The sequence below is a fragment of the Melopsittacus undulatus genome, chromosome 9 (assembly GCF_012275295.1).
Source record: "Melopsittacus undulatus isolate bMelUnd1 chromosome 9, bMelUnd1.mat.Z, whole genome shotgun sequence".
Taxonomy (NCBI): Eukaryota; Metazoa; Chordata; class Aves; order Psittaciformes; family Psittaculidae; genus Melopsittacus; species Melopsittacus undulatus.
In genome coordinates this window covers 14,988,972-15,057,887 of record NC_047535.1, presented here as the reverse complement: position 1 = coordinate 15,057,887, position 68,916 = coordinate 14,988,972, and the positions used below count along the sequence as shown (strand labels likewise).

Here is a 68,916-nt window from a genome sequence, read left to right as displayed (position 1 = left end):
TACCCATCTCAATAAAGGTCTTGAAACAATCATTTCTCTGTGAGGGCTCATTCAAAGGCAAGATTTCTCTTGGCCAGTGAGTTCACAATTTATATCAGGCAACAGAAAAAGAAAAACATTTTAGAGGAGCAAGTTTACCAATTAAAAGACAAGGAGAGGAGCTTGTGTCAGTCACTGGTCAAGTGTGGAAGACGCAGTTGAAAACACTAAGAAACATAACTAAAGCCAGCCTACCCCAATCTATAAAGCATTTGGAAAAATGTCTAGCTAGGCTAGAAATACCATTCACCTATGCCTTCTATATGTTACTTATCACAACACCAGCTCTTTTCCTGTAGATCCAAGGTATATGAGGGAAACTGTTATTAGAACATTTTGCCTGTGCAAGGATGCCAAATATGGAGACACTGAAATATATGCATCTGTGTCAGTCGCTAATTTCATCTTCTGACTCATGTTCTGGAGTGACAGTTCTTCTGCATGGCACTTCCTGTTCATACCAAGCTGAGCTATACTAGCTGTTATTTATTAGAAAGCAACCTAAAGCCACATCCAAACCGCCAGCTGGCTCCTACCCCAGTACAAATCATCACTTGCCACATAATCAGCACTTTCAGAGCTCAGGACTGCAGGTGGCTGTGTCACTTCCCTTCTGTTGGATCCCAGCATACCACACACTTCCTTCCAAAGTAGGGACCTGTCTGAAGTAACCTCACATTTGAGATTCAATTCAAACCACAACCATCTCTTCCTTTCTTTAGCTAGCTGATAACTTCCTAAAACGGATACTTGTCAGTCTGGGTGAAAGCTCTCTCCAGCTCAGAAATGGCCAGGCCAAAACAGCAAACATGCCAGACACAAATGAGGAAAAAAAAAAACCATGGGAAACAGGAAGAGTTTGTACTGGAAGACAATGAATGAGAATATAAAGGGGAAAATAAAAGGATTTTACATGAACAACTAACAACTAAATTCATATACAAGACTAATTCTAAACTAATATGTGTATAGGTACAGAACTTTTTTAGCATATGTAGCAAGAACGTTATTAGCACTTCAGAAGGATTAGTAATTCACCTTAGCTCAATATGATAGCATCCACTGCACAGCCAACATGCAGCTTAAATGTTGTGTCATGCATCAAGATACTAGAAGAGTTAAACAATAAATGACCATTGGGCAAAGTACCATTCATAGAATTCCCACTGCCCAGCTTCACAATACCTTTCAAGCCTTACTTATAAATTACTTGTAAATTTAGGTAACCTGCTTTAAGAACCACTGTTGTGCAATCCTGCAGTTGCATCCCCGCTTCATACCCCTTTAGCAATACAGTTAGGAAAGTACTTGTCACAGTTGCTCCCCCTGCCCCCTGTCACCTTTCCTATGCAGTAAACAAGGCAAACCAAGACCTCTGGATAAAAACACAGACAAGAGGTAACACAGAGATCCAACATCACCTTTGTGCTTACTACTGGAACACGCAGATGAAAACAGACTGAGACTAGCTGTCCCTTTGCATTCAAAGTGGAAAGGTTATCCACTATTGTGGCCCTGGAGCAACAGAAGCAAACAGACTGGTTAGTCTTGGCAGGACATGGGGGATGTACTGGAGGGCTGCCCAATATAGTACAGAGATGGGTGCCTGTACACATTAACTTAAGGCAAAATAAACTCACTGCTGTTCCAGAAAAGGAGTAGCCACAGTATTTCATGAGTTAATATTTACAAAGAGTTGCATCATATGAAACTGGACTCAGCAGCAAAATAACACTTGAGCTGTTTTTAGTAAGCACTAGTATTCTGTCTTGCTTGAAGGAAAGTCTAGAGATGAAAAATTTAAGGAGTAAAAATTAAAATTAAAATTAAAGGTTATGTAGTCATAAGCACAGCACTGATCCAGTCTCAATTTTCATAAGGAGAAAAGAAAAAGTAATATTTCATTAACTTATCCAGAAGGCTTTGGTTAAGCAGAAAGGTACAAATTTTTTTTCTTTTATTGAGGCCGCCTGACCTTGGGTAAGTCTCCTTCCAATGTACTGCTCTCTGAAATGGGCATAATGCCAGTAGTTATATGTATATTTCAAGTTACTGTAATCTTTCTGCACAAATGGAGAATACCATGATTGTTCCACACAAGATCCTATGCATGATTTCTTTCAACAAGAGGCATTTGGTTTTGTAAGTCAGAATATATCATTAATTTTATTAAAGCCATTAATAACCATTAAACCTAAGAAAAGCAGCACGTCACAATTGTGATTGCTTTTTCTTTGCAAAATACACATGCATAGAGCCAGTACTGCTATACTCAACACTAACAGCATTCAAGGGCCACACGTATGATTCCCAGGTCATTGTGCTACATTAGACCTGACAGATACTGTGAAACATCTTGCCTGTACAGCATATTCTAATGCATTGTTCAACATTCTTTATGACTTCTTCCATTTTCTGTAGATCATTCATCAGATTAAAAAAAAATCCCCAAAATCTTTTTTTCTTTCTCAGAGGGGAAAAAACCTCCACACATACAACTCTATTGTCATCTCAGAATTTCTCTTCCTGAACTTGAGCTACAAGATCTGAGTTTATAAATCTTTTCCAACCGATAGCTATGTCACTTCCTTGTTCATGCTCCATTCACTAATATTTTCCCCTTTTTCCTGTTATTCACCCAGCCCCCTAATTTCATTTTTTTTTAAAGTGATTGTTCTTTGGCTTCTGTCAGTTCATTGATATTTTTCTAGTCTTTAACTGGAAGTGAATATTCTAACTGTTGTCTGAAAGCTGTACAATGAGGAATTATCCTTCTGCTTTCATGAATCAATGAATACTCTGTAAGGCTAAAAGCATTTTTCCCCGCCATTGTTGTCACATTTCCTCTCATTCCATTTGTTCTTGGGTTCATTTTTTCCCAACAAGCACCACAATAAAAATAATATCCTCCTGGACCTTTCACTACGAGATCTCAAAGTGTTACTCAAAAGGAATCATCTTTCCCTTAGATGAGTAAAACAGAAGTTATAAATAGGATAACTCTCACACCCCAGTATATGTAGCACAGGTTGTGTTCCAGCTCAGCATATTACCCAATATTCTGCTTTTTAAAGAAAGCCCCCACTCATACTGGTCTTTTTAGAAAGAGACTGGCAAAGTTCAAGCATTGCTTTTTTCTGTCCCACACAGCTTCTTGGGCTGCTATCACTACAAATTCCAAAAACTCAGCAAAAAAAAAAAAAACCCAAAACTCTCCCTTCGACTGCTTCCTTAGAATATTCATTATAACTTCTCACATTTCCCTAGAAAATGTGACTCCTCCAGTGTTCAACAGCTCAACACACTGTTTTGAAGTTTTCCTTAAGAAATGTTCAGCTGGTTCGACATCAGTTTTTATTTAAGTCACCGGATGTACTCCCATTGACTTTCAGCCTAGAAGAGCCCACTTGTGCCCCACTAAACCTTCAGGTTTCATCAGTGACTGAAAATAAAAGAAAAATACAATAAATGTAACATAAATGGTCACAAAATCCCAAGTGTGAAGTTCTAACAAAGGAAGACAGTTTGCAGTAAACACAACAGAACCTCAGATCTATGCTACCTACTTCTGACCCGAGTACCATTATATTGGGACACACACATAGAGCACAAGAGACTCCCTAACACACCATGACATCCTTCAGTACAGTCTCCTCTTAAACTTTCAGTACGCCTTCTGGATCTCTCTCTCATATTCTATTTCTTTTAAACCATTATTGGTGAAACTTATCAACTCTTAATTTCTGGGTGCTAAGCAAAAAGCAGTCTCCAATTCCTGTGAACAGTTCAGTGTGTTATGAACTAAGTACAGCACCCTCCAAACTTCAATAAGGAAGTTTTAATAAAGACTTAAATTAACTCCTGGAGTTAGCAAGAAGGTCCAGCATTGCCCAACTGCCCAAGGTCTAATTAAATAAGGTCTTAGAGAAGCTATATAATCTTGGGTCTCAATCCAAGTTTTTTAGTCCTTTAAAAACAGAAGGCATAAAATTAGTTGCAATATTTGGATACAGCCTTGAAACATCCTTTAATGCTAATTGATAAATAACCATAACATCCCATAATTTGTCCAGGGGAAATGCAAGTGAGGTAGTGCAAACATAGAATAGCTATATTCAGTACTGTATTGATGAGATTTTTGTTTTTTTTTTTCAACTAATTAACACTGTATTTATTAAATAAGTCACTGATCCTTTCCCAGTTTAGCGGTATGAGAGGCTGGCTTTGCCCCCAGCAGAGATGTATCTACCCCTCCTCATGCAGTGTTTGCAATTCTAACCAATGGAAATGACAAAGAACAATGATCCATTCAGGTGCTGAAGTGCATGGGAGAATCCATAATGTTCAGCTTAAATAAACTGGTTCAATAATGTAATATTCAAAATAAGCATTTTCCTTTTTCCTTCTAAATAAATTAACTAACAGGGCTATTTAAATTGTTCACAATATCTTGTGATTCAGGAATTCTGAATGTTGTTTTTACAAAAACTTTCTGTGTTAGGTTGCTTCATTTTATTACTCTGAAGATTTACCTTAATTTTTAAAATACAGCCCTATTTGTGCTTCACATAACCAAGCACAAACTATTATTAAGTAGTTTCTAGCATGGCGAAGATGAATCAAAGACAACACCTTAATATAGCACTGAATGAAGATTCCCTCCCCATTTAAATAACTGGAGTGACACAAAAGGAAACATTAAAAAGGTGAAGGAAATACCAAAAGGGGCAGAAAAAATTTGAAAGGAGCCTTTTCTGAGTGAGCTTAGAAATTCAGTACCTCAGTTATCTGGTTCCAGCTGAAGCACTCAGTAAGTCCATATTCTCTGCTCTCACATGTAGAGTTTATCATATTTATGTACAGATACCTGGTGTGACAGCCTTTGAAGAGTGGCTGAGGCTTTAAAGTCCTTTTTGATCATGCTCTCACATGCATATTTCAGCGAGAGGTTACACAGTGTTGGATACTGGTGCCAGGATCAAAGTCCAAGCTACAGAATTAAACATACTAGCAGGACAAGTACAGGATGGTTAGTTTCAGCATGGTGACACGTGAATGACAGACATCTCTTTTCTGTTGTTACAGGGTGCCACAGAAATAAAAATTCCTATTGTATTAGAAGGTACCACCCAGGAATATGCTTCAGGATAGTGGATGAGCCCACACCCACTGCCACCACCTACACCTTCCTAAACCTTTCTCCCCCATCATAAAATTCAGTACCCTTCCCCACCTCTCCCAGCTTCTCCTCAGTGCCATTCCCTTGTTCCCCTCACCCACAACACTTTCTCCCCTCTTAAAGTATACTGTCTGATTTCCTCTTGTATCAACCAACATCTGAACCAGCCCATCTGCACTGTGCTGCAACGCCAACCAGCCTGCAAATACCCTTTATTCAATCTGGCCCCTACTCAGTGTACACAATACAATCAGTCCAGCAGCCACTGCTTTCACTGGGGGCACATCTCATGTTTGGGCCTGTGATCCAGCTGCTTGAAAATGCAGCAGCTCCCAGTCTGATGCTAGTTAATGTTAACCTCAAGCTGGGGAGAGGCTTCAGCATCAGCTGGGTACAATGGAGAAGATGAGGTAAGCACAAGAATGAGTTAACTTGGTATTTTATTTTGTTTGCAATATTTTGTCTGCAGTATTTTCAATGCTTTAAGTATAACCTGCCCAACATCATTCACAAACCTTCTGTAGGATATATAACTGTACAGAACAGAGAGCAAACTAGGACAAGATATAAAGAAGAAACATGTAACACATGATACTGTAATACATGCTACTGCAACAGCAACCAACTTTTATAATTCCAGTAGCATGGAGAGTGAAACAAATAGTGTTCACCTATGTCATGCCTGTCTAAAAGCAAAGAGGAAGCTCCCCGACATAATATATACATCAACCAGAGTATTATCTGATTACTGTTTTTCCATTATTGCTAAATCTTGGGGTAGAACCACTGTGACACAGTGATGTTCTCTAGGAACCCTCTGCCAGGACATGCCCTTGCAATTGCCCAGCCCTTTGCATTTATTTTATGGTCCCAACCCCTACTAGGAAATTACTAAGATGAAGCTGTGCCAGAGTTGAGCACTAGAGAACAGATTAGGCCATCATACATACAGAACAGGGAGACAATAAGGCAAAACAACAGTGTAGTAATAGGAAGGGAAAGAGGGATGATAACTGCCTGTCCATCTTTCCAGGCACTGACACTGGACAGCTGAAGCTCTAAATCAGTGCTCATTCCATTCCTGGCTGCTCTAACATGCCCCAGGATCAAGACCCATGCCTAAACTGAAGCAAAGCTGACAGAAACTCTACAGCAATAAAAAGAGCACAGACCTGAAGCAGGCTCCTGAGAAGGAATTTCAAGCTTTGCAAAGAAGGCAAGAGATTCTTAGATCCAAATGAAAAGAGAGCAGCACAGGTCAAAGATCCTTTAGAAGAGCATCTGGAGTAGATGCATCCTTCAAAGAGCTCAAGATCAGGCTTCTAATTCATTCTAAATGTTCTTCTCTATTTGAAAACAATGGGTTTTACAGCATGAGGAATTGGGCTGTGCTGCACAATAGTTTCACATACAAATGTGACATGGGAGCATGACTACAGGACAATATAGGACAGGAAACAAAAGAAAGACATTGCATCCCATTGAAGCAGCAGGGCACATCTCTGGCAAGCCAAAAGCAATTACTGAAATGGGAACCTGGCCAGCCTCCTACAGCCAACAGCTATCCTTACAAAAGAGCTGTCAGGCCTCTGGACTGCAGCTTTATTTTGTTTCAGAGATGGGCCACCTCCAAATGCACAATGTCACTTAACATTTTAGGATACTGAATTAGAGAACAAAAATAACATCTAGCAAACTAGTCACTTTTCAAGCAGTGAATTCTGTTTCTTGGCTACAAAGTGATCAGATGCTTAACTTCTCTGAAGTTACAGCTCAGTAAGAAGAAGATTTTACACCTGTACTTAGAAATAAGCTTGAATGTCTTTTCACAAACATCAGTGCTTTTTGTGAGCAAGACCCTAGATGACAAAAAAAAGTCAAGTTGATCAGTTTCTTGCTAATCCTTAGAGAATACTTCAGATACTGTGGTTACAGTCATTGTATGAGATTTTTAATAGAATACTGTAACAAACTTGCTTTTATGTTTTCGTTAGCTGAGACACTGGAAGACCAGATAATTTTTATCTCAGTTCTGCTGATTTTTAACATTTGGATCAAAAGAGATCTTAACTAACATTCTGTAGCTGTACACTTACTCTGTCTGTAAATTCAGTTCATTTACATTTTCACTGGAAAAAAAAGCAGCAGTAAATCTTGTGTCACTTCGAAGGTACTTCAGAATTAGCATGTGGTCAGGTATAAACCACACACCTGGCATGATCCATAGTGCCTAAGAAGAGTTTAAGTAGCAAGACTATTTCAACAGAGCATATGAAAATTCCAGTAATCATTAGAAAGAAAAACATGGAACAAGACGAACTCTTTACTTCACACAGAATTAATTCATACTAAGACATTACAGTGACCTTTCTTTACACTGGCAATAGTTGTACATAGCTATTAAGTACAGGATAAGTCTACTGTGCATGAACATTATGGATGCTTGATTAAAAAGCAGCTGCATAACAAAATTGAATTTGAAAGATACATAATATTTTGCAACCTTTCATAATTTCATATTTTTTGCAAATTTGGGGTTTTCATAAACATTTTTTAGAAAACTTGTATGTAATCTTTTGTTCCCTAGGGAGCTGATAAATAAAGCTTCTACAAACACAGAAATGCAGGGAAGTGGGGGGGGGGGGGGGGGAGGGGGGGAACCCAAACAAACCTGTTTGAAAGATCATTTAAACATTCTTAGTTCTCCTTTATTAGTTAATAAAACTTATAAAGCTGATGTTAAATGAACATAATGATTCAACATGCTGGAAATTCATTTTGCTCAATTGCAAAACAGTTTCTATTTCATCTGAGAAGTTGTACTCTACATTGTGACGAAGTAGAGCAAATTGGACACATTTTGCTCAGATACCCTGAAGAAGCCTGAATCCCATGTCACTCTCGAGAAACAAGTACTTTAACATTCATTGTAACAAAATGAGCATGTGTGCAAACACAGTTTGAAAGCTCCTCCTCATCTTATTGTTGCTTTTTCCTTCAAACTGAGCAATACACACGATTTGGTTCTCAAGCAGGTAAGAGGCATAAAATTTTAGAAAAGTTCCTTCTAGTGTTAGCAACCAATCCAGTACAAATTATCTTAAGAATTCAGAAACAAGTTTCCCAAACAAAAGCCTTCTCACCCAGACACCCTGAGGAAAGCAGAGCTGACTTATGATAGGCATGACCAATTCACAGTGAAACCTTTTCTAATACTGTGCATTTCACAAGGACCAAACCACACTGTGTTTGTCATGTACTACAAAGTCACAAGTCTAAGCAAGTAGAACACTAAGAAAACACACATCTTCTTACAGTATCAAAATACACTGAGTTGTACTAATATGAAGCCTCTGATAACAAACACCCTTTTAATAACTCTGATTCAGACCATTATCCTTATGTATGCTGATCTGTTAACTAAATTCTTTAAGAATGTGTGAAGTGTGTACCGGGTGGCTGTAGAATTACAAAGAATTCTAGTCTAAAAGCACTTAGTCCCAATGGGCACAATGAAAGCAACTATGCCAGGGTGTTTATTGTATTCCTAAATTAATTCTCCATTTATTTGCTGACATTGGTTGTGTGAAGCCAAATTACAGAACATACTTAGCATCTGCTCACCTACAAATGATACAAAATATACAATGTAGTCATGTAGTTTTATCAGACTTGGAGATGGGGAAAAAAAATGGCCAATCCTAAACCAATATAATAACCCCACCAAAATAAAGCCAGGACACTGATTTCAGCTGTTCAGTTAACCACCCCAAGATTTTCTGCCTTGTGTTCTGCTGTTAATTCCAGATTTATCTACACTTATTAGAAAAAAAACAAAACAAAAATAACACAAACCAACCAACACCCTCCAACAAATTCAAAGCCCATGCAAATTCAGAAATACCAAACACATTCACATCATGCTGGCTGGCCAGCATTCACCCGATTTCCTCAAGTCTTGGCTTGTGGTTTAGGTCTGTTCAGTGCTTCTAAGTACAGAGAAAATTGTGAAGAACACAGAATTTACGAAGCTGATAATTCTATCAGAAATAAAGCCAAGACTTGTCACTACTGAAGAAACTACTGAATTCAAGTGTTTTTCTAAAGATGTCTAAATCAACTAGGCCTTACCTCATCCCAATACCAAATACCAAGGTTTGTTGGGTTTTATAATAGAAGGCTTTGAAATCCAGTCTTACTTTCTAATGGAAGACAATTTTTTTTTGTTATCACCCCAATATTTTTTTTTCCATTACTGCTATTCACTTAGACCATTCCAATATGACCACACTCAGCATCTCTTACAAGAAATTGTATTTAAATCAGAACAAACCACTCCTGTCATATACTTGTCAGGTCAGTCAGGACTGCCTTCTCACAATCAGGGCACTGGATGCAGTCACATCACAATGCTCGCCTTCCCTGGACCTGAGCTTTACTGCAGAGAGCATACACTGCAGAATACAGCTATTTTTGTCTGTCTTAACTTACCCTGATTAAGTGCTCTTTCCTCAGCACAGTCCCAGGATGACTATATACTGCATGTCTTCTGTCATTTGGCCTGTTATGGCCCCAAGCCTGGATATATTTTCCTTAATTGCTACACATCATCTTTGGCAGGCTTAATTAGCTTCCAAGTAGACTGAGAAAGACACTGACAGTACATAAGGCCAAGAAAGAGAATATATTAGCTATCTCTTCATAATACTTACTATGCAATGGCTTAATTAAACTCCCTGACAAAAATAACAAAATTTAAAAACTGTTAACTGCTTTATTACTCTTACATCTAGGTGCTGAGATTCAATAGGGAACGCATCTCTTACAATCCACTGTCAGGTCTTACAACATGTATAATAGGTAGCATAACAAGCTTTGACATGTGAAGTTCATTTACTTGAGCTGCTCTTATAAGCATCACTCGTGAGCAGTGGAGAGGGCTGGATTCTCATTGATTTAGAGTCATTTAGAGCCATCTATTCTATCAGCTTTCCAGCAAAGCCTCATTAAGCTCATTTTATGCCCAGTTAGGAGACAGGAACAAAAATATTAGACTATCTGTTTTGGGAGGTGCTCCTTGGTCCCATATAACAAAAGTTTTCTTCAGGAAAGAATCTAATTCTTTTCACACATGCTCCCCAATATCTGTGTGCAGCCTTCTCTCTCTATGCTTGCAGAGTCAGGAACATGGCTCACATCCTGCTGGGCACTACTCAGCAATGTCTACCTTTAGTCACCCCTCTGGAGCCCAAAGGTTTCCCTCAAAGACAGTCAGTCCTGTTACCTGGTTGAACTGAAAGCCCCACAGCTGGAAGCCTCCTGTCAGAGGACAATGCAGTTTGGAGTGATAAGATTTTTGTAACCCAGTGTGTTTCTCTTACGCTAAATTTTGCAGAGTGGTGACAGAAGGACAAGGAATCATTACATCCTTTATAGCCTCTGAAGAGTATATCTTGTCAGCTGCTCCCCCTTAAATGTACTGCCCATTATATACCCTTTCAGGGCACAAAAAAGGCTGCCTCCTTAATAAGCATCACTCAAACCAAAGCATAAACTTGCTTCAGCTGTTTGGAATGAACCACTTATCCAAGATTCATACAGCAACTCCCAAGCAACATTTAGGTTCACAGCAACCCCCAGAATGCATCCCTCCGCTTTTCAGCATGTTATCTAAAAGCCCCAATGTCAGCAAAATACACTACTCAGGGCAGGTCAATCATCATGGTTGCTAAACCTCACCTGCTGCGGATGGACTGTCTCTCTCTCAAATTAATACTGTTCTGCATAGGGTCTTTCAAAGTTCCTGCAGAACATGTGCTGCGAAGTTTATTCAGGATGAGGCATCACCTTATACATGAGCAGTAACAACAGTGTCAAAGGGAGAGGCACACACTTTAAATCACAGCAGGTCAGAAGTATTTTAATTAACATTGCAGAAATTTCTTGAAGCTGAGGCAAGGCAGATTGCCAGTGCAGATTCTGTAATGAAGAGCTTGCATTGCCTGTCCAACAGGCAGTGAAGTCATCCTGGACATGCAGGGAGCATTGCCATTTTTGTCACAATCAGATTCTGTTTTATTTCAGGTTGAATTTGTCAAGAGATTTTTATTGCCCTCTTTTGTTAACAGGAGAGTTTTCTAGAAGCAAATAGATTCAGTAGTGTGCATAACACCCTGCTTGGTCTAACTTTAAAACAGGACACCAATTACTTCCAGAGACAGTTCTAAACTAAGACAGGCAGGCTAGCCATGACATCCAGTGGTGAAACAGCCTGTATTACCCCATGTGTTTCTTCAGCCCATGTAGCTTGTTACCTGAACTTCTCAAAATTGGAACCCATCTGAAGGATTTGCTTCACTCAGTGGAGCCAAAGCCATTAAACATAAACATATCTCAGTAACATTTGTACTAGCCTGTAGTCTCTTGAAAAGATTTTCAGAGCAAAGAGAATGAACATCTGGGTTTCTCCCAGTATGACTTTTTGAAGAATAATCAACCAGTGCTGCTTGAAATGAAAAATCTGAGTGCAAGTACAGTTTAGGTGGGGAGAGAACAAGGCAAGAAGGCTGCCATGGGAAGAGAGCCCAAACTTCAAAAGCAAGACAGTAAGAAAGGAACCCACATGATCTTGAAAACATACTCCCTGTTTGATAATTTCGAGAAGTGCACTAGGTTGTTTATCTTCATTCTATTTCCTAGAGATTTTGTTCAGAGGTCTTTCCCTTCCAGCTATTCTTACAGAAGGTCATTGCAGCTTTTCAAGTAATTCAGGCCCTGCCTTCCCTGTCCCATCTGCCCCAAACCACCCTCCTGTAACATATTCCTAAGTAGCACATATGCATTTAACTTAGTTCTGTCTCCATGGCACTTACGCCGCAAAAACAAACTTTTCATTTGCATGAAAACTGCACCTCTTTTTCCACACTTTTTTATGAAAAGTGTAAGCTGGCAGATTTTCCTCATGAGCATATGGATCTTGTTGATAAAGCTATCTCCAGCACTTAGTCTGTGTCACAGTACACAGCCTGTGTCACCTCAGGTGCATCCCACCCATGTTTAGGAGACTGTGAGAAGTCTTCCACTAAAACGAAACAGCAACTTTGAGACGTGCTCATGTTCAAAACCCCTGGTACAACTCTACAATTATTTTTTAGCACATTCAACAAACTGCCTGCCCTCTGAAGTGCATTACAAACCCATGAAACAAACACTTAAGAATCTTGCAGTCCCTGTGGTGTGCTTCAAGGTGAAGGTGTAGTTTTGTAGAAAAATAAATTTCCATGATTCTTAATGAGTCCCTGATGACTCACAGATTAATGATAAATTACTACTACACACAAACACTGCATTTCAAATGCTGTGACTTGTAAAGGTCACATACATACTAGCCAAAGAGAAAAAGCTAAGAGGATTCTACCTGACAACACTTTCCTAAGAGGGCTCCAGACTGAAATGAGCCTGCCATGGCAGTAGCTACCAACTGAGGCTCTCAGATCACTTTCACATTAACAGTTCTTATGCAAGCACAAAGAAAACACAAAAGCAAACTCTTTCTCACCTAGTCATTCCCACCTCTGCCAAAGGGCAAAGACAAACATTCCTAGCAACAGAATTCAGTGGTTAAATGAACAGACTGTAGCATGACACTTTGGTCACAAGGGGTCTGCTTTGCCATGAAAAACAGAAGAAGGATGATGAGGGCTGGGCCAAACCCTTCAGTTATTATCTAGGAGGTATTTAAGATTTCCACCTTCCACCGTGAGCTGCGGGAGCTGGCATAAAGCACCTATACTCTCCCTATATTACCTGAACAAAGCTAGGCATTCCCGGAAGCAGTGCAATGAATGTGGAATTACCCCAGAAAGACACAAAAAGAGGCTGAGAAAAAAACAGCCGTATCTGAAACCTCTTCAAGGCTCCTCTCCTTCAGTGCTGTACTGGACTGTGGGAAATTGTCTACTTCTGTTCAGAGCCAGCCCTTAACTGTCCTCTAGAATCAGGCACAAACCTTTTCCTTTGAGGAAGGTCGACTTTCATTCAACACAGCTACAAGAGGTGCCGCTGCTTTGTTATTGTATATGGGACTTAGAGGTTGCTCAGACCAAAGAGTTATTGTTTTCTGCCCTAGTGATTAGGGCTCTCAGCTATGAAAAGGCAAGAACTCTGGTAGCCAGAAGCCACACAAGAACTATTTATGTATTTTAGCTTAAAATGCATTGTAAGCACATACCATTGCAGGCTAAATGGCCTCAGCTTTCAAAGCAAGAGAAGGTTGCATCAGTTGATTCAGAGCATTAAGACCCAGGAAATCAGTTCTGCAATGTAGGTATTAGCTAACAAGGAAGAAAAACTACAGGAAGCAAATAGTTCCTGCTCCAGAGAGCAGAAGCTGAAGATGGACCTGGTTTGACCTCACTTGCATGCAACTATGAAACATCTCTGCATGCAGAAAACAGATCCCCCCTTCTGTGAGCAGCAGCATTATCCAGGTTCCTCTGACTGCCGCTCGAAAAAACTGTATCTATCAACTACGGCAAAACACAAAGTATTTGTTGCTCCATGTGCATGACTATTCTGATCTCTCTGTAAGCAACAACAGGATACACTCAAAAAGGAAAAAAATTAATAAAAAGAAAACATAAACTCTTACATACTCTAGAAAACCCCAAACTAGAGATCTAAGTAATTTTAGACAGCTTGACTGCTGATTAATAATTTATCATGGTCCCATTTACAATGTAATTACAGTGATTTTATGTGAATGACTTCAGAAATTCATATGTTCTGGATAGTATCTCTCTTCCAGCATCATGCATGTCAAACAGAATAGCTCTATGAACTCAGTCTTCAAGACAAAAGAAAGAATCGTCAATAAATTTAAGCTAGTATTAGCATAACAGTACAGCCCTGAGCCCCAGGCACAAGTCTGCTAAATGGCAGGGTCTACTTCTGGAACTGTATTTCTCTCCACAAAATAACCAAACATCAAGAAAGCATCTGGAGTTCCTAATTCATCTATTTGCCTCAAGGCAGTACAAAGAGAGGTACAGATGCATGTTGCACAGGGGACAGTGCATATTTAAATACTGACTTTTACTACCACTAGCTTAAAGAGTGCTCCTATGCCAGACTGAGAAAAGCCCTTCATCTGCTCTGATCCAGATGCAGATGCAGGAAAATGGAGTACTCTAGATGACAAGAACAACATTACGTATTCCTAACTTATGATCTCAGGCTTTGAGCCATTCACATTTCAAACTCAGACTTCACTTGCTGGAGACTTCTGAGGACTTAACTTCGTGTGCTGCAGCTTTTAAAGGCCCAGCAGCAGCTGAGACACAACTAAGGCTCAGCACTGAAAGCAAAACTCCATCCTTACATTGTATTCTATTACTTGAATTGCATGACTAGGACTAAACTTAATTTAGCATTTCCTGTCTTTTGTCAGCTGAATTAGGCTCTAAGCTAAATATCAGAAAGGCCTTTCCATGTTTCAAACAATAAATTTAATGAAATTCCTATTTCATACTAATACAACGTATTTTAGGTAGATAGAGTAGAAAGATTTAATACAGCTGAATTACTTAAAAGCTTTTTTATCAAATAACTGTTATATTAAGACAATTTACACACCCTACTACAGGATACCTCAGTAATTTCTAACAAAGTATAGTATGTCGCTCATGACACTCACCCTTGGGAAAACAAGTATATTAGAACCTTTGGATATGACACAATTTTTCTTGATTCTGTTGAGCAGATACCTCCCACCCTAAAAAGGCCTGTGACTGAGCACAGTTCTAAACAAGAAAGGAAAATGTTACACCTCTGAGAGTGATGGTCACACATTGCAGCAAGCTGCTATAAAAAACTAATGCTCAGTGACAGTCTCTCCACCTAACCCGTCAAAAATAACCATGAACTACACTGGCAACAAGTCTGTGAGGAGAACCCTGAGAAGCCTCTGGCATGCAGAGCTGCAGAGCCCAAGGTCTGTGCTACCAGGCCTCTGAAAAACCTAATAGCCTCATGTTTCTGACATGGGGTATGCTGTGCTTAGGGCAGTAACAGGCTTCCTGTGAAAACACCATCCCCAGCCCTACAACCTCCTAAGTTGTTCCTGCCCACCTTGTAACACAGCCAAAGCCCATTCTCCACCCCACCAGGGCTCCCCAAGGCTTTTCCTCACACAACCCTTCCCTCAGCAGCATCACTCACACTGATGGGAGCTGCAGATTCTCGCCTGAAACATCCATGTTCTCAGCTCCTCACAGGCTCTGCCCCCAAACCAAATGTCTGCCCCTGAGCCTCAGCAGCACACCCGGTCTCCCCAGCTCTCTCCGGTACAGCTCTCTCCCCGGTACAGCTCTGGCCATCCCCCATAAACATTCCAAGTCTCTCTGCCTCAGCTGGATGAGGCCGGCTCTAACATCACTTTATCAGGCTCTTGATAGTCCACAGCTGACGGTATCCTGTCACCCTTGCACAACAATAATGCCTACCACTGCTTTGAACTCCTCTCACTGAAACACACCTGCTGCAAATAACACACTGCCTACCACTCCAGTACATGATAGTTTAACATGAAGACAGAGCAGGATTAAGTGAAAACCATAAAGAATATCAGCCAGTTCAAGAGTCACCATATATTAAAGAGAGAAGTAAAAGAAATGCCCCTGGGTCCTCATCAATTCTCAACTGAATACTGTTAAATATCCACCTCCTTTTATCCTAGCACACACAGCTTCTTTACGCACAAACATGGATAAGAACAATATCTCTTGTTGCAAGAAAAGAAATCACCAGATGCACTATAAATGCAACCAGACAGCAGAGGCCCGAGATTAACACCAGAAAAAGTGTACAGAAAGTTCATGGGGTCAGACGGAGCCCACTTACCTCACTCCCTGAGGCGATGGGACAGCAGGGTGTAGTGCAGGGCCCTCGATCCTGAAGAGGCCGCACGATCCATCACGGTCCAGCAGGCCCTTGCTCTTGCTTCAGCATACAGCTACAGCAAACCTGCTAGCCCTCTCCGGCTAAAAGGCTGGGGCAGAGCTGAGGGCTCCCCTTCGGCCCCCTCACGCAGCCATTTCGCGCTGCTCTCTCCAGGCTCCCGCCCTCAGCCCGAGCCGCAGCTGAGCGGAGCCTCCCGCCACCCCTGAGGCGGCCGGCACGCGCGCGGCACGAGGGCGGCCCCTCACGGCAGCGCCTCCATCTTCATTCTCCTCAAATACCGAGCCCCGCGGCTGCGGCTCCGGATCGGGCAGCACGGCCACCCCTGAGGCACGGACAGAGGAAGCCACGGAAGAAGGCACGGAGGAGGGCCGCGGCTACCACAGCCGGTGGCGGAACCCCGCGTCCCTGCTTGCCCGCCGGCCCTGAGGGGAGTGCATGAGCGGAGGGGCACAGCCAGCCCCGTGCACCGCGAGCGGGAGGAAGGAAAGAGACGGACTCGTGCTCCGCAAAGCTTTATTAACACATCGAGCCCAGCTGCGTGCAGCACCTGCGGGCCGGGATCGGTGCTCCTCGGTGGCAACACAGGCACACAGGTTTGTCACCACTGAACACCAGTAACAACAGTCTCACTGCACTGCAATAACAACACTTGGGGGTTTTCAGTTATCACATACCTCCAGGTTCCTTGGGGCTCAAAATACACACAAAGGAGACTTTTCAACCCCAACCCCCCCACCCCCAAGTAAATTCTGTAACATGAACTGGTTTATTGAAGCACACTACATCTCCCCTCCCACCACCACTGTCCTTTCTACACTTAGGTTCCCCCCCCTTAATAAAAGAACTTGTCAAGTGCTCCCCAAAAAACACCAATGGTAAAGAATGAAAGTGACCCCTGTGCCAAGGTGGTGTTCCCCAGAGCAGCAAGCAGAGCTGCCTGCGTTTCTGCCCTGATGGAACAGAGTGATAAGCACAGAAAACACCACATTTGTAAAAACACCATGAAACTTCCTAACAAATAACCCTGAGAACAAGAGGTTATACACACATGCTGCTGTCTGGAACAGCCAGGGAAGAGTCTGGCTTGACACCAGCACTGCTCTTTGCAGCCTCTGTGCCATGAACATCACATCACTCAGAGCCATGCGGAGCTACGGGAGCTATGAGACGACCGAGTGCTGCACAGAGGCCAAGCCTGCCGCTCCCCCATGGTGAGCCAGCGCTCGTGTCCTGAGCTGACCTGGGCAGCAAAGTGACTGAGGAGCAAACACCATGACCTGCCTGTGATGTCTTTGTTAAAACACCTTTTTGTACATCTTTTATTAACACACAGTTAATAAACTGAAGCTTCACCCTGCCTTGCACTCCCCTGCCTGCCCTGCCACTGCCTCCCATCTTCACAGAATCATAGGCTCACAGACTGGTTTGTATTGAAGGGATCTTAAAGCTCATCCAGTTCCAACCCCTGCCACGGGCAGGGAAACCTTCCACTGGAGCAGCTTGCTCCAAGCCTCTGTGTCCAACCTGGCCTTGAACACTGCCAGGGATGGGGCAGCCACAGCTTCTCTGGGCACCCTGTGCCAGCGCCTCAGCACCCTCACAGGGAAGAGCTTCTGCCTAAGTGCTCATCTCAATCTCCTCAGTTTCTGCAGAAAGCCCCTCTCCAGGTTTCTTGTTGCCCCTTTAGGCACTGGATCTGCTCTAAGGTCTCCCCAGAGCCTTCTCCAGACTAAACGCACCCAGCTCTTAGCCTGTCTTCATTTTGCTCAATAGTTGCTGGAGTTTTTCTCATCTCCATGACAGCACAATTCGGATGCAACAACAAACCAACAGCTGTTTTAACCAGGGCTTACTTTTCAGAAATGTGATTTCCATACACAACCTGCAATCTCTAATGTGGAAAACAAAGGTGTTTTGAAACTCTGGAAAAATACCACTGACTCCAAGTTTGTTTGGTTTTTCATAGCCCAGGGAGTGAACTAATGATAATGCATGGGACAGGGGAAGCAGGAAGCAAAATTTGGTAGGTAAGCTGAACAGCTTTTTATCCAAATACACATTTTTAGTTTTCTACTTAGGAAAGATTCCCTCCAGACACTGAAACAATAGTTTTTCCCATTACTGCTCCCTTAATATGTATATTACTACAGCACGTTTTAAGGATTCTGCCCCAGAAATTACACAGAAAGCTCAGGAATACACCTTCTAACTGAATGTGAAGAGAAGCCTATGCCCTGCTCCTTATCCCTTGACCAGGCAAATATCACAGGCTATGGCAGCACAAGACATGAAATAAAAGGAAATTAAATAAATAGTATCAAAATTCAATGCCATATTTGCCAAAACATTAATTCTCCTGCTTCCACAATTCCTATAGCAACGTCCTCTTCCCCCTCCTTCAACCTTCCCAGTCCAGGTTCACCTCCACTCCTTGCCTGTCCCTCTCCTACTCATTCCTCTCCACTGCTTTTTCCCCATCATCACCTTCTTCATTTTATTTCTTCCCTCAAATCCTACTTTCAGCCTCTCTCCTCCAATGCTTCTCTTTCATTTCCTTCCTTTCACGGAAATACTTTCTCATCAACCTCATTTTAGTCTCTGCCTAAGCAAGGATACAAAGCTACAAATAAAAGCAGTGTACTTTTATTTCTTAGAAAGAGAAAGCCAGGCAGAATTAACCTGATACTACTCTTAAATATCAGTTTACACTCTAAACTTGGCCTAGAAGTGACAATCCTAAAGCCAAAAAGTCCAGTTTCCTTGTCAATCTATAGTTGTTCCTAGTAAGCTTGCTTTCTGAGTTTTAATTTATTAAATAGCAAAATAAATATGAACTTCTAACAACTAATATTTTCAATTCAAAAAATAAATCCTAGTCTATACCCATTTTTGGTACCAGTTGAACAATACTGGCTTAGAAACTAATGTAGTTAAAATGATGCAATTTCCTAGCACAAAGATGTTAATATCAAAGTGCTTATTTCCCCAGTTGTGGCTACAACCCCCTGAATAACACACAGCTGTTTGCAGTTTGGGTTACACGTAAACAGCACCTACACAAATAGGTGTTAGTGAATCTCCAATTTGCCAACAATAAAATAAAATAATAAAGTCTAATAAGAACTATTTCTTCATATACCTGGGGTTTTTAAGTGCCCTATTTGGTGAAGCATCCTGCCATCGTTCTGTAAAAAAAACTGTATTTGGGTGCATGTAAGTCACTACAAAATTTTTCCCTTTTTCATCTCAAAATTGCCCTGGCCTAGCTCAGTGGTCAGAATCAGCTGTACTCCCTTTGACAATGGCAGGTTGTGCTAGTTTTCAGCCAGAGATGATGGCCGGAGTGCAACTCTTACTGCAGTACAGAACTGTTTACAGCTAGGTTGATGAAATCAAGGTTATGATACATAATGGCACTATGATTTTTATTTCAGTGGCAGCAGTAACAGAGTACTGCACACAGCTAATAAACCTGACAGGTTATTAAACCTGTCATCAAATACTTATGCTATTAACAAATGAAAACTATATTAATTTTTTTTCCTGAAGACTCAATAACAATTTCCCTGACTGAGATAATAATGCAGTCTTAATCATTGTGCAGAATATCACTAGAAACCCTGCGTCCTGGGTGCAGTTGATATCCCAACTGAAGTATCACTGAAACATTCAACATATAAAGGCACTTCAATCAATGCTTGTGCTGCAGCATTTCCTCAGGAATCTGGATCACAAACTTTCTAAACTGCTCAGCAGTCATTTAATAATAACGTCCAGTTGTTGGTACAGTTTGAGAAGTGAGAACCATCATACCAAGGATTCAGACAGGAAGTCAAGGTCTGCTGTCAGAGCTGCTCTTTTCAGCAAGGTGGAAGTTTCCTGTGTCTCCTGCCTGTGAAACTCTCCTTCCATCATGATATGCTGCTTCTCCTCTGACGAGTGGCTTTTCTTTGAGAAAGATCCTCACTGTCACTTTCACAGTTCCTCTGAAATAGAAAGGCCACAGTCATATCAATGAGATACTATGCTGCTAAACATGATGTTCTAGTATTATTAGCTTATCATCTCTTGAGAAGAGTAGAGCTAATAGGAATCTCAGTTTCATTCCAGAAGGTCACATGCACTGCATGGGTCCTGCACCCTCCATCACACTGCTGGGCACCAGAGCAGCAGTGCAGACTCTCTCCAACACTGCCCACTTCCTAGGCAGACAGCACAATCACTGCTACGGTATCCAAACAGAACCTGCAGCCTCCCTGCTGCTCCTCTGCAGCATAAATGTGGATAGCACCTCAACGGTTTATAGTTACCAGCTCTTCTTGCCCAACATTTCTGTAACACAACTTACGGCAGCATTAAAGGCACACAATGGACATCATGGTCCCATCTGGTTTCCCCCTTAAAAACACTGCAATCCTGTTGGGCTGTGCATCCATTTAAGGACAGCAAAAATCACTGCACAGCAACACTGGTCCTTCTTCCCATTCAAGAAATGTACCTACCATACTTTCATCTTCTATTAGGACCTTTTTCACCAGCGAACGAGACAACTGGTTGCACAATGAGACAATACGGTAAGAAAGCTACGGAGAGAGGGAAGAATGAGAACTTGACACACAGCACAGACATTCCCAAACACATTTCATTTACCTACTGTGTATTACAATTTTACACTCAAGTTTTATCTTGCCTTCTGTTCCATGAGGCTGGGGGAGCCTAACATGAGAAGGACTAAAGGCTCACTCTCATACCTTCCATCGCCTTCTAGCATATTGCCTTCTGAAGTTTTCCATGTTAACAAGAGATGATTGCCGAACCAAAGCCTGTCGCTTGTCCACTGGCTGGAAGATAAGAGAGCAATTTTATTGCCTGGCTCCCTCTGGTGCATGAAATATGTAAGATTTTTCATGTGCTCTGGAGCTGGGTGAAAGAATGGTGGCTGGAGAAGCTGTGGGTTCATATAGGTAAAAGCAGAAGAAAAATAGTTAAATCTAGTCTACCTTGTGCCTGGAAAGGACCCTTTGATCTCAAACAACGTCCTAAAGCCAGTGCAGTCCATGGTCACACTTGGCCGTGTGCACAAAACTGTGCTCAGAAGTTCCACTGCTGCCCCTTTCTAGACACACAACCTGGCACAAAAGGTGTACCACATGGCCTGGACTTCGTTCCAACCTACACTTATTATCTTCTGTTTCATAATGATCACATAAAAACAAACAAAAGGTCTGGGAACAGCTTTTCTAGCTGAAGGACAGAAGGAAGGACAGCCAAACAAGAGAGAGAGATAACTAAGGGGATGCTAGAGGATGCTAAGGCAGTGCTTCCACTTTGTAAAGTTGCTGAGGTGCCTCTTAGTGCACACCTGCACCATCTTCTCTCGATGGAGCTCCTATTATCTGGCATTTGTGCACCTCTCTCTTTCTGAAAGGCAAAGAAAGGCAAAGGAAAGCAAAGAACAGGTTCCACAGAGGCCCGGCAGAAAGGAGGAGGAGATGCCAGCACATCAGTGGCACTGCAGCACACTGCTGCTCAGGGGGTTTGCATGGGCTTGCTAGAAATCATGGCAGAATACAAGTAAACCAGCATCACCACACTGTTAGGCCCCATGCTACTTTCTACATTTTCAGATAAAAGTTTCCACATTTTGCCCTTTACAAAGATATTTTTAAACCAAAGATACATGAGGGCCCTTTCTTTGCTTCCAGAATTTGGCTCTTCTAGCACATCTTTTCTCAATTGTCTTTGACAGGTTTTCTTTACCAGGCTGAGGTAAACATTATAGAAGGAAAGAATAAAAAAGCTGTGGTGTGCGACAGACATTTCAAAGGTACATAGTTAAGTTTGAGGCAGTCACTTCAGCTCTAAAGAACATGTGAATGTGAAATAGGGAATAACTCCAGAGGGTGCTAGCTGTACTTTACAACCCAAGTATTAACATGGTACCAGAGAGTAGCCTTTTTCTTGTCCTTTTCAAAGCTGGTCGATGAAACCCTGTCTGCTTATCAGAATCTTAGGAAAGCTCAGGTAACCTGCCACTGTGAGGAATCTGCAATTAGAGATCCCAAGCAAAATTAGAAGACGACCCAAGAAAAGCAATCCATGACCAGCTTTTGTCAACACTGGACTTGCCAGGAATCACAGGACAGGTGAGTTTGGAAACGGCCTCTGGAGATCTAGCCCAGTCCCCTTGCTCAGGCAGGGTCAGCTACTGCAGCATGCCCAGCACCACAGCTCACTCCGGTGTTGAAGGACAGAGATTCCACAACACCTCTAAGAACACGTTCCAGTGTTTGCTCCTTTAGTAACAGGTTTGTTTGCTCTTTGTAAGATTTAAATGTTATTTCTTCCTGCTTGGGCCCATTGCCTCTTATTCTGTCACCCGATACCACTGAGAAGAGCCTGCCTCTGTTTTCTTTACTCCATTCCACCACATATCTATACAGATTGAGAAGATCTGCCCAAGCCTTCTCCTTTTGACACTGAACAATCCTAGCTCTCTCAGTCTCTCCGCTTTGACAAACAGTCCCATTCCTTAACCATTTTCACAGCATTCCACCTAACTGACTCCAGTGTTTTGCTGACATCACCATAATGAAAAGGGAAAAAGCTGTCACTTCGTATTAGTGATGAGGATGCACACCACTGAAAAGACGTAGGCTTTGTCCTACGCAGCGTATGACAGCACAAGACACTGATACCCTCGCAATAAATACATGAGGAAAAAACTGCAATACCTGAGTATGGAAAAACATACAAGAAAAAAATACATATCAGAATTCAGACATGTGCCTAAAATGTTTGGATGCCCATGTGGTGTAAAGAAACAGGTGTTCTGCAAACCCTGACACAGCCCTTCTGAAAACAGAGCACTTTTCAACTCCAAAACCACATCAGAATTTGCATAGACCAGAAAACTTTATGTGACAGATTGAGGGGAAAAAAGTTCAAAACCAGATCTGATAAAAGACAAAAGAGAAAGACCAGAAATCACCCCTCCAAAGACCATGGAGCGTATGGAGTGGCAACCATTCCTGCAATTCTGATCTGTATATGTAGGAGGTGGATAAACCGGAAATATTTATACTGAACTGGACTGGAATGCAACCAAGCCAGACACCTGCAGAAGCAAGAGCACCAAAGGAGAAGGGAAATCACAGCAGTAAGGATTTAAACACTTTTTTTCAGCAAAATAATTGTTAACGTTCATGAGACAACACATTCGCTTTCCAGGTACAGCATTTGTGCAGATGTCCAAGCAGAAATTCCAGGAGCCACGCTATCCATTATGCCTCTTTCTGATGTAGAGATATAGACCATTTGCATACAACAGAACTGGGACATTCAAGCATTAAATGTAATTTCCTCATGCTGCAAATGGCTAGCATGGTGCAACAAAACACCAAGTAGAAATCAATTTGAAGTGGAAAAAATGTCACCTGCTAAATGTCAGCTGTACAATCACAATGAACAATTTTTGCGTGCCCTTTCAGCAGCAAAACCATTGCTGCATCAAAAGTAGCCCACTTTACAGTGAGCTACTGCAGATTCTTAATAACAGCCTCTCAATTTCTAAGTGGCCTGCAAACCAGTGACCCTGTTGTTTTCCCCATCATCAGAATATCTTCTCAAAAGCAGGATGTCAGTGACCTCCTTCAGCTCAAAGAGCATTAGTCCCAAGGACTGAGTCACAACAATAACCTCACCTAAACATGCTCAGGAACAGAGTGGCCTCATTTAATGTTCCTTCTCATCGTGCCAACACATTTGTTCATAAAGAATATCAAGATTAATAGAGAATATGAGTTCGTAGCTGAGGGAAGGCAGACTCTCTTTCCTGAGGATCTTTGCTGCAGATACTAACTCTCACTAAGCTTTAAGTTACCTTTTAAGAATTAGAACTCTCTCCCTTATAAAACAGGGATAAGGAGTTCTGTGCTCCAGTTCCCCTGCACAGTATCCTGTGGGCCTTCCAGCTCAAAGGAACACTACAGTAGTGATGACTAAAGCATTCTAAAAAAATAAAAAATGGACATACATAAAACTCCCAGTACTATTTGCCACAGTGGAGCCCACTTCCCACCAACCATCACCACCACCTTACTAGAGACATCTGCTGGCTATCTGCACCACTTGGAAGCTTTAGGAAATTTTTCATCTTGTGCAAAGATGCCACAGAGAGCACATCCAGTTTCCCTCCTCCACCAAGTACAACGACAGGAGTTACAATATCCCTAATTGAGTAACTGTTTTCAGAACTCTCCATTTTCACCAGCCTCTGCATATCTTTATGAGGACATGGCAGTGATTGGACCACTATGCTCTAAACCAATTTGATGAGAGTATACTTTTATCAAAGTAATAAACATTATTCTTAATAATTTTCTGAACAACAACAGTTCCATTTAGTTTATTAGGTTCTCTAGAAAATGAGGAATGAGGATGGGCAGTGAAAGACATTCTAATATGTATATAAAGATCCACTCTAGATGGACTTGAGCAGTGATGCCTGGTTACTATCTCACCAATTCTTGTAGCTGCACAACCATTACAACTTGCAGTGAACTCATACAGCTAAGCACAGGGGCTGGCTGTAAACTAGCCACAGAAACAAAGCTGGTAACTCTTTTCAGCACACAGAAGCTCGACATCTCTTTTTCAGTCACTAGCTACACCATCAGGGAACAAGTACATCTTGCATAAGTGACTATTTATTGTGTCCAAAACTGAGATGGATACATCTGTGCATATGAATACAGTATAATCAAAGGACTTTGAAACACAAGGCAGCAGGGCATGAATCAAGTTTGGGACAATGAGTGTTTTTTTACTTTCTAAACATTAAGAAAAAAAAAAGTATCTTCACAGCAAGAACACTGGTCTCAAATCCCACACCACAGGTTACATCAGTTGTAGCTTTGTCATCACCTTTACTGTAGACAGCATACCAGTACTTGTGTTATCACTTATCACTCACAACTTAAGATTTGCACTGTAAAATTACACAGTTATTTGATCAGTGATTTCATCACAAGTCCCCGGTTGTGTCACATGAATAGGATATCTTTGGTACAGAACAGGAAAGTCAGCTGGATTTTAAACTAAAGGATTAATCAACAACATCTTTGATGATAAAAAGATTTCACCCTGCATAACTAGCCTAAAAAAAAATCAATTTAACTTTTCTTCATCAGCAGCCATTTCACAGAGCATTTCCACAGTACCAGCTAAAAGTTCAGTTACTACACTGTTGACTCTGGTGTATAGGCCAGATTTAACCTTTGCAAATATTTCTCTCATATGGTTTGTAGAACTGCCTGCAGCAGTCTGCAGGACCATTCCTTCATACAACCAAGGAAGCTACATGAGATTTTTATCAGTTCCCAAGCATCCACCTTCTAGTAAGTATCAACTGACCTACTCCTTATTCCAAGTTAATTACTCAGTAATCTTCAGGAACCGTCATACATGATGAAGAATTATGTAGGCAATGCAAGAGGCTGTAGGGTTAGATGTGTCCATAACACTGTCATGATATAGTTCCCATAAGTTCAGACACTGAACAAAGGAAAAATACTTCAATACTACAGAACACTGCAAGTTTTTGGTCAGCATCTCATGCAATACATGAGATTTTCTGGTTTAGATCTAGGTCATGTTTTCTGTGTAGAATCTATGCACTGAAAACTTTTTAAGCTGCTGTACTTTGAAACAGGCAGCAAACTCTGCACCTAGCCTGATCTACAGTATCACTGATGTGATGCTGCTACCTCAAGATTCAAGCCTGCAAGAAATTCCTCACAGCGAGATCTATTTAACAGCTCCATTAGAGATTCATTGATATCTTTGTTGAAAACAGAGTCAAAGTTTCCACTCACACAGGCTTCATTTTCCAGATGAAAATTACTCATTAAATCCTGTATCCATTTGAGCTCCTCAGAAAGCTCTTGACTGAGAGATTCATATTGACTCTGCAGATCAGCGTATTTCCCCGTTATGCCTGTAAGACTAGTGCCTACAGTCTTGATATCATCTTGTAGGTGCCTTTTCAGGGATTCAATTTTACGGTATTCATACTTCAGCTGAGATAGCTTGTGCCTCACGCTTTCATTCTCCTCTTTATACCAAGCTTCTTTCTCATTATAAATGGAAACCAGAGCATCAATGTCCTCCTGTAAAGAATCGTGGGATGCAGCCAAAGCGCTGAACCCCCGTTCCGTAAGTGAAATGTCTTCTACTACCCGGGCAAAGCGCTCAAAATTGATGTAGGTGTTATTGGGAGGCATACTTGAATGGCACTTTATGGTGTACTCCCTCAGGCGTTTTGTCTTCAGCTGCGTGTTCTCAACCTTCTTGTTTTCTTGGACTTTTGTTTCTTCTTTCAGCTGGTGAGCCATCAGACAGAGGAACCAATATTACTGACCTTTTACAAGACAGTGCAGCAATTCAAAACTATACACGAAGGATGCAGCAAGAACTTCCACAATGCTGGGAGAGCCTCTGCTCCCACAGGCTTTCCTTCATGCATTTGAGTAAAAGTATAAAAACAACCAAACAAACCAGCACACAAACCCAGACCTGAATGTGACAGGTGATGTGCATTCATTCCGATGTGGTAAGTGTAAATAACAGGGCCCAAATTGATTTTCATGTTGATTTTTAGCAGTTAACGGTCTCAAAGCCATCAATATTTGTAAGAGGAAAAACAACAATCCTGAAAACATTCCAGTTAATGGTCTGTGCAATGCAAAGCAAAAACTGCATTTCAAGCATCCTCATCAGTCATGCTGAGATTAGCTAAATGTATTTTCAGTAAGAGACTTCTCCACAAAAGCAAGCCATGTTTATGATGAAAAAGTACATACAGACACACAAAGGTAAGCAAACCAGCACACCTGGTACAGCAGTTAGATCTTGAGAGAAATGGTATTTTCCACATTGGATGTAGTGAAATCTCAACTCAAGAAAGCACTAAACCAAACACATAGCATATGTCCATGCAAACTGAGAAGAATGGAAAAATGCAAACCCCAGGTTAAGGCAGGATATACTAGAATGTGCAACAAACAAAAGTTTTGGTAAGAAGAGGCCATTTGCCAAGGATTTTGTGAGATTCAACCAATTTCTTCCCAGTGCATTTCTTTGAGACACACAGTATCACTATGCACCTGGAGGGCAGTTTTCCATTTAACACCCCAATAAGAGTATCACCCCGCTTTGCTCACAGCCTGTCTATTCAGACTTACCATTATCCACGGATGAGACAGAGCTTCCTGAATTGTAAGCCGTTTCCTAAAAAACACCACAAGACCCCCCTACATGAGAATGAGAAATACCTGGTACACAAGTCCATTGACTTTGTCTTGTTCATTCTACATGATTGGAAAATAAACTCTTTCTATACATCTTGAATATGACTATGCTTGAATCAAGGTATAGAACATCAGTTACAACAAAACTGGCCATCAGAACACAGTACTACATCACTGCAGGAGCTGCCATTTCCAGAGAGGAATGTTTCTGAGAATACTTCAAATGTAGTCAATCCTAACTTCCTTCTGCATTGTAGCAGTTTGGTGAACAGCACATTAAGAGCATTGAGAGTCAAAGGTAGAAATCACAGCACTGCAGAGGGACTGCCTCTGCACATGGGACAAACCAGTATCAGGGACTTTTCCTTAAAGGGAGGTTGCTAGACCTGTGCACACCTGTCACCAACCCCACCTACTGCAGCCCATTCTAAGGCCTGAGGATTTGCAGAAATCTTGACTAACACCTTGCCTCCTTCTCTCCAATACTTATCTTCTCCCCTAATGAAGCCATTAAAAAGGACGGCAATGGCCTGACTTCCCTCCAGGACAGAGGGTTATAGGGAAGGAGATGCTACTTCCCCATTCCACAGCTTTTATTAAAAGCCAGAACAACCTATTTTTACCAAGTTTATCCTAGAGAAAAGCGATTCTGCCTGAATTGACACTTACCGTGTATCTTTCACCAGGAGCTTCTGAATAAAATCTTTTGCCAAGTCACTGGTGTTGCTGAAAAATTCTTCATCAAATTCATAATTCACAGCTGTGATGTTGGCAAGCGTTTCTTGTTTAGTTTCTCCAAGGAAAGGCGAAGCACCACTGAGGCTAGATAAGCCAGAAAGAAAAATCAGCTGGAAAAATAAACAGCAGAGGTCCCCTACTGAAATTACAGTGAGTGTATAATACAGTCACAGACATTTGTGGATCTCGTGCTGCGGCAGCCATGCTACATGGGAAATAACAGGTCCAGCTTTGGCTCACTACATCTATGGGTTACGAATCAGACTCATCTTGAAAGTCTCTAGTATGGCACTAGTGTGTGCACGCAGATAAAAATGCACAGATTCTCCTCTCTCAATAGTCTCACTGAAGTCACTGCTAATCAAAGCAGAAGTTTTAGCAGAGGAGAGTCACTATTCCTGTGAACCCACAAACACTGCCAGGCAGAAGCTTCCATCAGCTTCAAACAGAGAAAGTAGTGCTTCTATATATTTAATTTGGGTAGGAAAAGCTCTGCCCCTACTGCTTTTCTGTCTGCAAAGCTCCTGACAAGTTCCCTGCACAGTGGGTTCAGCCAAGAGACCTTTATCAGCTGGAACCAAAACACAATGTGGGATGGGCAGTCAGGTGCGTGGCCTTGCCTAGGAGCCAAGTCTGATGGATAGGTAGTGTCATCCTGCTCATTAGAAAGAATCCACAAACAAAAGGACTTTACCTACAGTAAAGTCCAACTGCTTCTGAGCAATGCAAAGTTTCACTCTGTTGGCACTCTGCTCTAACTGCAAGAATATAATGGAGATAACACCATAATAAAAAGTTATTCAGCATCTTATGAGAAAAAGCTTTCCTCCTGCTTTGCCCATCTCTCAACAGCAAGTGACAACCTTCAACTTTGGTGCCTTTAATACCTCTGCTCCACTAAAGGCAAGTTTTAGGACAGATACATTGTAGACTTCGCCTGCTCTCCCCTTCCTCCCTCCCCCAAACCACTGGGATGCCGACTGGCAAAAGCCTGCTTGATAGAAAATGTTATTTATACCGAGGAAATTGATCTCATCCTTTTCCGAAAATCTTCTGGGCTATTATTATGCTTATCTATTATGTCTGGCTTTGATAGCACAGTTCCAGGATGCAGCAGGCTCAAAACAGGGATCTAAACTGAGGTTGTGAATACTAAACCACCTGCTTACATGATCTTGCCCAATAGTCCTTTTACCTTTTTGCTATGCCACTGCCATGTTGGCTAGGAATCAGGGGATAAGCAGAAATTTAATGGGACCACCTGGGCCATTCAGCCCAGTTTTCCAGCTACTACATGTGGTTTTATCAACAGAATAAACATTTGAGCGCATAAACTATTTCCCCTCCCTCTATAATCATACAGCAATGCTGAAGCAGCTTACACAGCAAGGCAGCGTGAGTTAGGTCCTTCAGTTCTCTTTGATGCAGTAAATGTCACCCTATAAGCAACAGTCAATCTCACTTCCTAAAGGGTTTTATGTTCTACCTCTTAAGCTTTTGTTCCATCTCAGCCACAAAGAAGGCTAAAAGCAGGCACCATGCCACAGACCATGGACACTGTTCCAAAACTAAAGCTTGGAAACCTGCCCTGGAGCCTTGGTTTTTATTCCCTTTCCTCAAACTATGCAATGAAGTAGCTGTAATTCCACCTTCTGGCTCTTTGCTGAAAGCCAAAGCCAATAGTGCTCTATGTGCCTCTTTGGGACTTAGTCTTTAGGTCTGCAAAATGAGGAGATTCTCAAATCCTAGCACCTAATGTGAATGACTTGTCACATCCTGACTCAGTGCCTGTAAATACCTAATAGCAGACCTCAGTATTCAAGGCTTTGCCCTTACAACCCAGGGACCCACTCCACTGGTTGCTGAATTAAGGACTTGCAGGCATTTTGAGCTCTGAACTTAATGATGGCATCCATTTGCTTGCTGTCATATTTGCTAAAGTAGGTGGTATCATTAGACCAACCCCATTTATTCAGACTTCTTCAGAACAAAAGGCTTTAAATTCAGCAGGCAACACTAAAGGCATACACATTCCTACTACCTAGCATACCATGCAAACTGACCCCTCCCATCACAAAAAGCTCTGGAGTGCTCCTTTAAATGTGGCAAGTTAGTCTCTGAATGTTATAAGGAAGAGCAGAAGCCCAGGGTAGGAATGACAGGGTGAGACATTTCCAAGCATGCTGTTTCTGCCATGCACTGCTCCCCAGCAGTCACGGCAGCTTGATTTCAATGGAAGCAGTTAGGTCCAAGAATTGCTGATCACTTCTGTAATTCTCTTATCAAACCAGAGGAAAGAATACGTGAAGCAGTGAATGCTGTCCCTCCAATGCACACATCCATTGTCACACAAGCACTTTTTCAAAGTTGTCAAGCTCCACCTTAAAACTCTCTCGATGGCTTGTCCCCGGGATGCCCACAGAAACTCATTTCTTTGAGTGTGAACTTGTCATAATCTCCTACTTTCATTTATTCATCACCAGACGACACACTTTTTTTTCCCCCTCATGCTGACTACAACAGTATTCCCAACCAGCCTTTGCTTTACTCGTTTTAACAAGCCCTTTTGTCTGCTGTACAATGAATTCTCAGTTCCCATGGTCAACTTCTCCACTCCCAACCCAATAAAAGCACCTTTTGAACATGGGCGACCACGTTTATGCATAGCAACCTGGACTAATTTGTCTTTACAAGCAAATTAAATCTTCTCTGTATTCACCCGAAATAACTCACCTTGTAAATGGCACTATTACACTTTCTATTCCCTGCATGTACTGATAGCTCGTGGTCATTCTGTAAGCAACCAATACACGTGAGCTTTTTCATCCCCTACCATTTGAAGCTGATGAGGTCCCATAAGAAGCAGAAATGCCCAATGATGCTAGAGACATTTCAGAATGCCCCTCTTCTTTTACTCCTTATTTTAAACTTGAAAAGGCTGCAGGATAACATTTGCCCGCTAGACAAACCACTGCCCAACCCATTCTTAAATGACTAAGGGGAAGAGCAGTTTCATACTAGTGCAACAGAGCTCTAGGAACAGTTCTACACAACGAATCCACTGTACTCACAGTATGTAGGTGATGACTCCTATGCTCCTGAAAAACAAAAGAGATTAATTGCAGGGGTTCTACATGACCTGTATTCTTCTTAATATACACAATATGAAAAAATCAATAGCAGCTGCTATACAGACAGCTTTAGAAAACACATCTCTTCCAAAGAATGGTGTTTCAGGGTGTTGAGCAAGAATTTAACACACTGCTTCAAGTAATGTGGGTATCTGAAGTCTTTATGTATTTCTACTCTAGCAGGTATTTACCACAGGACACAACAGAAATGCAAAGGAATAGAAACAAGGTAGTCTTATTTGGGGTGACCTCTTTTGCCTGCCTGCTCAGCAGATCAGATTGATACGCAGGTCTCCTCTGCATGCAGGACTTATAAATAAAGGTGTCACAAGTGCGACAGGAACGTTTTCTCTCAAGAGTCCTCCTCTGCAGTGGACAGTGGCAAAATGTTAACTCTGTAACTGCCATCAGTAAAGATTTTAATTGTAATATTGCAGAAATTAAATGCTTACCTTTTCATTTAAGAGAATGCATACAAATGGAAAGACAGAACAAAGAGTTATTAACTGCACACAAGGGTTTGGGGTTTTTTGTCTGGTTTTTGATTTGCTGCAGTAGAATGGATTTTGTTCAGAGCAAACTGGGAACAGGTTACAGCAGAGCAAGGTGGAGGAAGTTCAAAACATACCACATATCTGCAGCCAGTCCCAGTGGTTCATAGTTCACTATTTCTGGAGCTGTAAGAAGAATTTAATTAAACATCAGCAACTGAGGTAACAGGTTTTTACCAGGCTGAACTGAACAGCAGCTCAAAACCACCAAATTGCCAAGAGGGAGAAAGGGGGGTGGGGAAAAGAACGGCAGCTCTAGGATGCACTGTTTAGAGTTTTACAGGCCTGACAGGAATTCAAGTTCACAGGTGTGTAAGAGATTATGTAGAGTAACTTGGAGCAATGTGCATCTCAAGTATAAGGGTAAAGCAGATGTTGTATACTAATTACAGTGCTAATCAAAACAAATTATGCTTCCCAAGTATACTGTTACCCTCAAGAATCTGAGCTTCTGTCTTGTTTTTAACTGGTGCCATTAAAGCTAGTTTCTAATGGCCAGTCTGAAATAACCCTTAGGCAAGAGATTGGAACTACATGCTAGACTAGCTGCTGTCTGTGCCAAAACCTATTATCTTTATAAGAACCATTTCCTCATTGAAAGACATCCACATATAAGACTGAATGCAAAAGAAAAGACCAAGGTGAGGTAATGAGATGAAAAAAGGCATCTACAACAGTTGTGTTTAACAATTCTCTCCTTGCCCTCCACAAATCAACTCCAAAATCTCTTAAGTGAAACTAGTAAAAAGGAGTAGGATTAAACTAAAATCCAAGTAAAATATATGACAATTATGATCAATGAGTGACAAAAAGAGAATCGGGTGGCAAAATGTAAGGGGAGGTGAGAGGCTTGTACTTAATAGGTACCCAGTGTGAGGCAGTTTTATCAGGATGTTAGAGATACCCAGTCATTGTGTCCCCATGTACTGCAGTGCAGAGAGCTTACTTGCCCCAGGCAATAGTAAAAGAATTACAACTTTTACTTGCAGGGTTTCATAATCACAACCCTGAATTTACATCTCTATTTATCTGGCAGCAACCTACTCTCACAGAAGTAGCACATCTGCTTTATAGAAAGCACTTTTTGCCTAGCCCAGAAAAATAACGTAAACCTCTAATTTTAGGTTACCTTGATGGAAACGCAATTGAAACTTCCTCTCACCCTCACTTCTTCACTTTGGAAAGAAGTCTCAACTTCCTCATGGAACTTGCAACACATGTCAAATGAACAGGTCACTCACCCACAAATTCTGGAGTTCCAAAAATGTTCTTAAATTCAACTCCATCTTCTATTTTGTGAGCCAGGCCAAAGTCAATGAGTTTGATGTGTGGAATAGGGATATTCTTGTCTAGAAGCATAATGTTTTCAGGCTAAAAATAACCAAAGATAGATCTTCACTATTATAATATCAATATCTTGAGAAAGTAGCAGAGTTCTCAAATGCCTTTTTTTTTTTCCCACAACACTGTAGAACAGGAAACACATACCTGTGCCTAACCATTTACAATTCATTCGTTTGATAAAGGGATGACACTTGAAACTGGACATAATTGAATGGAGCAGAACTACATAAAAGCAAAGCAGATCTACTAAGAGTGATACTTCCATTCCTTTAATTCTATCTTGTGCAAAATCTGCCTTTATCTTCCTGTTAGCACTCCTAAGCTTATTTTCTTAATGACAGCTACTGCCAGGATGAAAACTAGATATCTTTGTTCCCACAATGAGACGGGAGTTTTTCACTCAGTTGTATGCAGTTCGCTAATCTAACAAGATATGCCACTAGATTATCAGACCAGCAGCACTGTGATACAACACGAAGTGCAAGCTCAGTTTATCTTGTCACCTTTTAAAACAGAAAAGTATCCCCCTGGCCTGCAGAGAAGATGTCACACTGACCCCACGGATCTGCCCCAGTTACAAAACTGGCGCACACATAACAGCAGGCAGCAGGTATCTGAAGCAGCTGGTGCAGAGCCAGAATGCCACTGCTGGATCCCGAGAGAGAGCTGCACCACTCAGTACTTTGACTGACAGCAATGTTACTGATTCTGCCCAGTTGTCTCTATGCTGTTTTGTAACTCACTAGAAGAGGTCTGACCAAGTGCTTCTTAAGGTATTCTAGTCATACCTAGACCTACTTCAGGAAAATGCTCCTCTTTATGAGATTAAATTCAAAGCTGCAAGAACAAAACTAGGAAAGTTCTAGGATTTGTTATCTGAACAGTCCTGAAATGCAGAGTTGGCATCAGAGGTCCTAGCTCATATATGATAGCAAACTATTAATATAACATGTAGCATCTCTCACAACATTGAAGGGAGATGCTGAAGCTTGAACTGTGAAATAAAAGACAGCTTTTCCAGCCACAGACTTTTACTTTCTTTACCAGATGTAAGTGATATTTCATAATCTTATTTCTTCAGCTAATATCTCGGCCTTAGTTATTCCCTACATGGCCCTATTTCACAGGTTTCAGAGTAACCTATGGGTTCAATTTATATCCCATAAAGAGCTTTAATGCATTCATTTATCATAACTTAACCATAAGCTCAAAGAGCAACAGTGAGACAGTTCAATTCCCAGCTGGCAGCTGCCTGGCCTTTTCAAAGCAGATGCTAATGTGGAAGCAGCTCCTGCGAACACACACTTACAGTCAGAGCTGCACTGGGAAAGAGAGCAGATGAATAATTTATTGTCATAGTCACTGGACCAAGAATATTTTAGCCTCAGGCTAACAATTCTGTTTTTCTTCCATGGATCTAGGGCATATGTGTTTGCCCAGACACATGATGTAAGCTTATTGAGAGCAGACAGAACAGACTGAAATGGCAAAAAGGCACAGTTGCTACCTCTTGGACTGTTTTATTTCTTAGGTGGTGTAAATCACTGGAGCTCCACTGCAGTCAATGGAGCCCTGTCAAGTGACAAGAGAATTATAAAGCATTCTCTGTCTAATCAGATTCCTGCTTAAAAATACATGTCTAATTTAACACCAGCAAAATTCCAAATGCAGGAGAGTTATTCTGTGATGTTTGCTATCAATGCAATGATTGTTTACTTATTCTTCCCAATTTCTGTCTTGCATTTCTTGTTACATCTTCACTGACCACCTAACATTACTGGTACTAAATACCAAAATGAGCAGCTAGAGATCAGTATAGAGAAAAAGCTGCACCTGTATTCTCACAATAATCTCATTGTAGATGTCACATTGTTTTCTAATACAAAGCAAATATTTTCAGTCCTTGGCTTCTGGATTCATGCAGTAATTACAAAATCAAGTGCACATGCTTCATATGTTCACACATCTCCTATGCTTTTCATATGCACCCCATGAAGATTTGGATGGAAGTTTGCTAAGGAAGTTTGCTAACCAGTTTTTAGGTTAGATGTGATATGCAGTATTTGCAATGACTACATACCTGCCATTAACACTGACTTAAGACAAAGCAATTTAAGATAAAGACAGCATTAGGCACACATTTAACACAAGCAATCAGCACATATATCCTGAAAATCTGGGAGGAGTCTATCTATAGCACACATGTAATTAATAATAAACTAACCTGAATTTTAAGTCAGGACAAGGAACATGTATCTAGCAGTAGTTTTTCTTTTTCCCTTAATTATAAAACTGTTCCCTCCTCTGTTTTATTCTACTCTGTCCTGTGAGATAAGTGCATTTTGAATGTATTTCTGGAAGGAGTGATGTTTGAGGCAGGCAGTTCTGCAGCTGTGAGCCTGCTACTAAAAAAGCATTTTAGTCTTGTCTCAAGAGTTTTATTCCCGAGGACAACAGACTCCTAGCTTCAGAGAAGCATGTTCACCTAGGCAGCCCACAGTGAAAATCAGACAGTCTTCTGTACTGTCTAGGCCAGTTGTACTGATACCAAAGTCAAAGATCAAAACTATAGATGACATCTGATATGGTGAAAAAAGAGCTCTGTGTCATGTGCTTTCAAGACTCTATGTAGCTAGGAAATCAAGAAGTCTCTCTATTAACCAGACTGCATAGGAGAACACAGTCAGTAAACATACAAGCCCATCCAAAAGTTACTACAGGGAGGTTATCTTCCTTGGAGCACTTAGCTGTGCAGTGCATTTACAATTATCTTACCTATTTTAGGCATGGTATCAAATACAGGTATCGAAAACATTATAAAAGGTACAGTTCACCATTAAAAAACATCAGCAACAAAAAAAATCTAAATCAGCACCTTTACCTTTAAATCGAAGTGAGCAATTTTCTTAGAGTGAAGGTAATTCACACCATCTAAAATCTGTTTGATGAATCTTGTTGCTTCCTCTTCACTCAAAGATTCCTTCTGTGCCAGGAAGTCAAAAAGTTCTCCTCCAGAAACCCTGCAAAACACACCAGAAAACATCCTGTTATCTACCACATTGTAAGACATAAAGTAAATGTCAGCACAGAAAACTGAAGTAGCAAGAAAGCTCCACAGAGTTAGAAAAAGGCCACTCCTGCAGACAGCCTAGAGTTTTGTGTTCTGGTCCCAGGTGTGCCAAAACTTCTTTTAGGCTTCAGCCCTCTCCTCTGTGAATTACGGACTAGCTTTCCCTAAGACATTAATATTGCAAGGTTTGATTCATTAAGGACTGTAAACAACCCAAAGAGGTACAATTTTTTTATTGCTGAATCCACAGACGTGCATATTTCAATAAACACTTTGTGTTACCTACCTCAACTGCTATTTTTCAGAAGTTTTTTTTGGGTGAGACAGAATAACAAGTTGCAATAGTCAATAACTGTTAGAGTTAATTCACTTATGGGTTGCCATCAGAAACATGAGGCAGTAAGACCTTGTCATGGGTTCAGCGACCTGTCAGTAAGGTCTCTTTTCTTTCCAGAACATCCACTGCACTGTCCTAAATACAGATCCTCACCTGACAGAACTGCCAGGAAAGCATTTATTGTGCTGAATTTTTAAGAATTAAGCAGATTGTAGGAGGTTAGAAGGTACCTAAAGTACTTTTCCCAAATCAAGGAAGTGCTATTAGTAACTGTCCTGGGTTCAGCAGCAGCAGCCAATTTTTCTCCTTCTTAGTAGCTGGTGCAGTGCTGTGTTGTTGATTTTCAGCCTGGGAACAGTGTTGATAACACAGACGGTTTCAGTTACTGCTCAAATGTTTAGTCAGACCAAGGACTTTCTGAGTCTCATGCTCTGCCAGGGAGGATGGGAAGCCAGGAGGAAGCAGAGACAGAACACCTGACCCAAACTAGCCAAAGAGGTCTTCCATACCACAGCACGTCATGCCCAGGATGTAACGGAGAGTTACCCAGAAGGGCTGGTTCACTGCTTGGTTGGGCTGGGTATCAACGGGTGGTATTGTGTTCTCTTCCCTTGCTTTTTCCCTTATCATTATTACTATTGGTGGTAGCAGTAGTGGTTTGTGTTATACCTTAATTACTGGACTGTTCTTATCTCAACCCATGGGAGTTACATTCTTTCGATTCTCCTCCCTGTCCCTCCGGGAGCGGGGTGGCAGAGGGGAAGAAAAGGGGTGAGTGAGTGAGAGGGCTGCATGGCTGACTTACGGCCTGGGCTTAAACCACGACAGTAACTGAGAGGTTTTGCATCTAAATTGAAATGCATTCCATGCAAATTTAATACATAAGATTTCTATTTTCATTTTTGTGCTTTGTAATGAGAGGTCCAGTACTATTTTTCTGTATAGCATGAAACAAGATGATCTAAATATTGAATGGGGAATTGTTTGCAGTTGTTATTCCTAATTATGTTTACATTTATTGTTTCCAGTTTACACTATCATTGGTATTACTGATCTATTCTCGTTCAGATTTGCTCTTAGGGGCACCCACAAAGTGGTTGCTGCTCTTGAGTTCAGGTATACCATCATACCATTGCTCAGGATGCAGAGTGCAAGCACAAGGCCCCAGAAACCAAACAGTCATTTGGAAAACGAGCTTCTGGCCCTCTTTGATGAAACAGCTGCAAAAGAACTGGCAGGTTCAAATGCTTTGACTTAACTAAGTGCTGTGACTCACAGACAAGTTAGACAACACTGTGCAATGCAGAGGGCTTTGCAATGATAACTCTGATCCCAGGCTTCTAGACACGACTGGCGGTGACAAGATGGTGATTACTCTGCTTCTTTCAGAGCAAACTCTCGTGAGCAGCTATAAAAACTGCAAGGAGAAGTCAACTGCAAGCAAGAACAACATGTCAAAAGCCACAAAGCCATCTGGCTTATTTGTTAGCTTCTGCTGTTGCTATGTGTGGCAGCATACCTTGCTTTTCCAAAGTCAGAGACGTACACAGAGACCACTGACTTGGGCATTGATTGGTGGGTAATTTTTTGCAGCTTCCACATATTCAGAAACTTTCTCAGCAAGAGGAACCAGGACACTTCACCTGGGCAGAAATCACTTGATCCTTTAATTGTTACAACTAAATGTCTGGCAAACAAAACCAAGCTTATATGACACAGAAATATGTTGCAACTGCTGCTTCTGGCTGCTGCTTTCTGCCTCCTTACTCAGCCTGCACGACTCTCCTTTGGTCTTTGGTTTTCTTTTCAGGTAACACAAACCAAGGGTCTCAGCGCTACCTTTGCTGGACAGGTTGTGTTTTACCCTATGTGTTTCAGAAGCCAGGGAACACTGCCTTCTTTCCACATCCTAACGGGTTTAGGGGCCTTGGTTCATTAGTTTACAAATTATTACAGCTGTAACAAGCCACTAAAGAAATCTTCAAGTAAAGTGCTTGATGGAATCTGTGTACAGAGAGCAGGCAAGTACCATTTCCTTAATGACTTCTATTCAAACTGCACTTAAGCACTCACCTCTGGCAGGCACTAGGGCCCTGTCACCAGGATGCCAGCTGCACTAGGGCACTTGTACTTTTCTGGAATTCAACCATGTAAGCACGTAACTCTCTCTTCCTCTTTTACCCTGTCAAACCTCCTTGGTGGCTGTTGTTCAAGGTGGACTTTTTAATCAGGACTAAGAATAAAACAGCTCTCTCTTGACCAGACCAACAGCTCCCCAGCACTTCAGCAATATCCTGGGCAACCAGCTATGCCAGAGAAGATACTATGCAGCCTGTAAGAACAAGGATCACAGGAGATTCACCTGCTAGCTCCTGGCTGTACTTTCCCTCTTCTCTCTAGATTACACTAACCAGGAATCAGGCTAGACAGGGAGAAATTTCCAAGGTACAGAATATAACATTAAAATAAAAAAGGAAACAAAAAAGGATTCAAGTGCCTGAAGTTCCTCTGCCTTTACCAGCAAAACACTCCTTCTTACAACCACCACAGGAGCATTTCATTTTCTGAAGGTCAGAGACTGGCATGCATTACAAATGGTACATCAATCTCCAGTCTCTTATGACACAGCCTAAGACATTAGGCTAAGCTGCAGACACTGTAAAAGAGTAATTTAAAGGAAAATCCAGTCAAAGAGATGTGATAATTTCTCATTAAGACTCAGCATTTAAAATAGGTTTTGAATAAACTGTGCACAGGGAGTGGTGAGCAGTTTTGCGCAGGATCATTCTCACCCAGGTTATTCACCTGAACTCAGAGAAACCACAGGCACAAGAAACTTGGCAATCCCTAAAGCCAACCATTATGGAATCCCCCAAAAAGGCAGTTGAACACTAACTCCTTTGCATTAAAACCTTCATAACTGCACTAAAAGTTACATTTGAGCACCCAGGGAGGTGTGTTTTCTATATCAGCACCATCTGTAAAGGAGTAAATGTTCTTTTCTCAAACAACCTTAGGTTACAAAAAAAATTCCTTTCTCTAATTCAATCTCTTTCCCTTTTATTATGTCACCTTATTCCTATGGCGAACAAAGCAGCAAGCAAATAATACTTTGCTCTTCCTTCAAACCCCAATAAAAGACAAGTGACAACGCTGCCTTACTTCTTGGAAACAACTGCTTATTTTGTGTACACAACCTTGACACTCACCAGTAGAGGAGACTGGTGCATCAATCAAACACACCTTCAGGCTGCTTTTGTCTTGGCAAAGCAGCCTCAAGGCAGGGCCCAAGAGACAGAGAACAGCAAAGTCACAAAAAGCTGTGGGGAGCATATCCCTGAACAATGTGCACAAGGAAGGGCAAACCATGCACCTGCCAAACTGCACTTAACAGCAGTGGGCTTGGCAATGCTCTTCCTGCTCTTGAACAGAAGAAACAGCACATGTAGAATCAAACCCTGTGTAAAGAGGAGACAGTGAGCTTGGGAAAGGGTCATTTTAGCCAAAGCCTCTTTCAGACACCAGGGTAGCTTCTTCAATTAATCAAGAATACTGGGGACATTCTTTTGAAGCTGAAGTCCACTATAGCTTAACATAAGGCCAGTTGGCCAGGGGCTGTAATGCTTATTTCAATGAACCGCAGGGAGTATGAGACTCTGATAGCAGAGCATCAGGAGAAGAGATTATCTATTTACAGAGAGAATTTAATTATCTTTATTAGCAATTATCATAATCCTCAATTTGTACACAGCAGCTGAATGCAGGGGCCTTAATCAGGTCAAACTGCACCCTGCCTTTTAAAAAGACCAATAAGCTACAGCCTAACAACAGGACACACAAAATGTGTCAGGCCATGTGAGGACAGGAAAAAGCAGAAGGTAATGAATTGAGAGGTTGTTTTAACAAGAAGTAGCTGCCAGTCAGAAAAACCCAGCTGTCTTCCAGTGCATGGCTACAGAGACCACCATTTGGCTCCAGACTATACTTAAAAATTAACAGATGCTTATCATCACTCATATGCCATCTGCCAGTAGTCGCAGTAATCTCCAGGAATGCTCCCTGGCCTAAATTCCTGCTCCCCTGGAAAGCGAGTGGTTATTTCATCTCACTCAGGGATCAAAGCCTCATAGCCTGGATTCCATTTGCAAGGCCAAGGCAGGGGCCCAAAGGAACAGAGGGTCTATGTACCTTCAGGCATGGTGTCTCTGTATTTCATGCTTCACACATACAGATAACTTGCATCACTTATTCATTACCCAAAAATTGCAGTAAGTAGAAGACCCCAGGCTGTCTCCTTGCCTACAGCATTCCATTAGTACCATGAACTGCCAGATAAAGGATATGTCATCATCTGCACAGGTCCTCTAAGACTCAGAGCTTTGTGCACCAGATGATACTGGTTCCACCAAAGAGCAGGACACAGCCAAACAAACCTTAAATTGATGTATGTCTTCCTTTATTACATGACAAATTTCATCCCCTTAGGCCAAGATCATATATTCTGACCAGCAAAGCTCCATTTACTGTAACAGCTAATTCCATTCCTGGCTCTGATGAGTACAAGCACACTTGTACCCTGCTCTGGTTTGTGTGACAGTGTTCATCAGGCTTTCCTTGGTTCTCCATGGAGATTAGGAAGGCTGAGCCACACAAACACACATAGATATAAATTTGCATGTGCACTAAGAATTTACATCTCTTTTAATTCCTTAAGGCAGACCAACAAAACACACTGTGAACTGTACAGAAAGACAGGTTTTGAATATAGGTCTGTATGACCATCCATGCACACAGCCTCTCACTTCTGTTGCATTCCCAATCCTCAGCCATGAAACACCTGGAATGGCAACAAGTCAAGTGGCAAGTTTCATCCAAATTCATTACCCCAGTGTAAGTCTGGTTATAAAGAGACCCAGTCCTAAATGGCAGGGGTTTTCCTCCATCACATGGTGGCACAACAGAAGAGTTTTCCTTCTCTCCTACCCTGCCGCTATTCATCCTCAATAGTCAAAGTCTAGGGATTTAAAACACCTCTTCCCTCATCCTCCCTTTTTTCCCCTAGTCTCCTCTAACTGAGGAAAATACTGAGAATGACTGCAAATATTACAAAGAACTTGACGCCTTCAAATGTATTGGAAGAGATGAAAGCAGACAGAAAACTGAAATCAGCAGTCAGAGGCCATTCGTGCTTCCTTCAAGGTTCACATTAGGGCAGCACTAGGCAGACATGAGGTAATCCCTCTGTGAGTAAACTGTTTTCAAGCTGACAGTATTCCCTGGCTCAGTAACAACAGCCTCAGCTGATGTTAAGGTGCACCTGTATCCCCAGGGCACATGGATGAACTGGGGGGCCTGTTTACAAGCAACCTCATTCAATTCTCCTGCCAGGATCTGCGAGGCCTGAGAACACAACAGCTCCATTCTAACAGTGCCTCTGTTCTGTCTGTCTCTGCAGCCCTTTCCGTTTCCTATTTACCTCATCCTACCCCAGAGGATAGGAAGTCCCCTTACTCACAGCTCAAGGATGAGGACCACATCCGTCTTGTTCTCATAGATGTCATGCAACTTGATGATGTTGGCATGCAGGATCTGCTGCAGAATAGAGACCTCCCGCTCAATTTCCTCACGCCTCACTCCACGGCGGCTGGCCCGGCTCTGGCGTTTCTTAATGAACTTAGCAGCATACTCCAGCCCCGTGCTCTTGTCTCGACATTTCTTCACTATGGCAAACTGGCCACTGCAGGGAAAAGAAGATAACAAAAAGTCCCTTAAAGCTTTCATATAATCACAGGGTCCCAAATAAGCCATTCATATATACAACCCCTGAGCAACACTGCTAACCATACCAGCTTGGTTTTGCTCCAGCAGTGAGGACTGTCAGAATCCTGCAGTCACTATAGCACAACAAGGTGGCCTCCTGCTCTGTCTGAAATTTAGCAAAGCCAAGCAATGTCTGACAATGCCTGTTACCATCTCCAAAAAGCAGTTTGTGTTTAAATGAGTAAGATCTGCCTCAAAAGGTCCAATTTACCACTCCTTCGCTGGGAAATGCTTAAGGCATTCAAGTCTGCAAGGTGTCACTGGATGTTCTGAAAGGACACACATGCATTTAAGTACTTCCCTTAAGAATAATCTCTCAGAAAAGAACTGAAAGGGTTGATAACCCTTTGGAAATGCAGAACTGGCCTCCAGTAACCAATTTTCAAGTAAGATAATTGTTTATTCATATTTCTGCATGCACTTCTCTTGGTAATTCAGTAATGTAACAGAAAGGTAACCTGAGTAAGTGCAGCTTTCTTTCTCACTGCACTTCAAGGACAAAGAATTTCCCACTGTACCAAACAGTGAAGCGGTCGCATTAAAGTTTAAAAGGCATTTAGCTGCCAGTTGCCAAGAAAAGTTTTTTCACTGTGGCTCCTAAAGTAAGGCATTCCAGTCCAGTCTCCTAAGAAGGAAACACTTCAAAGTCAGATGGCTAACTCAAATAGCAGTAACCCTGCAAGCTGAAGCGTTATGTCAGTGGTGGGAACCTTTCAAGCTGAGACAGTTGTCACTGACTCTTCAATGGGAAAGCAGGGGACACTGCTTTGTTTTCCTTTGTGTGAGGTTTGCTTTCTTCATCATGCCCTGGAGAGGCAGTGTTTGAGCTGCCAGAAGGCACCATCTCCACTGATGTTCCTGTCTTCTCAATTTCTCTTCTGAAAAAATAACTATAATCAAGCTGGAAATGTCTTATCAAAATTAAGAAAGAATCTACAGTTAAGAAATTAAGATATCTGCAGCCAAAGCAGGATTTGAGGAATACAGATTCTACATAAGGCAAGAAAGTGGAATGAAACAGTGATTGTTCAGAGGAACCTTTCGCTCATCACATTTGGAAGGGACAAAGACAACTGTGTTATCTTAGAAATGTTGAATCACACTAAAGTCAGCACAGACATACAAAGAAGGAAATTCAATCATAAGCTATTAACATCTGTCTGCATTTAGTCTACAAAGCACGTGTTAAGATAGCTACTTCTACTGTACAAAAATTAGGGGAAAAGGATGTTTTGTAGCTAAAGGACTGGAGGGATTTAAGCAACCTGAATTCTGCCAGAAATGTATCATATACCTTTAGCAATTCACTTTTGCCCCAACAAAAAACATGGAAAAGACTTCCTTCCTTCCACACAGTATGTTTATGGATATTTGTACACTGCTCAGCACAAAGTTGTCTATCTCAGTTTGCTGCTACTCTAACAGAAATGCTAAGGACAACCAGTGCTGTGCCAGGCAATGTAATAGGCTCTTCTCCAAAGTGACTCCAAAAAGCAGATAAAAATCGCACTTAAAGATACTTCTTTTCATGAAGGATCACTTGGCAGATTTAAACACCTGTGTTTATTTAGGTTTCTTTAAAATCTGTAATACCCAAATCAAGCAAAGAGCAGTGGGCATATAGGTTTAAATATATATCCTTAGATTGATGAATGAACATACATCTATACTTGTTCGCCTGAAATTATATGAAACCTGTATGGCTTGAGATTTCATCAGAAACTCTAAATTCCAACCTGTCTTTACTAAAATCAAGTTAGGATCAAGATTTCTCACAAAACCTATGCAGAAGTACCTTCTCTGGACAGAAACACTCTCCAATTTTCAAGTTCTCCTTAGATCTTGAAAGCTGAAATTCAAAACCTGGTAGGTTTTAAAAAAGAGAACCTAGGTTAAAGCACTGATCTCTTTCAAACAAAACTGATGTAGACTCACTGCTCTCCTCCAGCTCAAGCACCAATGAGGAGTCAGAGCACTTGGTCTTCACATAAGCTCAAGTCAGTCCAAACATAAATTAGGTCAGTCCATTCCATTCAGGATGAGTTTCACTCATACTGCTCTCTTTTACTTCTCAATAGGAAGCCCAGTATTTTCTCTGATTCAACAAAGTCAGTAACTTTCATTCAAAGTATTAAACATTGTTAACAAATAAGTATGTTCTGATGAATTTTCTTATACATCATGGTACTTCAATATTTGTTATTTTACCTTCCCATAACTAACTACTAGTGCAGACCTAGACATAATGATGTATAAAGTACATAATGAAATAGGATGCTGAATTTGAGCTGGAGGAAGACAAGGAGCTAGGAAGAAAGGGTGACAGTGGCAAGAACAACTGTCAAGGAAAATAACTCTAATAGAAGCATTCAGAGGCTCTGTTTGGTAAGTCTGATAGCAGCTGCTGCTGACAAGTCTTGGAGTAACATCTCTGCAATAAGTGTATGAATGGAAAGAAAAGATGACTACTTTTGTTTGGGCACTAGGTTAAAGGACTTCATAGCCCACTAGACAGCTGGAGAGCTGAGCCTGTGGAAAAGGCCATGTGCTTCGGCCTACATCTTGTGCTAACAGTGAGACACAAAACTATCAACCTGTACATACGGAACAGGACTTCAGTTTAATAATTTTTGGTTACAGTTATTGCCTCATGAAAGCTGCATTTTGTTTTGGCAACTTGGTATCAAAATGGGAGCAGGGTGGAATTAAGCAATATCTGCAGAACCTCAGTGAGTGAGAGGCAAGGAGCCCCAGCTCAAAACCATGTTCCACCCTTCTCATAATAATTGGAATGAGAAACATGGAAATTTTAAGTCTATCACACAGGTACCCCATAGCCTACCAAGAGTCCTCAGTCAGAAGGCTCCGGTTTTACCAATGAAAAGTATTTCACTGCATTTCCACCACAGAGCAGAAATAAACTTCACAGTTCTACCAAACTGCATGGCCAGGAAGCCACAGTCAACACAAAAATTAAGAAACCCCTGAGAACAGTACAACTGCCCTTGCCTAGCGTGTGTAATTCCTAACAGGTATGCAAGACCCCACCACCAAAAGAACTATTTTATCCAAGCCCCTGTCTCCTCAGATTCATGAGTCTCTGCTCATGTCCAACCACTTCACAAACAGGTAAAACCAGAAGCAAGCTCCTTTTTTACACCCAGGAGCACCCCTGTTCTCTCCTGCCACAATACACTGTATGCTGGAGATCTCACTCTGCAAAAACTGATCTCTAGTCCCAGACTGGAAGTTTAGTATCAGGTATTTCCTCACTCAGGGCATTATATCTGGACTTGCAAGGAAAAGATTAATCTTACAGATAACCTTAACCTTGAGCTACTGTGATTATATCTGCCAGGATAGAATCTCCTTATAAGAATCACAAGCAAGCTCATTAAATGCAACCCCTATGACTACACTGTGAGCTGTTATTGTGTTCAATATTATTATATCCTTCACTGGCTTGGTAAATGAGAGATATAAGTACAGTTGGAACTTAAATTATGCAGCATACACAGCAATTATATTCAGAACCTTGTAATTACATAATGCACTTAGTGCTTCATTAACACAGACATCTGGTTGGAGTCTGCCTGAAACCTGTATAGGCAAAGAAATCAAAAATTGAGGCTGCCGCTTGGTGCTCAACTGCTCTCAAAAGCTGACACTCTGCAGCAGAGGCAGCCTCTCAGTCACAGGGTTCAAACCAAGCCTAGCAGCCTCAAGGACTTCTTTTGGTTTCCATTTTTGTATGTACCCTAAGCACTTATCAGGAGGCAGACAGGAATGGATGGAACAAGTGCACTTATCCCTTTAGGAACAGTCAATCACGACTGGAATTGAGACTGCAGCCATTTGTCAAATCCATTCTTTCATTCATATTTCTGTCTCCTGATTTTATCATTATGTGCAAACCCTGGAGAACTCAAGAGAATTAAAATCCTGGTACAAAATCCCTACGCTTGCCTTAAACATTCTGCTAAAGAGGTCATTCTGTAGTCCCGAGAGCTGCTTGTGTAAAACATGGTGGGGTTTATGGGGTTTTTGTTTGCATGACCCACATCTTGCTTGGTCCAGACTCTAAAGAGACATGGTTGCTGTGTTTGCTTCCTCAAATTCTCTCTGGAGACATTGGTTTTGCCAGCAAAGTTCAGAGAGAAAATATCTTTTTATGAATGCTGATTATGGGAATGAACACAGTTACTTTTGCATTTAATCAGTTCAGTGATACTGGGAACTTTGTACATTTTTGTTTCCTTTAAAAGCTTACAAAAATGATTACATCACAGCATAGGAATTCCCGCCTTCTCCTTTTACATAGTCTGGGACAACTGTTTTATCACAATATCCATTCCCTTGTAATCTCCCATTTCCCCCACACACATGTATAGCCTCAAATATACTCTACCTGCTCCTGTCCCAGTCTTTGTGCCATTCCTTTTATCTCTTAAAAATATGCTTTTGCAAACAGTATTTTCTGACACAGTTCATGACTGAATAGAAGAGGCTGCAAACCACAGGGAAAAATACAAACGCACCATTTCTTATCCTGGGACATTTAAGAGAGTGACAGTGTAATTACCCATGATTACTGCCCATTTCCCCCTCTTACCCATTTCCCTCCTTGCTGCAAATGCTTTGCCCATGTTTGTTCCTGAATTGCCAGGGTCTTTATTAAAGTATTCCAGGGTAATGCTCAAGTATTTCCTGACCACCTTAAAGACTGCTGTCATAAAGCAGCAGGTGCTGTATATCTCCACACAAGTAGCCCAATGCTTTGCCTGGTACCAAAACCACAAAGCACGCTAAAGAGCAAAAAGCTGGAGAAGGAACAGGCAGGGAGAAAAGTCCTTGAACAAGTGTTGAAGGGGTAGCACATTGCTCTGCTTTTCTACCAAACACAGTGGAGAGTTCATGTGGAGGCTCATACAGCTGTGAAAAAAAAGATGCCTCACAGGTATTTTATTATCATAGTCAGACACACCTTGAATTTCTTGTTAACTAGAGAACTTGTAAAGTCAAGGACCAAGACAAGACCATTTCTGCACCTCTTAATGCATTTCCAATCAGCACACAAGAAACAAACAGCATCAGCTTACCAAAACTTCCAATCTAGGCTAGGAAAAAGTAGAAGAAAGGGAAGTATGTCTCTCTGATACCTGAGTTGGCAGCACAGAGAAATTTAGCCATTTACTTCATTTCACACAGGGAGTCTGTGGCTGATCTTAGACTTGAAACTGAATTGCACAGCTCACATGTCCAAATTTCAGCCAAACGTCATGGGTTTTAGTATATCACTGAACTGAAGATAACTTGGCTCATACACATGTATTTACAACACACATGATAAGCTCAGAGACCAACACTTCCTAATTCTTTCTTTGGTTTTTTTTTGAGAAATGGAGTTTGTTCCCTTTCAGAGCTATTTTGGACAGCTGTACAACAGCCCTGTCACAGATTCAAAACAGGCTGTCCTCAACTGTGGTAACAGCTCAAGAGTATAAACAGCAGCAGCTGCAACCTGTCAGTTCGAATATAATTAGGTACAACATCAAATCTGTCCATCATTAGTATGGGAATTGATCCTAGCAATGAAGACAACCTATTATTCATATTGCCACTATCATCTAGGAGATCTGTCACTGAATAAGAACACAGAGACTATATTACTGGCTGGTTTTGGAGCCCGTCTTCAGAAGCACACTTTAGAAGAGCACAAGTTCAGCTTATTTAATTGTTGTGTAGCTCAGGAAATGATGCAGAAATGACGCGGGAAGACAATCTGGGCAATCCAGAATAACAGGATTCTTCTTGCTCTTTTTTCAAAGTTTATTTTTAATACTGGTTCTGGAGGGCAATACTGTGGGAGAGAAACTGATGTGGCAGCATGACAGAAGTGCAGCCTGACAGCTTTGAATGCCTTAATGCGTAACCGTGGTGCTGCTACAGAGCATTAGGATAAAGACAGCCTTCAGCAGCTGTTTGTATAGGTAGCGGTTTATATGACTCTTCCTCTGATATTCCAGAAACACCACATCCATGAGTAACTCTCATGAAACACTGAAAATATGTAAGCAGAATCCTGAGCTGACAGTCCAGGTTACCTGGCTCCAGCCAGGCTCTCTGTGGCCAGAGTAGGGAGGTCAGGAAGCTGGTTGCATCATTTAAGGAGAGCAAACCATTTCTTCTCCAAATACCAAACATCTGCTCCCTTTCTGCACATTCAGTCTACTTCTTTATGTTCTGTCCATGTTACTCTTATTTTCATTTATTAAAGAATTCATTGTTAATTTTATTTATTAAAGAATTCTAAAAAAGTGGACTTTTATTACTATGACTTTTGGTAGTTGTTAAAACTTGAAATTCCCATAAAATAGATGATGCATTCGGACATGCTGACAGCTACACTTCTTTGAAAACTGAATCTGGCAAAGGAGAGGTATTCTGTTTGTCAAGAGGCAACACTCAACTCCCTAGATGAGCCAGGACAATTTACTTTGGAACAGATTTGCATGGGATTTCAAGCAGCACCCTCCCACTGACTCTAACAGTAATTAGGTTCCTACAGACTTGATGGAAAATAACACTTTAGTCTTTCTGTACTTAATTTCCCAAAGCCTTGTAAAATGCAGATAATGCTACTGGGAAAAATTAAATGAAATTTTAAGGGGTAAGCATACAGCCAGATCTACAAATTGCTGCAATGCCTCTGGACATTATTAGAATTGCTATTATTTTAATTCATATTTTTAGTCACAAGAATATATGACCAGAAAGAAAACTAAAATAAAACCTAACAGTAGCTCAACCAGTCTTTTATCTGCCTAGATTCACAAACAGACTACTGTGCATGCAAAACAGTTTAACCCTTCTTTTCATGGAGCACTTGCAAACTCACTTGGGAAACAGCATTTAGTTGGGCTTCCTTTAGTTTCCAAGTGGGAGGTGTTGGCTTGAGACTAGAGTTTGCAAGGAGGAGCAGCTTGGCTCAGCAATGCCAGCAGCATATGGCCAGGCTGTTGGAAGGGTGCAATCACAGCCTACTGCAGAGAAGACACAGCAACATTTTTTCCACAGGTTTTTTACTGGAAAGGTGCCATAAACATCTACTATTCTTTTTTGATCTTGGTTTTGGCCTACAGTAGGTGCAGGAAGGTGAAAATTTGAAAAAAGGTGAAAAAGTTTCCTCTTTTCATTTGAGAAGAACAGAAAACAGTGATCTAAAGTACACCAAGCTACAGCCATATGAACTGATGTCAACACATAGAATCAAAGAATCACAGACCTTAAAGCCCATCCAGTCTCAACCCCCTACCACGAACAGGGACACCTTCTGCTAGACCAGGTTGCTCCAAGCCCTATCTAACCTAGCCTTTAACAGTGCCAGGGATGGAGCAGCCACAGCTTCCTAATAGCCAGTCTAAATCTCCCCTCTGTCAGGTTAAAGCCATTCCTCCTTGTCCTGTCCCTACAGGCCCTTGTAAAAAGTCCCCTGCCAGATTTCTTGGTACATCTGGTATTGCTGCACCAGACAGAAAAGTTCACTAAACTGCTGTGGACACTATGAAATGTTTTTAAGGGAAGTGGAGATGACCTTCCATTTCCCTTGATCTTCTCCTCCCTCGTGTTTTGTTGTTGCTTATTCTGTTAAAGTAACACTGAGCTCTTCGTAGCCTACTTCAGCTCTTGCTCAGATGTGCATTTCTCTCAAGACTGAGTTAAAGAAACTGTGGTTGCTGTGCCAGCCACCTAGTTTTAACAGTGTGATTTCATTCCAGACAATATAAGGGCCTTAAAGGTAACTTCCCACATCAGAAGTTTCAGAGCCATACTATGTAGAAAGACAACAAAACTCAAGCCTGATAGCACTTCAGAAGTGAATTAGTTACTGGGAAGGTAAAAGACACAGCTGGAGAACTTCCACATTTTTGGACTACCCTGTTTAAACTGCTTCCTCTCTGCATACTGAGGAGATCAGAAACACCTAGGTGCCGAGCTCAGCTTGGGCAGAAAGTAGGGCTGCCTCAGGCACATCACTTCATCCATGTACCTTACTGTGGTACCCTGTAAAATGACAGTCATATCCATGTGATGGAACCAGATGGTTCTGACTTATGTATGCATCAAACAACAAAACCACAATTCCAATGTAAGATGATTTTCTATAGAAAAGTAGGGTAAAAGTTTCAGTCTCACAGCATCCTTCCCCACTACCCAAAATATGCTCTGTGCAAGATTTGGAGGCATCACTGCCCATGGCAGGGGGATGGAACTAGATCATCTTAAGGTCCTTTCCAACCCAAACCATGCTATGATTCTATGGCATAATTCACAGACATGGTTGCCTATGCATAGGAAGCCAAAACGCAGCTTAGAGATCTAATTTTAGGTTTCCTAGGCTTTGCAAGTTTGGCTCTTTCTCTAATCGGATGATACATTACATTGGGTCCCTTGACAGCAAGAAAGGAAAGAATGACACCCCATCCTGTGTCACACATTCACTGAGCTCTGAGTCAATGCCCTATCTTTAACCCTGAGAACAAGTTTATTTATGTTTACTGGCAGTAATCAGTTACTTGACAGCCTATGTCATAAGCCAAGAGAGCTTCACCTTGTCAGCATCCACTCTCCACTGCTCACAGCATCCTTTGCTTTGATCTTGCATAATATATGGTTGGAGGTTAGTAAAAATCCTTAAAATATATTGTCATGTATACATCCTGAAGTTAATAAACATAATCACAGATAATGGTGTCCAGCTAACTGGAATGCAGGACTTCTCTATATTGAAGAGGATAGTTTACTTAGATGCAGCAAGGAAGGATCATTTATCCTCAGTTACAGCAAAAGTTTTTATGTCAAGTTTTGTTCATTGTGCCTATTTGCCACTCCTAAATTCAGATTGGTCTTAACTGGTGACTTCAAGCTTACAAAGTCTGCATCTTATTACTTTGCCATCTTTTTCACTCCTTTTTCTTGGAAAAGCTACGTTAATGATTTCATGGCTGCATTTTTGTTAATTTTCAAAGCAAAGCCCTTGGGAATTCTTGCTGAATGCCATTCTTAAAAGAAAAAAAAATAAGCCCAAAAAGCTGTTTTCTTCTCAAATTCAAGTGATGACAACTGCTCTACTGCACCTCATTTTATCAAGCTAAATACTTTCCTTACACTTCAGAAAGAACTTCTGCTACTTGTAATTGCACTGGCATGCTCCTCCCAGCAGAGAACACAGGAGTCTGCTGGTAACTTCTGCAACCCAGTTGTACACTCTCAGCTCATTTTTGAAACACAGCTAAACCGAAGGCCATGTAAAGTTCACAAAACATGCATTAAAGCACTTTCCCATAAGTGTTTTGTAGGAAGTCTGTGGTTGCAGCCAGAAAGAACTTGAAGCCTTCTGTACATGGACTCTAGCAATAATTGGTAGTATGTTTTATTTTTATACAGCTTTTTTTCTGTAGACTAACTTTCTACAGCAGAAATTCAATCTAAGCAGGGAACGAATATGTCCAACAGAGCAGTATTTACACAGAAACTATAGTACAATAGCTGAAAGAACAAAACAGAAACCCTAGCATGGCAAGAATAAGGGAACTGAAGGCAAAGTATCTTGCTGTTTCCATAAGACTTTATGGAATTAAACTAAAAAACTCCAAAACCTTAACCTGTTGAATACTCTGCTGATGCCTCTTGTAGCTTTATAAAGGGCTTTAAAACCAGTCACAACCTTTACTGTCCTTTCTGTTGACGCTGCAAATCTGTGAGGTTTGGTTGTTTTTTCTCCCCAGACAAACTGCAAACACAGTGGTGCTCTCTCCTAAAGCAACTACTGAGAACCTAAACTGGGGCAGATGCCAGATTATGACAAAATAATCTAAAAGTCTTATTAATAGAGCATTTATCAGAAATTTTGCTTGGCTACCAAAAGTAGATAAATCCTTAATGTGTGTGAAAGCTACAGAAGTAAATTTGATTCACACAGTGCTCTTCTGAAGCTTTCACACAAGGTTATCATAGTACTGTCACTAACTTACCACAGCCCTGGGATATAGACAGGAAGAAAGGTTTTGCAGTATGAGGAATAACTAACATGACTTATTTCAGATTTCAGGCTCACTAAGTACCCAGGCAGTGTCAGGGTGAATTCTAATCAAAACAGTTAATATTATAAAGTATCACAATAGCAGCACTTGAACAATATGCTAATTTTTAAATCTAACAAGATCCACTGTTTCATACAGAAAGACAAAAACAACTCACAAAAAAAACAGCTGCCACTTTTAAACATGCTGACGCTTTCACTCTCAACTCATGTTTAACTAACTGAATGTATAGTACTGTAGAATACAGTGACTTTACAAGGTAAGCTTCAATATTCACAACAGGGAAGTGCTGAGGACCTTTGCACACAGGCTGCCTCTGACAGCATCACTGTCTGGCACCTTTCACCCGCATCTCTTTACAGCTCATATAAAGGTAACTGATGATCTGGCCCAAAACCATCTCTGTGTCCATTGCCAGAGAAGAGTCAGAACAGCAGAGGAATATGGACTCCAGCAGAAGGATTTGGTTTACTGGGATAAGCAGAGAACAAATAAACCATTTGAAATTCAAAGCGAAGTTTAATAAATCTAATGTTTCTGAACAACCCTGTGAATTGTTACAGTCTATCAGTAAAGTGACATGTTATCTTCATTACAGTCAATTAATGCCTCAAACACAATTTGGGGCCATTAGCCATGAGTCACAAGAAACCATGCTACATACTGAGTCATCACCAGCACCTCCTGAAGCTCTTGCATGGTTTTGGAAACTTCCAATAATGCAGTGACAAGCAACGTGGCCCTTATCAGCTCCAGAGGTTGGAGGAGCAGAGTCTGCAGCCATATAGCCTGAGCCCAGTAATTCTGGCAAGTTCCTGATAGCCTGGCAAGCTTTTAATGTAATCTGAAGCTCAAGAAGAAAATGCACATGATAAAAAAAATCCTTCCATGTATCACACTTAGCTTTTGATTGAGTATCAGCTCTCTGAGTTGTAACAATTGAGCCCACAGACCTGGGGAAGGTCAGAGCTGACTCACACTCAGCAGGAACAGCCAATTTGATAAGCTGTTCCTTCTGCTGTGCGGAGCAACTCCAGGGCATACATAACATCCATGCAAAAGGTTAGCACAATGTACTTGTGTCTTTGTAGGTTCGAATCCAGCTCAATATGGATTCAATGTAATATACCCAGGAGCAGATAAATTGTAAGATGGTAGCAGTGTTATGATCAAAAGGTTAAAAGATTTTCCCTTTCCCCATGTGTGAAACAGATGGAAATCAAGCTGGCATTTTAATCAAGATTTTAGGAAAATATCTGTAAAGCCAAAACCACAAAGGGTTGCTCAAAGTCATTTCACTGCTCTTTGTGGATTCTTATTCTTCCAAAATAAGAGGTGGAAGTTATCTCCTCATCTTATTTAAGCTTTACTATATTGAAGCAAACAATCTCCTCCAGCAGCAGGACAGGATTGAAACTATATTATTTGTTCCCTACACTCTTCCTATATTGGAAACAGAGAGATCAGTGGAAATTCTTTCTTTATGAGGATAACAGATCCACAAAATTCGAATATTGAGGTTAACTACTCTCTTGCGAAAGATGTCGACTCTGTAGTAAGTAAAGATTACAAGTCCTGGCTTTAGGGTACACAGTCACCCACTTCTGGTGTGGTTGAATCTGCACTATGGGCTGACCAAAACAGGCCAGTGACTCCAACTCAAACACGCTGGCACTAGACAGAACAAAGTCTGGCTATTGGAGTAATTTTGTATGCCTCTCCTCACCAAAGCGTCACTGTGTGTCATGCTCAGCTGTTACAACAGGTTTTTACTCTGGTTCAAAACCACTGACACAGAGTTTTAACAATGATTAATAGATGTCACCTGAGGTAAGTTAAGCTTGATCATCAGGTATGTATCTGCAAGTCCTATGTTGCATGATGCAGCAGTCCAATGTTTTATCATTGCACTGTTTATTTTATGCATATTTTTACTCATAAATAACATGTTTTCATTCCAAAAGCATGGAACGAATACCATACAGAGTCTATTTTCTCAGCTGTTCCAATTCCCATCTGCTTTTTACTGCATTGCAAAGCAGAAAAAATAGTTTTATTTTTTTCAGGAATGGCAGAGCAAAGACTGGGATTAGGCTTAATATTAGTAATAACTTAATAGTGGTTAAAGATACTACTGTATACTACTACTAGGGTCATTCAGCTCTAATTATACTTTCAAAGCCAGGTATGGACTGAGGAGGTAGACTCACCTCTATCAGACTGTAATCATGGTGATGGTGACCATGTACCAGATGCCACAACTGTTTCAACAGGAGATTCAAGCAATATACATCAAACACATGACATAGAAGACTTTTGTAACAAGAAATATTAACAGAGGTGCTGGCTAGTGCTCAATAATTAAACTCACACTTTGCATCAAAAGCAACAACTGGCTTTGTGTGTATTGTAGGAAAATACAATCCAAGGCTATTCTTACAAATGTGAAGGACTAATTCAAATTACAAATCAGTCCGAGAACAGAGTTAAGATTCATGTCTGAGAAAGCACAATACTGACCAATTTCTATAAACACAAAAAACGTTCCTGGTATGAAGCTACTATGTGCTGTGTGTTCAGGGTAAATTTCCTGGCTGCAGTCACACCCCTCTGTTTACCAGGGAGAGTCCACTTAGCTCCATGACATGACTTTTGATCGCAGATTTCCAAGTTCCTCCCCTACAAAAAATACATCAGTTATCTCTGCTTTTTGTTTTCATTACATAAATAAATATTTACTAGTTACACTGTCAGAACAGCACTTACGTGCCAGGCCCCAAGGTGCCACTGCCACTGGTCAAATGTCACATCTGCTGTCCGTTTAAGCTTCACCCAGAAGACAAAAGAACAAAGTTTGAGCTGTCTCAGCGAGGGGAGCTGATCTTCCATACACAACGCAGGGGGGAGGCAGGAACTTTTAGCTGGAGAGGGGATGGCTACAGGAGGCACAATAGATCCCTGACAAAAGATCTAGCTTGGCTTTAATCATTAAACCATACCCCACGTCAGCAGGGGCTGAGAAACTGAAGGCTGGATTATGCCCAAACTGGTCAACAGAAATCACAGTGACTATCTTTTGCATTAAGGCATTGAGTGAATCATGTGGAATTTCTTCCTGCTTGGTTATACAGAATGCAAAAGGGACCAATCTCAACCAAAGCAAACACCTAATGCATGAACCTGTTTTGTTCTTTAGCAAACTCAGGATATACAGAAGAGTTTGCTGAACTGCAGTTACACAAAGAACTGAGTACCTTATTCAAAGTGGAATAAAGTCCAGCAATCCCTTTGAAGTTCAGAGAGTGAATCAAAGTTTCATATCTTGAAAAATCTCATCAGAACATGAAACACTGTCATGTAGAAACAGGAAGCAAATATAACCATGGAGAAGCAGCCTTGAAGAATGTTACCATCATGAAAACAAAAGAATAAATGGAAGCATCCATCACACCAAATACATTCTTTTTTTATCCATGCGACAAACACAAGTTTACTACACATGATCATGTGATACATGAGCTCCCCAGCCCACCAAAACACTTAACAATTAAGACTTGGAGCTCAGCAAATCCTAAAAGCTTTTAAATGAAACCAGATCACTGAGGGCAAGAAGGGGAATAACTCTACATGCTCACCAAAATGACCTTTCAATTATTGTATCAGTGACACAAAGTACCATTGCTCTTACAGTGTTACAGACATGCCCAGCTGCCTTCCTCAGAGGCCACCATCCTGTATCAGCAATAAACTGCTGCGTTTCCCAGCAGAGAGATTTTCAAACTAGTATTCAAACAAAATGCTTTTCCTGTTTTTCATACATACTGAAAGACTTAGTTTTGGTTTCCTATGAAGATCAGTTCATCCAAAATGATACAAGACTATGCATCTTGTATCCATACCATATCTCCTCCCCTGCAGAAAACACAGCAAAGGGAGACAAAAGCTGGAGAAAGGAGTATGTTGCAGAGAGGTGAGTTGCAGTGAGCAGAACTCTGTCTCAGGACATTGCTGTGCCGATCTCACACTGGGGACATGCCTTCTCAATAGACATTGTCCTGAAACACTTCCTGACAAACTCCATGAAGCTTCCTACCCTCAGCCTCAACCTGACATGCAACAGTGATGCTGTCCAGAAGGCACAAATGTCAACAGCCATCTACAGCCTGGCTGGCAACACATTAACATAAGAGATTAATGACTCTATGGTACAACCTTTGATAAATTACACTGTACATCTCTGAAATTCCAGCACACACCGGGCACCTACCATCACCATCAGTGTCTGCCAGTACAACTGGAAAAGGCTTATGCGGGTTTGTACAAAAACTCCTTCTGTCCAGCTAGACAGAACTACCAATCCAAATCACAAGTCCTGAAACATTCTATTAAAAGCCTCTCCAGTAAGCTTTATTGCTGCTACTTTCCTGGAAATTGCATCACTAGCACAGTACTCCAGTTCTTCCTTCTCTTGGCCTGCTTTGGCCTGCATGCTAAGAGTCTCCATTCTTTGTTGTCTCTTACTGCATCTCTCTAACCACAAGAACAAGCAGTTATATGACCTGCGGCATATTCCAAGAAGTAAAGTTAGCCTTCACCTCCTCACATCTTTCAAGAAGCTTCTCCATTGCTTTGGTGTGCTACCAGAGGGATCTGCTACAAACATTCCTGCGAATGGCAAAGTTTATTAAAATTAATGATAAAGGATGCAGTCTGCCATTACTTGAATAAAAGTGACACTTAGCAACAACTCATATTTGAGGAGGGATACACTTTGAAAACATTCCATAGAAAATAATTTAAGTATCTGGTTTTGATCAACAGCTCAAACATAGAAACTGAATCTGTCAGGAAGTCTGATGTCTTCAAAGAGTGATAGCATTAAATGCCTGGGAGGGTTGTATAAACTACTCCCAAATCACACAATCCACTGCGCTTAGGAGAAGGGGAAAGAGAAGAGAATCTTCTAATACCTCTTCAGGCACCAATTACTTTATGCCGTATTGCTTTCTAGCTCTTCCAGGCTAACTAGTATCATCTTCACTTGAATTTTCTGAACTCTTCCCTTCTCTTGTCATAAATTTTGAAAAATAAAGAAAATTGTGTTTCATTAATGTAGCACTGAGCTGTATTATAGAGCTCAGGAGGGTTCTTCTTTATTTGAAACTACTGAAATTCACTAAATTCACTCTACAGGCTCCTCCTCTTTTTAGGCTCCCTTTCAGCTCCTGCTAGAGAACCTCAGTCCCCACAGACTTCTCTCTTACAAACCAACTGAACCTATCCTGCAGGAAGTAACTGTAAATATACATAGATGATATTAAAGTACTGCACTTTTTCAGCACAGGCCATGCTAAGCTTCCCAAGTATAGCCACTATCATGGACAAGCCCAGCAGCAACTTCTTTTCTCTAATGCCACATGCCTATCTTCTTGTTGCCTGTATGAACCCTTTGGAGAAGTTGAGCAACTGAAGTGTAAATCTAAGATTAGTATTTGAAAAACTGAGGAAATGTTGGAGCTAGGCAGTGAGTTACAGCACAGCACACAGCTGCAGCTATGGAAAACCTGTTCCCCCTTTCTACAAAGAACTCTCTTTGACACATTGCCTTGGCACAGAAGACAACTGCATTTCCATCATCCTCTGAGCTGCTCCTAGCTCAGCAGTGATTCTGAGAATGATCTGGTTGAGGAGTCCACAAATGCACCATTGGTAGCATTTTATACAGGTGGATCTGAAGAGCCTGTGCTGTAGCTACCTTCAATGCTGCACAATGACAGGAAAGGTCCAATTCTATCAGCAGACCAGATACATACAAGCCTTGCAAAGGAGCATCTGCAGTGTATAACAGGAGCCTCCTTTCCAAAGTGCTGTGCAAAGATTTTCGGATAAACAGGCGCTGGCTCTGTCAGTAAGATCCTGTATTTTATCTTGAGACTGAATCCAAACTAGAACAAACATTAGGCCAGTATTAATGATTACTTTTGTCCTCCAGAAACCACAAACTAAGTTGGGAGGACACGAACAGGACAGACTTTTCAGAGACATTGTTTGAAAACCTTTGTTTTCTAAGAGACTTCTGCTGCCAGAATGATAACAGATTGATCTGCTTACATGCCTGTACCTGACAGCAACTAACAGGTTGTTGCAAACATACTGAACTAATAAAAGGCATCTACAGGTTCTAAGGACATCACTCGGCACTGGATTTTTGCGTTTCAGTCAGCACAACCTATCTACTGTTTTATTTTCATTCAAACAAAGCAAGGTATCATTTGCCACTAGCCAGTTACTACTCAGAGTTACAGAGGCATGATATCCCAGTGACATCCCACATACAACATGCAATTGAAAGAATAGGTCTGCAGAGCTCCCCACAAAATCTGAAAATGAAAACACACTGATGAAGACAGCATGACATGGGCATGCATACGGTATGTAACCTGAACACCGAGTAAGGGAGCCAGTTCCAGTCTTGCTGCCCTCTTCTCACAATTTACCATCACAGAGCTTGAAAATACACCTTGAAAACTCACAAGCAGCAGCAGTCTGCTTGTTATGATTTGCCTTTTTCCTTCAGGTCTTTAAGGGAACACTTTTGCCATCAAGTAGACTTCAATTTCTCATCTACAAGATGGGAACTAGAACATGGTTTTGTAGTGGAGCTTAATATCGCTCTGTCATGTGAGGATGGCACCTCCTCATGTATACACTTACTCCCTTTCTGCCTTATCTAGATAAGGTCTTTCTTGCAGAGAATATGACTACATCTGCTTAAAAAAAGCAACAATTTCCAATTCTGTGTCTGAGTGTAGTCTCCCCTATACCCAGCCCATAATCCAACATGCAGTGAGTACCAGCTCCACAACATAACACTGGGACCAGCCATATTTCTGTGACATGCAACCAGAGAAAGGGAAAGACTGCTGTGCCTACACAAGCCTTAACCAGTCTGAGGCCTCTCAGGCAGAACCAAATAGCAAGGGCCAGCCTTTCCCAGGTTGTTTCAACTACACTTTGCCATTTGTGGCCCTCCTCTGCACTTGTTCTAACAGTTCCATGTCCTTTTTATGTTGAGGATGCCAGAACTGCACACAGTACTCCAAGTGAGGTCTCACAAGAGCACAGTAGAGGGGCAGGACATAAGAAAGAAATTCTTTACTGTAAGTGTGGTGAGGTGCTGGAATGGATTGCCCAGGGAGGTTGTGAATGCTCCATCCCTGGCAGTGTTCAAGACTAGGCTGGATGAAGCCTTGGGTGATATGGTTTAGTGTGAGGTGTACCTGCCCATGGCAGGGGGGTTGGAACTAGATGATCTTAAGGTCCTTTCCAACCCTAACTATTCTATGATTCAAAAGGCCTAATAACCATCAGCTTGAAAAAGAGAGTGAGGTTCATAATCTCAAAAGACACTGGATTTCCAAATCCAATTCTGGAACCAAAGTAAAACTATGCTACTCAGTTTCCAGTTTCTCATTTCAGCAGTTGGACTGTTACAGCACATACCTCTTAGGTTAAAAAAAGCACACCTTTTACACCCTGCACATACACACTGAATCTCTTTACTGCTCACTGTTGTCAGATTTTCACTCTCAGGCTGATGTTTTCAGGATCAGTCACTACTCAAAAGTAAGCAGTTACAGAAAATGCAATAGTTGAGGCCTTCCTGAGAGGAAAGGGAATGAAAAAAACCCAAACAAAACAAAAACCTCAAGCCCAAACCAACATCTCCCCATAAGATAAATCTTCTCAGTAGCTCTCAAGATGAAACAGTAGGGAGTGGAAAAAAAAAAGGAAAGAAAAAGCTTTGGCAGGAAAACAGCTTCAACTGAAGTGTTTTAACGTAACTAAATCAGTGGCCCTTGAAAAAGGGTAATTGCACATACACAGTCATATATCAAAACCAACTGCCAGATGCTGGAAAGAAGCAAACATGTGTATTGCCCTAATTTAACTATTTGCATATTAAAAAGAAAATCACTGGAGGGTTGGACACTGAATGGAAACCAGCTATCCTCACCCAGAGTGCTGTATGATCCTGGGGGAGCCCTGGGTTCATCCAGCAGAGTGTTTAAGCAGGTGCTTATGGTTATAGCATGGTAATAGCCCATAAACACCAACTACAATTAATACCTGCAGATAAGCCTTTATAGATTAGAGGCTATATACAGGTGTTAACCAGTCCAGCTGAAATTTTGACAGGTAAATTTTTTCAGGAATACGTACACAGTGCTCTGCAGGCAGATCTGAACATATTCTGCCAGTGCTGGGAGCCAGATGTGCAGCACTGCTCCAAATAGCAAGCCAAACTTAAGTGCTGCATCTATAACAATGCACACTTGGTTCAGAGCACAGGCAGGTGAACTCAGTCTAAAGCACAGAGAGAGATGACAACTATCTACGAAAGACAATGTAAACATACCTTTTGTTGTCCTAGTTACAAGAAAACAAACAGGAAAACTAGTTAGCACACTTAACTTGAAAGAAAAAGAAATACCTCAAGTGCAGGTTTTGTACAGGAATGCATTTGCGGCATTGCATATTGCAATTTCTTTAGGCCATCACGCAGAGCCATTGTTTTAAGATGTGGTAAACACGCCCATGTGTCAGCCCATAGAACACTGTGGTGTCATCAGTAAAACCTTACCTTCCCAGCTCTTCCCCAATTTCATAAATGTCTTCCACCTTCTGTTGCTTGAACAAAGCCATACCTGGACTTCTCATAGATGCACAAAGATGATGCAACTAGAACATGAAGAAATAATGACATTCATTATGATCTTCGAATAAGCAAAGAATCTGTAAAACATATTTCTGGAAAAGTCACTTCGGATCCATTGTAGCTCATTCATGGCCAAAGTTACCACTGAGCAATCAGAAGAATTCTGTCTCAGCCAAATCACAAAGGTCCAAATCTGGAAAGAGGTGAGCACCTCTAAGTGAGGAGGGTTCTTGCCTCTCACAGAAGTACCTGAGCACATACTGAACCAGAAGCACAAAAAACACACCTTGAAACATATAGGTGTCAGAAGTAAAGCAGCTAATTAATAATTTGACAAATTTATTGACAATAAAGCACCCAGACTTTGCTAAAGAGATCCTGCTTGAGAATCAGCATCACAGGCTTCTTCATTCAAGTGTCAGCATGAACCAAGGGACCACAAGGCAGAGCTTCCTTTTTCTCATCTGTTTCTGAAGTGCTAGTGTAAAACTGAGGTCAACAACCATAGATTTCAGAAAAAACAAAGGACAAAGACAAGGCTTGCTGAAAACCCCAAACCTTTTGCTCAGCCTGAATTGCAAGATTAAGTTCTGAGCATTTGCAGAAGTCAAGTATGGGAAATGCCCACATATGAATAGATACTGCTGAGGCTTGCCCAGACTGTAAATCCCTCAAACTGACTACTCCCTTCACCAGAATCCAAGGTGTGTGGCAATAAAAAACATTAGTGCAAACACACCTGAAAGGAGATCATTGTTCTAAGAACGAGAGAGTTTGTCATTCAGAGAAGCAAGTTAAAAACAGTGCTTTGAGAATGGGGAACTCACCCAATTTGCCTCTGGGAACACAGTCACTTCTCATTTGATTGACAAGTTTACTCATTTCCCAGTATCCTCCAAAGAACATACCTAGTTCTCCAGATGTATAGAATCCATGCAATTTTATCTCAAAAATATCATTCAAGCATCCAAGTCAGCCTAGAGCCTTGTATTTGAAGGCTGAATACAAAACTGCTCCTAAGTGCTGCTGGTGTTTCTAATGTCTATCACTTCACATTATCTTATGCTGCCTTTCACTCTCATTACTTCTCTTTTTTACAGAAATCTCTCACTGGCTTTTGCCCAACAACAGTTAGCACAAGCCCAAAACAGATCATACACTGGGTGATCCAAGACAATTGTTGTTAGCAAATACACAGAGTAAGCAAGAGAACAGAATAGCAGATAACCTTCACACACTTAGAACTTAGTTGAAAAAAAACACCTTCACAAGCATAAACATAGCCCTCCCCAGTATATACATTATATACTTGGGAAACTAAGTTGATTCAACATTCAAAGATTTAAACTACAATGTTTTTGTTGGACTCCATTTGCAAGGAATTAGAGCCTTAATTTTTTTTTCACTATGTAATGTGAATGCATTTCCTTATCCTGGCTAGTGAAAGCAGACTGGAGATGGTCACCTTTCACTCAGACAAAGAAGCTGTATACTCACAATCTCAGACAACAGCAATAATTAACTTTGTCTTCTGATACACTCTTTATGTACTTGTAGAGCATGTGCCCAAACAAGTATCTCAATACAAAGAGCCAGGCCCATTCTAACCACTTACAGTCTGCACCAGGTTTCATTAAGACCAGGACAACGGGGGAATCTGCTGCAGTAAGTTTTGGGTCAGGGCAGAACTTTAAGAGCTCCAAGGCAAGCTTTACAGAGGAGATGAATAACCTGTTTTCTTTCACAGAAGATGCCGTGTCTACTCCTCAACCATCCCATACTGGGACCACCTCTTCTATATCGGTCTCTTTGCTCTAGGTTTCCTAGCAGTAGAGGCCAGCTTCTACTCAGCATTCACATTATGTAGTGTTTTCATAATGATGCTCCATAGTATAGCATATGCATAGGATATGGGACTTCACCTGTATCCAACACCCCTTTACACATCCCAAACATCACAAGCTGGCAAAGCATAATCCTACACAAATGATTTTCCTACGGACATGTAACAAAGTTGTAGCAGAACCACAAGACACAGAACACAGACCCCTGAGATTCCAGTTTCAGGCACTAGAAACACATCCTGCCTAATCTCTTCAAGTTCCTAAACTTTGTCATGCCATCCCTAAAACTAGATTCCCATTATGACCTAAGGCATCATTTTGAACACGTATCTTACATCAGTAAAGCCCCGACGAAGATATTCCTATTCCAGCAGGTAAGTGCCTTTCAGTGCAGCTGTGTGTAAAGGAAAGCAATCTCAAGAAACCCACTCTTCCGAAGAAACTGACAGAATATGCCTTAAGAGGAGCAGAAGACAGTTCTATTTCTTTCTTTTAAAAGGGGTTTCCCTGCATAGGTAAGTTATTACCCTGTCATTACCAAATTATTTGACAATCAGTAGCTGGTTCTCATGTGGCAAATCCATGATAAATGTCCACCCACAACTGAACGAGAGCAGGATTACACAAAAGAGAGGCAAGAACAAAACTGCTGGATCATTTGGCTGGAATTCACCTTGCCTTTTTTTCCTCCTTAGGCTATCTTCTACCCTAAGGCAACCAGTTTCAAGTGTCTGAGGTAACAGCTGAATAATCTTACTTTCTCAAGCACACCTGATACAAGCTGAATCACTAAATCCTTTGCCAAACTCAGAAGCATCCCTTGTGGCATGTTTTTATATTACAAAATTATAGTTACACTTAAAGCAAGATCCAAAACACATTAGCATATACCAAAGGAATAACTTTCCTTTTAAGTTGTTCTTTAAAACTGAAATGTGACCAAAACCATTTAGAATCAAAACTGGACAGTCTAAAATTAGCAATTTGGAAAAAAGGGGGAAGAAAAAAAAAGAGAGAGACAAACAAAACCCAAATCCACAAAACAAATTCAAGTGCTATTAGCTCCTCATTTTAGTGCCTTATGCTAAAACTAAACAGATTCTTACAAGCATTACTGTTTTCCTCTTTCACTCTTCTCAAGGCTTTTCTCTCTTCTTTTTTGTCCTAAAAAAGACTAATTCTAATAGCAAAACCCAAGTAATTTTTACCCTCTGCTGCCACATAAAGGTAATCAATGCACAGTTAAAAGTTAGACTAATTTCAGCAAACTGATTTTCACCTAAATATTTTCTTGTCAGAAAACAACAATAGTCTACTTTTTTTTCTGCCAGAAAACTGAGACAGCTGTTACTACCCGTGTTCCTATGAAGGACAAAAAACACAGCAAACATCCCAGCACTTTAGTCCCACGACAAAATCCTGACATTAACTCTCAAGGAATTGCTTTCTGACCTCCCAGGTTTACTCTGCAATTACACATGTGGTGAACGACCAAAGACTGCATTTCCAAGCCTCCACTTCAAGCATACACAGCAAATGTGTTAGCTCTGCAGCTAATTCCAGCTCCCCAGCAGACAGCTAACTGCCAGGGCTGCTGCTGTAACTGATACCAAAGCCCTGGCGTGCTTGAGCGATGAGCGTGGTGTGAAGCCTGGACGGGCAGGGCGCAGGGGAAGCCCGCAATGCCAGGCATGCTGGCAAGGCATCGCAGAGCCCTGCTCTCCGGCTCCGAGGCGCCTTCAAGGATTACTACTGCAGATCACACACATCACTGCCCCAAAGTCAAGGGAGATCAAGCCTGTGTGATCCACATTTCTAAACACAAGCAAATAAAGGACACAGGAAAGTCTGAAACTACGAATGCTTCTGAACAGACACTCCAGAGTGGCCAGTTGGGCTTTTTCTGAATGCACGAAGCAGGGAGCCTGATGATTATGGTCCTTCTGCAGCTGGTGACTGATCACCAAAGCAGGAGCAATTGCCACTTATTTCCACACTCTCATCTACACCTGCATTCCTGACTGCCCTCTAATGTGATGCAGACCAGGCTAAACCAGCCCCTGCTGTGCTGCATCACCCCAAGACCCCAGCTCACTGCCCAGAGAAAGAGCTGCCAAGGAATCCACCAAATCCCAAGTGAACCTGTTGGAGGGAAAATACAGGAAGGAACTTGTGGCTATACATGATGAAGTCGCACAGCATTTGCTGAATGACATCCGTAAGGTGAGGTGTGAACCCAAGACCAACAGTTCCTGATGGTTTTGGACAGACACAAGCCAGTGTATAACACCCAGCAGCGTACTTCTGCAACTACCACATTCTCCCGCCCCTGTGGGACCTGCTCATCAATAAGGGATGCTGCTCACTAAGGAGGTGGCCACGGGAGCTGCCATTTCCCCTGGCTGACAGCAAGCACTTTAAGCCCGAGTTGGAAACACCGTTAAATATGCCGTGGATGACCAACTGCAAAGCACTACCCGAGCACCTCCGACAGAGCGGCATCACAGCCACGCGACTGACCTGCGGAGGGACCCCCTCCACGCCGCTGAGGAGAACCGCTCAGGCGGCGGGGGGAGCCCCTCCAGGTCCCCAGAGCCTGTGGCAGCCTCCAACCCCCAGCACAGGCAGGACACAGAGCGGGAGCAGGGAAAGCTGCTCGGGAGCCGGCGGAAGGCACAACGGGGAGAGAGGAACGGGGAGAGGGTCCGGCGCCGAGCAGGGGAGGGCAGCGGAGCCCACGGCGCTGCCGGCTGAGGGGCTCAGCCCGCACTTACCGCGGGGCAAGGCGCGGCCCGCTCGCCTCCGCCGCGCTCCCTCCGCCGCTACCTCAGCGCGCAGGGTCCCGCCGGCCGCGCGTGGCGGGAGGAGGCCGAGGGGCGGCTCCAGAGCCGCTCACCGGAGGAGCCGCCCGCCCCTGCACCGGGGGGAGGGGCGCCCCGCCTCGGGGACAGCCCGCGCCCCCTGGCGGCCCGCGGTGGCCCCGTGAGGGGGTTGCTGTGGGGGGCCCAGGGGTAGGCCGTACGGCAACACTGCTGGGCTATGGCCGTGGGGCCTGCGGGCAGCCCCCGGGCACGGACAGCGCCAAGCTCCCGCAGCTAAAGTGTCGGTCCGGGCTTGGTCCTTACAAAGCCTTCGAGACCATCCCAGCTCACCCAGGCTGCTGAGGGAGTATCTCTGACACAACCCCATTTCTTCTGCTTCAGTAGATGCAGGATGTGAAAACAGTATCAAGGAAATAAGGCTGAGGAGATGAATTCACAAGAGAGGCACTTCATTTGCAGAAGCCTTGTTCTGTATTCTATACAAGACTATATAGTTTACTGTGTGGTCTGAAACTCAGCATTAGCCAGTGAGCATCAGGCTTGTGAAACGAAGAGCAGCACAGGTTTCCAGTCCTCATCATGCATCTCAAAATGCATAACATGCACTACTATCGCAAACATTTGCAATACTGGTTTCCAGTACTGTTTATACTGCCCTAGACTAGATGCTGGCTACCAACAGTGACATCCTTCATGTGGTCATCCTGTCTTAAAGACATTCCCAAAATCTTCAACACTAGGCCTTCTCCCTCTTGTCAAGACAGTAACTGCAATAAATACTGTTCATTAACTTCAACTTATTCTGGGCAAGTTAATGCCCACTGCTTGTTAATGAGGAAGGATGTGGTATCGTTCACACCTTGAAATCACATGGGAATGCCAGGCTGCCTTTGCTTCCCATTCTCCACAGGGTTAAGATGAAGCAAAGCTATGGAAAATTATCACACATAAAGGGGCAGGCTGTTTCCACTGAAATCAATTGCAATGATAGATGAACTTTAAAAGCATCTTATGCTGGGCAGTCTTGTTATTACCGCAGTTCAATAGGAACTTGGCTCCAGCCTTGTTCCAAGTGAAGAGGACTGAACTATGCCCCTGCTCTCCTGCCCTGGGAGTGGTGTTCACAGGCCTGGAGCTCCACCCAGCTCTCCCAGCTCCGAAAGCACAGTGGCTGCATCTGCTATTACACAGGGTGGAGGACGGGAAATGGGAGCAATAGTCAAGTTTTCAGAGGGCAGTGGAAGAGTTCAGAACCCTTTGAAAGGGAAATGGAGATACTTCATTCCTCACCTTTAGTTCTACAATGTGACACGATCACATGAAAGTCACAGCAATCCTCCTCCAAATTGTCAGGGGAAAGGGCAGAAAGGGAAGGCCTCCTCTTTTGTTTGCTCTTAGCTGCAAGGACAAAACAGCATGGTTTGACCTGAGAAAACACAAATCAGGACAAGTTCTCCCTACTCCCTGAATAACCCCAATTTGAATTTAATGTCTCCTGCAAGGTCTCAAGAGCAAAGGTAGATTGAATCTCATCCCTGACACTGTGTCCGTAGGGTTTGCAAGCCAAAATATAGGTTCTGTCTAAGTAAGAGGCTGGCTGGAACTGATGTGATTGATTTAAATAGTATAAGTATTGATAGTTGTTTACCCATAGAACACTAACTCAAACTTCTTTGTAACATCTCTGGCAATCAGGGCAAAAACTTTTATGTGCATACAGGACAAGAACAGGAAGAAAAACTCAAAGCTGAGTACCATTTGAAGCAGGCAGCACAAGCAAACACTGCAGCATCTGCTAACCACGTGTCTATATCTCCTTTAGGAAATTATAAAGAAGGAAGCCCGTACCTTATGTTCTGAAGTGGGAGTCTCAGGCCTAAATACCAGAAAAATACTACCTGCATTTATAAAACCAGGTAAACAGCTTATTTCATAGTTTAATCACCAGGCATAGTGCCTGGAGACACCACAGTCAGCTCTTCAGCTCAAACCTGAACTCTCAGAGGCAGCTCACTGCAAAAACTTACCTTTTATACACACAGAAGATACACCTCATTTGAAACACCAAGTAGGAGGCAGTTACTCAAAGCTAGGAGAATCTTAAGGCCAATATTTTACCTTAATTTGCACCAGGTATATCGTACTGTTGAGTGTTTTCGTTACTTCTCTTTACAACACCCCAGACTATTTGAGGGTAGAGAACAGATTGTTTTCTTATTTAGTAACTGTTTAGGGTTTTTAATATCACATTCACTATACAGTCCTGAACTTTGCTTTCTAGTCTAATCCTCTGTAAAACTACCATTGTAAGTGGGTATAACTGTAGAGAGGCACACCTTCTAGAGTGCAGTATCATGATGAAAACACCATTCTACTAACTTTCTTGTGATTGAACCTTTTACCTTCTTTTCCAGGGGGGAAACTTCCAAGGCAGAGCACGCCCTTCCTTTGCATTATCTGAGTGCATATTCACTCATGCACTTCATGTGTGGGAACTCTTACAGCTTCAACACTACATGGATTCTGCTTCCAGTGAGGTCAAGGAGCTGCAGATAAGGAAGCTATGTTTAGCACTTCTGAAAATCCCACAGAATGAACACCTGACACATTGCAATGCCAGCAGATTTCAGTGCGTTCTCTGCAGCTCTGCGGCACCCAGAACAGACAGCGAGACTCTGCAAGTATTTGGTCTCAGTTCAGAATAGGCAAGCTGTGTTTATCCTTCCTAATGTGTTTCTTATGAATAAAGTATTTAGCAACATACATCAGCTATACACATCAGCCACAACCCTGTTGCAATTCCACTGGGAACAGATGCATCAAGCAGGAAACAGAAGCCTCAGCTGTTCTTTAAGAGGCCACAGCAGCTGCTAGCGGAACACAACATAACACAACGTAAATATGCCAAGCATCCAAATGAAGACATCACTCCCTACACACTCTCTTCCCAG

At 41.8% G+C, this 68,916-nt stretch overlaps 1 protein-coding gene across 2 annotated transcripts; it reads right to left on the bottom strand.

The window, feature by feature from the left end:
• Positions 1 to 17,821: 17,821 nt before the first annotated feature.
• On the bottom strand, positions 17,822 to 66,012 carry DAPK2 (death associated protein kinase 2). Of its 2 annotated transcripts, XM_034066320.1 has the most exons (13): positions 65,918 to 66,012; positions 61,225 to 61,322; positions 42,173 to 42,394; positions 36,132 to 36,270; positions 33,148 to 33,277; positions 31,984 to 32,032; positions 31,296 to 31,322; positions 28,156 to 28,308; positions 27,421 to 27,466; positions 26,053 to 26,559; positions 20,929 to 21,018; positions 20,680 to 20,760; positions 17,822 to 20,163 (listed from the first exon to the last, which is right to left on the bottom strand). In XM_034066320.1, exons 2-13 carry the CDS (start codon positions 61,299 to 61,301, stop codon positions 20,089 to 20,091), a joined length of 1,596 nt encoding a protein of 531 aa, XP_033922211.1. In that variant the 5' UTR covers positions 61,302 to 61,322; positions 65,918 to 66,012; the 3' UTR covers positions 17,822 to 20,088. The 2 variants fall into 2 exon arrangements, with proteins under 2 accessions (XP_033922211.1, XP_033922212.1); XM_034066321.1 differs by lacking the exon at positions 26,053 to 26,559.
• Between the last annotated feature and the right edge of the window lie 2,904 nt (positions 66,013 to 68,916).

Excerpts from the sequence above, each read along its gene's own strand:
- DAPK2 (XM_034066320.1), bottom strand. The coding sequence starts at position 61,301 with ATGAGAAGTCCAGGTATGGCTTTGTTCAAGCAACAGAAGGTGGAAGAC. Across the intron at positions 42,395-61,224 it reads ATTGGGGAAGAGCTGGGAAG|TGGCCAGTTTGCCATAGTGA; the intron begins GTAAGGTTTTAC and ends TTTTCCCTGCAG. Across the intron at positions 32,033-33,147 it reads TGGAACTCCAGAATTTGTGG|CTCCAGAAATAGTGAACTAT; the intron begins GTGAGTGACCTG and ends TTCTTCTTACAG.